Source organism: Leucopleurus acutus, assembly GCF_964270905.1.
Source record: "Leucopleurus acutus genome assembly, chromosome: 9".
NCBI lineage: Eukaryota > Metazoa > Chordata > Mammalia > Artiodactyla > Delphinidae > Leucopleurus > Leucopleurus acutus.
Genome location: NC_139144.1, coordinates 86,770,498 through 86,842,586, shown reverse-complemented (window position 1 = coordinate 86,842,586; position 72,089 = coordinate 86,770,498). Strand labels below are relative to the sequence as shown.

Below are 72,089 nucleotides of genomic sequence, written 5' to 3'. Positions count from 1 at the left end.
GGAGAGCAAAGTGATCCAGCCAGAGGCACAGAATTTCCCAAGTTTGAAAGTATTTTAGACTAGCGCTTCTCAAACTTTGAGGGGCACGTGAATCCTCCGGGGAGCTCAGTAAAATGCAGATTCTGATTCAGTAGATCTGGAAAGGGGTGTGTGGCTGGGAGTTTCTAACAAGCTCCCAGGAATGCTGCTGCTACTGATCCAAGGACCCCACTGAGTAGCAAGGTCTTAGCATTAAAGGGGGAACACAGACAGCCCTTAAGGGAAATCAAAGCAGGCACAGGCGAAGTCAAATCCCGAGCTAGATGAGACCACTTGACCCTTCAGAAGAGTCCCCCAGGGCATTGTTGAGGACTGCAGTGCCTGTCTTCTCTGAGAGCTGGATGTCAAATGCCCTGCGTGGTCCATGCTCCTGAGTGCCCTCTAGGGCACACACAAAGAATCATTTTCCCGTAGGCTCCACACTCTCACCCATCCTGCCTCCTTCATGGCCAAGGGCACTGCTGCTGCCAAGTTTACTAGAGCTCTGTTTCCAGTGGCCCCTGTGAAGGGCTGAAAGGTGTCCTCATAGACTCAGGCCTGTCTGTGGGGCTGCCTGAGCCAGATGACTTCAGTTGTTGTAAATGAAGCCTCTGGGTACCGCTCTTCCCATTAAACAGATGAAGCAACTGAGGTAACAGGAAGAATGCTGACTCACTCACACTCACATCCCAAGTCCAAGGTGATGATTGCCACTCTGCAGTTCCATCTCCTTAGCAACCCTCCCACCAGATTCCTGACCCAGACATGCCAGGTCACTGCACTACCACCTGTCCACACCTACAAGGGTGGGTCCCCGAACACCACCATCCCAAAGCTTGTGGGTCACCTCGGGACAAGAGTGTACACATCTCTCTCCCTAAAACTCCCACCCAGCCACAACCCCATATGAGCTCAACTTATGCCAGAGGCACTCACTGTACAGTCTAGTGGTCAACGCTGCTAGCTTTTACCTTCAGAACAAGAATGGACCGATTTTCAAAGCTGTGGCCAATCTGAATTTTTGAGAGAATATCTGAATGATCAGTTACAAAGTTGTCGATCCAGGTATATATCTGAAAGGAATGAAGTTTCTCAGATGGGCAGTTAAGCAGGGAGGGGGCAAATCCCAGGATCTCTCTGAGTATTCTCCTTGTCCCATCCCACCCTCTTTAATGCTTTCCCACCTCCCTTGAGGATCTAAAAGTATCACAAAAATCAAAGACTACCTTGGGTCTAAGGCAGGAGCTGTGGTTAGCCTGGATTCCCAGGCTCTTCCTAAGCCTTGCCTGGAAGAGCAGCATGTGCTGCGCCTACTCAGTCCCCAGGGTCGGCCTGCATGGCTCTCTCTGGTTGGAAGTTTCTCTTGCTTCCATATTATTGGCCCATTCAATCCATTTGACAGATCTCAGTCCTTGCAGTGTTGTTTTTAGTCATCCTGACCCTTTTAGATTCTAAGCCTCTTGAAGGCAGGATTATTTATCTCTGACATCAGTAAATACTGATGGAATATACTAATTCATTCTCTTATTCTTCCAATATATAATTAAATTAACAAATATACGAAAGAAAATGGATCCTCTATTAACGGACTTCGTGAAACGGGGAGAGTGATAATGATAATAATAGATGGACAATATCAATAATGTCATCCTTTACATGGAAATAGGATGTGTGCCTAGAGTTTCTTTCTCGACTGGGCGTCTCTATGCTTTTCTTGCATATTCTACCTTTATGAACAAGTCACAATCAGTCATGCCTGCCCTCAATGGCTGTAACTGTAATCATAAATTTTCTCCAGCTGAACGCAACTCTTTAATTCTACAAAATGGCTCTCTAACATGCCTAGCTTCCTGTCCCTCTATGCTCTAGTACTCACAGCTGGGGTCACTTAACACAGGAATGGTCGTTCAGAGGTTAAGACCCCTGGATCCCTAGCCAGAATGTCAGATAGGAAGGTGCCTCTACCTGCTCTGTTCTGGCCGGTGCTGGATCCCTGCTCTAGTGTTCCACCTCCCACGCCTGCTCTGGACCGGGCCACAGTCCCCTCTATCTGAATCCTGGCTTCTGGACCTCCTTGATCTGTCTACGTCCTGTCGCCCAGTGTGTGCTCTGCACTCCCCAAGCGTCAGCTCACAGTCTCCTGTAGACCCCAGAGTCCTGAGGCTGGAGACCCTGAGGGCTCAAGAGGACAACAGAGCCCAGAGCCTGACCTGGCAGACCCACCTCCTCCAGGGTGCGATACGAGGAGTAACTGAAGCCACTGGTGCTGCGCTCCAGCCAGCGGGATTTCACCATGGCTTCTCTCTCCTCGTCCAGCAGCACCTAGGAAGGGAAGAGGAGGCTGGGCCAGGCATGTCTCTTCTGAGGCTCTGCCTCAGCTGGCTGCACAAACACAGCATCGACACGCGAGAATGAGCCACTGTGAGTGTGAACTGCACAAAAGGAGGAGATGCCAGGTTGCTGGGTGATTCTTCCACTTGGCAAGCTGGCATTCATGCTGCCATTTCCCAGATGAGCACAGGACAAGGAGTCTGGAGAACTTGGTTCTAAGTGTGCCATTGCCACTAACTTGCTGTGGAACCTTGATCTTGGTTTCCTCAGCTTTAAAATTGGGACTTGCCCTGCCCATCTCAAAAGGATAAAATGTAATAAAAGATATAAAAGTGTCTTGGAAAAGATGCTCATGAGCTACTGCCAACATTGCTTTTGTCCTCTGTGAACACTCTGTTGAGCCAAAGCCCAAGCTGAACTATGTACACTGACCCCTGGGGGAGCAGAGGGCTCCCCTGACCCACAGCATGCACTCTGCCCCAGGAAGTAGCCCAGACAGTTGATGTCCAAGCCATTCGAAAAGCCAGTCCAAATCATTATACTTAATGTGCCAACAGTCTGTCACTCACCATCTTAACTGCCTCTTAAACACAAGTACAGGTGAGCCAAAGTAATGTCCTTCCTTGAGTGGCAATTTGGAGTTGGCACACAATCCTCATGTGGTACTTCCCACAGAGCGGGCAGTATAGTGCCTGGGTTGAACTGACCTCCCACATCATCCTGGGGCATTTTTCTCAGCTCGGGACTCAGTGAGGTGGGCAGGTGCCCTTCACCCTAAGCTCATACCCTTACATTGACACCCAGGGACCGAAGCACCCCAGGACTCAGCCCTGCCTGTGCAGCATGGGAGGTGCCCGGGCCCCTTTGCCACAGGGGTGCTGGGAAAGCAGAGGCCGTCAACCCAGAGTCACTCTGGTTTGCAGCTCTGGGTCACAAGTAAATCCTGATAATGCCTTGCTTCAGGCCAGAGTCTTTTAGTTTAACCAAGCATCTGTATACTCATCACCTCGGTTGATCTGGTCAGATGACCTGATGACAGGGCAAGAATTAACTATTCATGTTTTAGAGAAAAAGCAAATTAGAGAGGTAAAGAGACTTAATAGCAAAGCTAACTAGGGGCAGAGGTGAGATAAAAACCCAGATATCCTAGTTTCTAACATTATGTTCCTTAAGGCCAGCTAGCTATCAAAACTAAAAGCTAATAAGAATCTCACACACACACACACACATGTCTATGTGTGTGTGTGTGTGTGTGTGTGTACATAGAGAGAGAAAGAGTAAGCACACATATAAAATATGAACAACAGGTGAAAAGTCCATCATACTATTCTTGTAATTTAAAAATGCTTTAAAATAATGAAAAGGCAATACCCCAAGCATAGGAAAACAACACAGTAAAATGTCAAAAAAAACCCAAAATGCTAACATGCCTGTTAGGAGAGAAAGATTATGATTTCAAGCAATTTTTCCTTTTCTCTATTTTTGCATTTTGGCAACGTGCTCACACTACTTCAATAAGGAAAATCTTCTAAATGAATAAATAATACTAAAACAAAGACAAAACACCCAAATGGCTAAAAATAAAGCAGCAGCCATGGCGCCTTCAGTCCCAGGGCTAGAAGAAACACTCCCGCCCTGCCCCGCTGCAGCCGAGGCCACTATCAGATGACACACTCACCCCATCGCCCCTGTCAGCTTGCTCACAACCCTCAAGTTCACAGATTTTTAAATGGGAGTGGAAGTCAATGTTTGGGGCTCATTTCATTCTCTTTTTGAGCACCAACTACACGCTAGGCATTTGTAATTGCAATGTTCTCTAGCTGAACTCGCTGGGCTGGGGACGTTCCCACTTGGGCAAAGCTGGGATTGCTGGTTTAGTTAGAGATGGCTGGAGGAGCCCTGATCCTCATTGGCACAAGCAGCAGCCTGGGAAGCTCTAACAAAGGAAATTTGTCTTCTTCCCAGAAAATCAACGGAAATCTCAGCAGCCTCCATGACCAATGTGTGTCCCTCACTGTGGGCCGGGCATGACCAGCTGCAGTGAGCAGCTGCAGAGCAGAGCGCAGGTCAGGCCAACGCACCCGGAGTCAGGGCCCCAACGCCGTAAAGTTAAAGGGCCCATACATCTAACTTCCTAGGGATGGAGGTGGTGAGTGAAGGTGGAGGAGAGGGAAGAAAAATTGGGAAGATAGGACCTGAGGATCCAGTTCTTTCCCCACAGCTCAGGGACACCCACAGGAAGAGAGTTCCCATAAGGCTGTCCTTTGTTCCACACGACAGCTTGGAGGCAAATGGGAAGTCGGCACTAAACTGCAAATAACTTTCCAAACACGCTCACAGCCTTGTGAATGGATATGACACCCGCTTACAAATTGGGAATGCTCAGCCCTCACAGCTGGGCCCTTGATTCCAGGAACATTAATCTACCCTGGCCTGAAAAATACGCAGATGTTTGCTCCCTTCACAGGGCTGAGGGAAAGGGATGGGAGAACTAAGAATGCAGACTTGCCGCAGGCTTGCCTAATTACAGCCCTGTCAGGCTTCTCAGAGAAAAAAAAAAGACTCAGAAGTAAGCCATTTGCCTCCCTGGAAGCCGTAAGCTGACAGGGAAAGTAATACCTCGGTGTAAATTAATTTATGACAGGAGCAAGGAAGGATGGGGACATTAAGAACAGCACCTCCAAGATGGGGGGCTGGGGGAAGCTGATCATAACGGTGAAGATGACGCCTGAGGGGAATCTGCATTCACAGCTCACTCCAACCACAGACGTAAAATGGACGAAGTTCACAGAAACAGTGGTGGCGGGCAGGAGATGGGCTCTAATGTCCGCTCTGTGAGGAGGGCAGTCACCTCTTCTCATGCATCCCTGGTCTCCTCTTCCAGGCCTAACATTTGCAGTCGCAGCTGCATGGCCGGTGGCAGTTACAGTCCATGCCTACGTTTGGATGGCGGGTGAGGGGGTACAGATCTGGGGCTGTTAGAATGGACCCCTCAGAATTCAAGACCGAACCGGGGCTTCCCTGCCCAAAAGGCAAAGCTAAAACGCCATACGAACAACGACACCGCTTGAGAAGGCAGACAGCACAAGAGTAAAGGGTCCAGGGCCTGGAGTCAGGCTGTCTCAGATTAAATCCTGACGTTGTCACTAACTTGGGCAAATTGCAAAGTTCTCTGTGCCTCAGTGTCCTAAATTAGGAAATTCTCTGCACATTCATAAAATGGGGGTCATGTTACCATGTACTTTCACACATACTTGAAGTGTTCATGTGAGGATTAGAAGGGTGAATACATGTAAAATGCTTAGAACATTGCCTAGCATGCAGTAAATGCCAGGTATGATGATGATGACAACGACAGGACAACAACAGTGACTCTTGGGTGACTCCAGGACTCTGGTGGAATAATCATTACAGGGCATGACCAGGAAATCTGGGTTCCTCCAGGGAGAAGTGGTGTCTGCAGGACTTGGACAGCAGGTGACCCCCATTAGTGGTCACTTGGGTGAGTCAGGCAGCCCCTGCCCCTCCCTGGGACCAAGAGAGGGGCCTAGTCCTTCTGCTGACCCTGTCTCCCAACCCCTACCCCCAACCCTCCTCAGCCCCCTATCCCCATGCAGCCAGACTCTGGCTCTCCCTCAGGGCCTTACCCATGATTCCTTCCTTTCCTTGCCTATTCCTGTCTTCCTCTCCTCTTTAGAGCTGCCACCCAGCCAACACCTTTCCCACTTTTTAATCTCTTCTACTCAGCAGACCAGTGTTTGTGAAGCACACACTGGGCACTAAAGATATGGCAGCCAACAAAACAAAATTGCCTGCCCTCATGGAGCTTACAGTCTGGTAGGGGAGACAGACAGCAAACAAGACAAATAAGTAAATCATATAGGATATTAGAAGGCTGTACGTGCCAAGGAGAAAAGTGAGGGCGGGAACTGGGGGAGTGTGGGAGGAGAAGGGTACAACTTAAAATAGGGTGAAAAGTTGATATGTGAATCAAGTGTTGAAAGTAGTGCGGGAATAAGCCATGCCGATATCTGTAGAAGCAGCATTCCAGCTACAAGGACCAGCAAGTGCAAAGGCCCTGAGGTATGATCCTAGTCAAGGGCACTGAAGCAGGAATAGGTCAGGCAAGCTGGAGGAACATCAAGCAGGTTCCAGTGCCTGGAGCAGAGTGAGCAAGGGGAGAATGGCCAGTGACGTGGGGTGGGGCTTGCATCGTGTAGAGCCTTACAGCAGTCTTAAGGACTTTGGGTTTTACTCTGAATGATGTGGGGAGACACTGAGGGTTTTAAGCAGAGGAGTGACATAATAGGACTTGCATATTTTTAAAGGTCACCTCTGCTGTTTTGAGGCTAGGCAATAAGGAGGCAAGGGTGGAATCAGGGAGAACCGTTAGGAAACTACCAGAATAATCCAGGTGAAGGCTGATGGGGTGTCGACCCGTGGTGATAGAATAGGATGTGGTAAGATATATTTTGAAGGGAGAGCTGGTAGGACTTGCTAATGGACTGTCTGTGGGATGTGAGAAAAGAGTCAAGGATGACTCCAGGTTTCTTGTCTGAGTGACGGGAGGATGGCACTGCCATTTCCTGAGTTGGGGAAGGCTATGGGGGAGCAAGCCAGGGAGTGGCCAGGGGAGCTAGGTTTGTACCTGTGAAGTTTGCTATGCCCATTAGACACCTAGGTGGAAATGCCAAGTAGATGGTCAGATACGTCAGTCTGGAGTTCAGGTCGGATATATAAGTCTGGCTGGAGCTATAAATACGGGAGTATTCAGGAGGTTGAAGGTATTCAATGCCATGATCCTGGATGAGGGGATAGAGGAGAGGTCAAAGGACAGAGCTGGGAAACAGGGAAACAACATGGAAAGGAGCAGCCAGTAAGATGGGACAACCAGGAGAGCGTAGTGTCGTGGAAGCCAGAAGGAGAGACATGTTCCAGAGAGGAGAGAGTGACCAGTCAGGCTGAAAGATGAAAGAACAGGACACTGCACTCAGAGCTGACTGCTGAGTTGGACCTAGGAGCTGTGTGTGACGTTGTCAAGGGCAGTTGAGGTGAAGCATGAGGTGGACAGTCCACCCGAGGAGAGGGATGGAGATGGTAAGTACAGTCAATATTTCCAGGAGTTTTGCTCTATGAGGAAGAGGAGAAATGGGGTGATAGCTGGAGGTGGGGGAAAGGATCAAGAGAGGACCTTTTTAAGATGAGAGAAATAACTCTATATTTGTATGCTAATGGGAATGATCCAGGAGAGAGGGGAAAATTGGCGAAGCAGTATTTACACTAAATTGTATCTTGCTCTAGAGCGTGCTCGGAGAATGGGTGATTTTTGTTTTCTCCTTTGTGCTTTCCCCTATTTTCCAAATTATCTATCATGAATATTTATTAATTTTGTAATCAGAAAAAAGCCATTAAAATCCACAGAGCTGATTGCTCAAGTGAAGCTTTTCCATGGTGATTCATCCCAGGGAAAAAAAAAAACAAAACCAAAGGGCTGAAAAGAATGAGGAGGTGAAGAAAAATTAAATGCAAATACAGCTCACTCAGAATCAGATAATTTCTTCCCTGGCCCACTGCAATTTCCTCACCACCCTCCTGTCTGTCAGTCTCTCCCTGTTCCTGTCCCCACCTCAACATTGTCAACATTGTCACTGTCAGAGGGATTTTTCTTAAAATGCAAATCTGATCATGTCAGAGCCCTCCGATGGCTCCCCCACGCTTTTTGGGATTTTATCTTGACTTGTTCACCTGGTGGAGGATGCCCTTTGTGCTCTGGTCTGGCCTCAGTGCCAATCATAGGCCCCTTCCCCTCCCCGCCCCCCGCCTCCCGCTCTTCAGCCACACCGTAATTACCGCCTTCTCGGAGCGACATGCAGTGCCTCTTGTACTCGCTCCCATAGCAACCTGCTCCACTCCATCAGCGCATCATCCACTCCATTGTAATCACTGATTTACTCCCCTCAACTCTCCCATCCCCACAGCACTCAAGCGCCCCTGGATCCAGTGACTAGATTTTTTTATCTTTGTTTTTCCAGTGCCTTGCCCAATACCCGGCACACAGTAGGTATCTCTGCATCTGTGGGTGGAATGAACAAGCAGATCTCAAGCATCCCTCTGATCACAAGGCAGGAGTGGCAGGCGGGCATTTCCCTTCCTCAAAAATCTCCAGCGCCTCTGGCCAAAGTAAAAGCTGGCACCAAGGTTTTCCACACTTTCTCTCAGCCTGGTACTAACAAGCAAGCATACTCTCTCCTCTTCCCTCTCCTTCTCATGTCCATTAAGTCAACTAACATTTACTAAGCCCCGCCTAAGTGGCAGGCCCTATGGTAGGTGCTGGGAATATAAAGATAGATAAGGCAAATGATTCTGTACCTTGAGGGGCTCAGGGGAGGGGGCTCTGGAGACAAAGACTAGCATATTAGCCAGGCCTCTCTCCGGGCATGCTCCTCCTGAACCTGCCAACAGAGCGATTCATTCAGCACACGGTGGTTGAGGGCCCACCATGCAGGAGACACTATGCCAGACACTGGGGTGAGGTGATCCAGAAGACAGAAGGCAACCAGGTCTGTGCATCAATAACTAAAACGTGAGACTGGAGGCCAACAACCTGAGTGGTGCAAAGCCCTTCCCTCCTGTTAGCACCTCTGAGCTTCCCTCCTCCTAGACACCTTCCCCCATCATCACCACAAATCAACTCAACACAGCAGCCTCCTCCCAGCCCCAGCTCCCTGGGAGCCAAAATGTGATCTCAAGTATAACAATCAGAGCTTGATGCGTTGCTGACAGAGCAAGTTGTTGGTGAAAATCCTGCCGGACTGGGTTAGGGCCCGGAGTCGAGGGCATTTTACTGAGAGGGCATGAAAAGCTCCCCGTTTCCCACTGGCGAAGGGAATCCAGGGGCCGGGGATGACAGGAGAGGACAGTTCCAGAGGAGCCGGTGAAGTGGGGGAGACTCACAGGTGCCTCTGGGTCCATTCTTGATATGCAGAAATCAACAGAAAAATGTCAGAGACCTCTTCCTATCTCTTTGCCAAATGCTGCAGGGTCTCCAGGGCAGGACAGAAGCAGGGAAATGCAAACTTCAAAATGCAGGCACGGGTGAAAAATGAGAATTGAGCACTAAGTCTTTTGATGTGGTAGCCTCTCTTGTCTGTGGGAGTTTCCCCATTTTTGTTTGTGGGGGATTTAATTAGGGAAATGTCCAGCGGGAAACAGATGTGCCCGAGGAGGAAGAAAGGTCTTTGAATGGACCGTAGTGCCCCAGGCCCATGCTTACAGGGGAAGGAATGCACCTAATGGTATGTGATGTCAAGTGTGTGCGCTCTGGGGACTGTGTATTCCCACACACAAAGCCCTTAGAGGAGATTAGCTGCAGCACAATGTGGCTGCACAGGAATCTACGTGGATACAAATCTACAGGTACACGACGGCGTCTGCGGAGGGCTGCAGCCAGAGAGGTCTAACCCAGTGATGCCCGAAAGAATCGATTTAGGAAAGAGACTTCCTGGGCTATCCTTGAAGACAGAACAATTAAAATAGAATTTCACGACATTCAGAAAAGACGCTGTAAGGTGCAGCAACAAGTGAGGGCGGGTGCCTGGGATGAAGTCTCCCTTCACCCTCCCCAAGGGCAGGCCTGCAGCTGCTTCTCCCAAAGCTGTTCCTCTGGCAGAAGCCTGCCTGGGAGAGGCCCCCAGTACTGAGAGCCCTGCAGTGGAGGTTGGGGGAGGGAAACCGCAGCAGGGCTCACACTCGGCTTCTCTCATCTCTTCCTGCCTCTCTGGAGTGAAGGAATCCCCTGCTATCAAATGGTTGAGACACAACAGGGACAGGAGGGAGCAGTCAGAAAAGCAAAAGGAGCCATCCAGAAGAGGTGCCTCCTCCCCATGGTGCCTAGAGAAGACCTGAGCTATTTCCTCCTGTCTCCCTTCTCTCCCCTCTCCTCCTTTGTCATGAACTACAAATTCCTCCATAAGAGGAAACCACAAGTAATCTTAAGAACGCAACAAACTAGTGAATATAACAAAAGAGAAGCAGACTCAAAGGTATAGAGAACAAACTAGTGGTCACCAGTGGGGGGAGGAGGGGCAGTACAGGGGTTGGGGACTGGGAGGTACAAACTGTTGGGTGTAAGACAGGCTCAAGGATGTATTGTACAACACGGGGGATATAGCCAATATTTTGTTATAACTGTAAATGGAAAGTAACCTTTAAAATTGTATAAATTTTTTTTAAATTTTAATAAAAAAAAAAAGAGGACTCCACAAGCTACCCTGCCATTACCATACTATGACTTATGAAGTCTGTCTTAGATTTAAATTTTCCTTGAGAAGTGTGAGGTTTCATTCTTTCCATGGTAGGTTCACAAAAATGCAGATGAAACTCCAGAAAGAAAACGTCCATTTTAGCCCTGGATGTTCTTTCTCCATGTTGGGCCCAAACCAAAACAAGATATGAAGGTGAGACCCCAGCCACAGTGCTGGGGCAGGACCTCACCTGGATGTCCTTTATCATGATGCTGTAAGCAAGGCCATGAGACTCCAGGTAAGCTTTGATGTCCTTCAGTTCAGAGAAAGGAACCCTCACATCCACAGGAAGGCTGGGCCTGGCTGGGCCACGCCAGAAGTCCACCTTGATCACAAAGGAGAAAAAAATGGGCATGTTTATCACACAATCCTGTAGGCACCCTGGAGGGCCAGATGTTCTTCTCTTATACAGTTGAAAGGGCCCCAGTTCCAAAATGAAACCCCTAAGGCCGAGCAGAAAGACAGGGACAAACAAAATCCCTAAGTCACTGAGTTTCCTTCCCTGATGTTAAGCACCTCATCTCCCAGCCTCACTCACAAAATGTAACTTCGCCTGGATGCAAAGAGCCCAAAATAATTTCTAAAGGTGAGACGGCTCATCATCTGGAACATTAACATGGACAAGAACCCTGGTGAGGAGAGGGAGACATCACTGCCCCTAAACCCCAAAGGGGTAGGAGAGGCCTGATCTGGATCCCTGTGCCATCCGACTGCCATGTCTATTTTTCAGTTTGTAAAATGGAGAGACTTATTATAAAGTTTTCTGAGTCCTGGTTGATAGGGGCACTCAAACGAATAGGAACGTGGGCTTTGGGCCACATCCAGAAATACCCGGTTGTTTCAACAGCCCTCAAACAAAGCCCTTCTATTATTGAGGAAAATGTTTTCCTTTGTGGAATACTTGCTGAGGACAAATGTTCTCAGAAACCAATGCTCAGGCTGACAGGGACGAACCCAAATAAAACACAGGTTTGCCAAGCTAAGCCATTGCAGTTGGGAAACAGATGTGTCCAGTCTGCATGCTGCATGGCATACCACCCAGAGATACATGGACCTCTCGTGTAGCTTCAGGACATTCCAGCCATTTTCAGAGCAGCCCCCTACAGGACAGAGGGGAAAGCCAAGAAGGGCCACCCAACCCTCCAGGTGAGCGCTCCCAACCTCTTTTGAAGAGGAGGCACATTTGATTTTTCCACAGTGTTGTGATCTTTGGCAGACACACCCAGAGGGCAGGTTTGGGGTGGGGGAAGCAGGACACGGAGCCAAAGGTGCAGGCTGCTGCGAGGGAGGAGAGAACTCGTCCCCAAGCCCTGTGGAGTCCTCACCTTCTGAGGCTTCAGGCCCTCCAGATCTCTAAGAAGTGAAAGTTGCTTCCATTTTTAGCCAGGACTTGAAGAACCTGGTCACTGGAAAGACACAGAGAGGGTGGAGGGAGCTGTTCAGAGGGATTCCTGGAAGACTGTGCTGCTTGGGAGAGGCAGAGTGGAAAAGAGGCCAGACTGCGGGGACCTGGCAGGACAGCCGGGAGGCTAGAGGACCCCTGAGCAGAAGGACTTGTAGCCCTGGGAAGCAGGAAAGCCCTTTAGCCCAGGACCAGTGGTCTCTGCAGCCCCAAGGACAGACCACCCAGGGGACTAAATATGAAAAAGCCTGTCAGTGCCGCTGATGAACCCAATGTTAAGACAGGGGAAACGGGGTGGGAAAGGAATGTGGGGGATGGAGGAGGGAGGGAGAACAAAAGGAATAAAGGAGAGAAAGGAACAGACACAGGGGGTCGGGGGCACCAATGGTGGCCCCATGTGCTCTTCATACAAGGGCCCAAGGCCATGTCTGCCCCCAGCCCCGTGCCCTCTCCTGCCTTCTCCCAAGAGCCCCAGGACATGGAAGAGATCAATCTCACACTACCTCACAGGGGGAAGCTGAGCTCCTTCCTGTCCCTCCAGAGGGGTGGGGAGGTCATGTAACTGAGCAGCCGGCAGTGTGACCTCTGGGGTCTGAGCCTGGGATGGCGATGGCTCCCTCCCTGACTGGCTCTGACGCCCTGGATGATGAACCCCCTCTCTAAGCTTGTGTCTCCTCTTCTCTACTATGGAAATACTATGGAGTGGTTACCTTGCGGGATCTTTGGGAAGCTGAGAAATCATGTCCGTAGAGAGTATATAATACTCATACTTATTTTTACTCAAAGGAAGACAATACCACACCCATACGTTAGGAGTACATAGTCTTTGGGGGGTTATAACTTTTTTAAGAATCAGAGAAAAGTTACAAACACTTCCTCCAGAAAAAAAGTAGATACACAAAAAATTTTACATATGATTTCAGGGGGTTCTTGGAGCCCTGAAAGCTTACCCTTGGAGTCCAGACTAAGAACTCTGGGTTGCGGGAGGGACAATAATACAGCTGCGTGTCCTGCCCTCTCACATGAAATTGAGAGGTGACGGAGTTGGAAGTGGGTTCAGGATGGGAACTCAAATCCTGAATCCCTTCACCTTGATCAGGTCCCGCTGGGCCACCCGGTCACCTGGCTCCCAGCAATCCTCCCTCCCACTAAGGAGCAGCCACTCACCCTGTGAAATTCATTTGGCCCAAAGCTGCTGCCAGGACAAAGCTGCAGACCAGGAGCGTCTGCCTGTCCACAGGGGACAGCCCTCGGCCCACACTTCCTCTGGGGAAGCCCTGCATGCTTCTTCCTCCAGGCGAACTTCAGGGGTTCTCCTCGTGCACGGGCACGGCCAGGCCTCAGGACAGCAGAGCACCTAAAGGCCGACAGGCCAGACCCGAGAATGTGCGTTAGGCTCTCTCTGGGGAGACCCTGCGTGGGATTCCTACACGCCAGGTCTTGGAGAGCTGGGGCGCCCCTCCCCACTCCTAGGTGAGTCTTCTCCTGAGAAGGGGAGGAGGGGAGGGAAAGAGGAAGACAAGGCCTTTAGCTGTTTTCCTCCCCAGAGGTTTGCTGGGCCAGCCTCTCGTGAACATCGAATCCTCCATCTCCAGAGAAAGATGAGAGAAGCCAGAGGCCAAAGGAAACCACTCCTTTCCTCCCTCTTCCTAATCTTTCTCTGTGCTCCTTCTCCCTCCCCATCCACTCACACATATCCTCCCTGCACATAAGGATGTGGACACCACTGAAACAATGCCGTGTTTAGACACAGAGCTGGTGCTCATTTCCTGTCTAAAAGGTCTGGGGCAATTGACCTAATCTAAGTCTCAATTTACTCATCAGTCAATCAAACGGGGTTAATAAAATCTCTCCTCCCTGCTTCACAGGATTTTTGGGGGGTATTAGATGAGACAACTTGGGTGAACTGGCTTGGCAAAGCCTGCAAAATACAATGTCATTATCTCAAAGCATTAGCTCTTAGTCACAGCTGCATCTTAGCTCAGGACTCCAGTTGCAGTGGAGAGAAGGGGAGAGAAGAAAATGGAGAGGGGAACAAAGGAAATGTTATTCTATGAGAAGGAATTCAGTGAAGAGTCCCTTTTCTCTATCTTCAGGTGGTCACCATTATGCCAGGATAGGTAGTGCATTTTCTGCTATACATGAAGGTCACTGCAGTCATTATTATAGTTCTCAACAGAGAGCAGAGTCAATTTCTCAGTGCTGCTGAAGCCCCACACAGCCCCCTTTACAGTGTGGGAACAGTAGGAATAAAGCAGAGGCCAGCACACAAAGCAGTCATATTAGAAGGAGAAAGTGAAAGATGATGCCTGAATGGTAAATGATGAATCTAACAGAAAGTCTGCAGGAGGTGGAGGAAAGGCAGAGACTAAATCCAACAAAGTTGTTCAGCAGAGGACATCAACAAAAGGCCACTTAACTGTCACTGGCGATTCTCAGAAGCCCCCCCTCCCCATCCATGCTTTCCCAGAATGGCCAATTAACCGGCCATGTGTACAGAGAGGGGAGCTCTTTTATTGAGAGAATGCCCTGCTCCCACACCCCGCTGGACCTACTCCATTATCTCGTAGTTCAGCTGTTCAGACATGCCAAACTCTCCTAGAACCCTGGCTTTGGGAACTCTCAGACTGAAACATTAGCAAAGGGTTTAAGGACCTAGAAAAGAAAGCAATTAGGCTTTCTACCCAAGTAACAGTCAGCTTCAGTTAGAAATAGGAATAAAAGAATGTATTAGTAAACAATAGCTCAGGAATTTAAAAGAAAGAAAAGTGAGATGGTGCTAGTCACCCAAAGTACCCAGCATCTTCTTGTTCCAAAGCACCATTATAAGTCACTAATAATAAGACAATCCCTGCACTTGGTTTAGAGGTGGGGAGAGAGAGAAAGACTGAGAGCGAGAGCAAAACAGAGACAGAAGAGCAGTTAAGAATTCTTGAGAATTCTAAGGCAGCACTTCCAGCAGAACTTTCTATGATAATGGAAATGTTCTATGTCTACAGTACCCAATAGGATAGCCACCAGTGGCGAGTGTGAGTGAGGAATTTTAAATTTTAATTAATTTTAATAATTTAAATGGCCACATGTGGCTAATGACTGCCATATTAGACAGCATAGTTCTATGGGAATTCACCAGCCCTGAGTACTGTCTCCAAGGCTGGATCTGAAGCAGAGACACACAGCTGTGTTTGATCTAATACCTAATATTGGCTTCTCACTCAAAATTAATTACTCATTAATTAATTTTACTTTTAGACATTAAAATATCTAATTAAGTAGACATTATTTACTCAATAAATGTTTACTGAATACCTACTATGGGCCAAGCACTTGTTAAGGTGTGGGAATAAAACAGAGCAATACAGACCTAGCCCTTAGATTTCTACTGGGGTAAGTAGACAATTAAGTTAAAGAGCATAAAAATAAGTGTGAAAATATAGCTGATGTATGTGCTACAAGGGGAAGGTACAACATGCCAGGAGGATGGGTAACATGGACTCCATGTAGACTGAAGAGGCAGGGAGAGTTAACCTAAAGAAGTTGTTAGAAGGACTTTCATCTCCTACAGGTGAGTGGGCAATCCTGCCCAAATGAAATAACTAAAATGCTAGATAAAATATTTTTAATAACAACTTTTCTTAACACCTCACTGGGCTGGCATGAAAGTAAGAATCTACAGATTCCAAAAAGAAGTAAAAGAAGTAAAAGCAAACTTACCTGAGAGGTAAGCAAACATGTCCCCTGAAGAGTAGATAGAGGTCTCTCAACCCTAGAGTTCTTGATCTTCCTCCTAAAAGAAAATACCTTGTAACTAGGATCATTTTCCTCCTGCTTGAAGTATATATTTAAATTTTCTTTAGTGAAGCTCTCTGTTTTTATTTGTTTGAAAATTCTTTATTTGCTTCCTTTTTTTAAATATTTATTTATTTATTTGGCTGTGCCAGGTCTTAGTTGCAGCACGCAGGATCTTCCTTTTTATTTTAGTTGCAGCTGCAGGATCTAGTTCCCTGACCAGGGATTGAACCTGGGGCCCCTGCATTGGGAGCACAGTCTTAACCACTGGACCACCAGGGAAGTCCCTATTTGCTTTCATTCTTGAAAGAGTCTCACTGGTTATAAATTCTAGGTTGATTATTGTTTTTCTCTCAGCACATCGAAAACATTATCACTTTTGCTGTTAAAAGGTAATCATTTAGACACATGTATAATGTGTCTAAGTATAAATTTCTTTTGGTTTATCCTGCTTGAGATTGGATTACTAAACCTGGGGACAGCTCTCTCTCCACTATTGTCACAAATTTCTCAGTCATTATACTTTTTTTTTTTTTTTTGGCTGCGTTGGGTCTTTGTTGCTGCGCGTGGGCTTTCTCCAGTTGTGGCGAGCGGCGGCTACTTTTCATTGCCGTGTACGGGCTTCTCCTTGTGGTGGCTTCTCTTGTTGCGGAGCACGGGCTCTAGGCACGCAGGCTTCAGTAGTTGTGGCACGCGGGCTCAGTAGTTGTGACTCATGGGCTCTAGAGCACAGGCTCAGTAGTTGTGGCACAAGGGCTTAGTTGCTCCGTGGCATGTGGGATCTTCCCAGACCAGGGCTTGAACCCATGTCCCCTGCATTGGCAGGTGGATTCTTAACCACTGTGCCACCAGGGAAGCCCCCGTTATACTTTTTTTTTTTTTTTTTGTGGTACGCAGGCCTCTCACTGTTGTGGCCTCTCCCGTTGCAGAGCACAGGCTCTGACGCTCAGGCTCAGCGGCCATGGCTCACAGGCCCAGCTGCTCTGTGGCATGTGGGATCTTCCCGGACCGGGACACGAACCCGCGACCCCTGCATCGGCAGGCGGACTCTCAACCACTGCGCCACCAGGGAAGCCTCCCATTATACTTTTTAACGTTGGCTTTTTCCCAGTCTCTTTATTACCTTCTGGAATTTTGATGTAGTATATGGTAGGTGCTCTCATTCTATCCTCCAAGACTCTTAGTCATTCTGTTATATTTCTATTTCGTTGTATCTCTGAGCTACAATCTGGATAATTTACTTGTATTGAATATTGTTTCTTTAGCCCAGTTAACTGATTCTCTCATCAGCTGAGCTTAATATGTATTTTAATCAATCTCCTAAATTTTAACGTTCAACTTACACAGTTCATCGATTCTAAAACAACTTTTTTCCAGATTTTAACACCCCTGAAATCCAGGAGCATCTTACAATCGGTGGCATCTTGAATGATAATTGTCAGTATTTTTGACGACACATAAAATTATGGCTCATCTTATGATCAATCTTATTTTATAGTCAACACAGTATGGTATTCTTTTTTCATTTTTTGGAAGTTCTATTTTATTCTTTTTGAGCCCAAATGACTTGAATTTCTTACCTATTTTAGAACTTCTTGTTTGTTTTTTTTTTAAACTTATAAAACTTGGACTTCCCTGGGGGCACAGCAGGTAAGAATCTGCCTGCCAATGCAGGGGACACATGTTTGATCCCTGGTCCAGGAAGATCCCACATGCTGTGGAGCAACTAAGCCTGTGATCCACAACTACTGAGGCCATGAACCGCACCTACTAAAAGCCCACACACCTACAGCCCATGCTCCGCAACATGAGAAGCCACCACAAGGAGAAGCCTGCACACGTCAGTGAAAAGTAGCCCCCGCTCGCCACAACTAGAGAAAGCCCGTGCGCAGCAACAAAGACCCAACACAGCCAAAAATAAATAAATTTTAAAAAATTAAACCTTTAAACTTATAAAACTTAATAATCTTATATTCTGTGTCAGATAACTGCAATATCTGAAGACTTTGCAAGTCTATTTCTACTGCATACTATTTCTGCTGGTTTTCATTCATGGTGCATTTTTTTCCTGTGCTATTTATCTGTGAGCCAGTCATTTTTTTTGGACCTTTACCTGTGGAGTTGCTTTGAGGCCTAGATTGAAGTTGAGTTCCTCCAGAGAGGATTCGCATTTACTTTTATGAGTTGCCTGGGGGGCACGTCCAACCTGAGACCACTCTAAATTAAATTAATTTGCTTGAATTATTTTGGACTACATAGTTAGCATAAATTTAGACCACAGACTCATGTAGGGGCTTACTTATTATGGTTATGAAGTCTCAGGAGATATTTTTCTCTGGATCACTTAACATCAGGATTTTAAATCCTGCACAATAACAGCAGATTATTTGCAAGCAGGTAATCAGAGTTAGTGTTTTAAGGTCCTCTGCTGTAACAAAGGTTAGACAGTGATACTTTTCTAGACTTAGGTTAAGTATACATGTTCAGATTGCTAGAGTAATAACTTCCAAACGGGTAGAAAGGGTAAAGATGAAATGAAAAACAGGGGAAAAACAAATCAAAAGAAGACAGAAAGGAAGGTGGGAAAAAAAGGGGGTGTTAAAAGTAGGACAAATGGAAAGAACATAAAAAGAAGAAACTTACCTAAATATATTTCAGTCATACTAAAAGTAGTTTTAACTCTCCAGTACAAGACAAAAATTATCAGAATAGATTCTTTTTTAACCTAGCTATATGTATTCACAAGAGTTATGCTTAAAACATAAGAACAAAGAGAAACTAAAAGTCAAAGGTGGAAGAAAGATATGCTAGGTAAATGTTAACCAAAAGAAAATATCTGTAGCTTTATTAATATAAGATAAAATAAACTTCAAGGCAAAAGGCATTATGAGAAATAAGAGGGTCACTACATAATAATACTACTTTCAATTTCCCAAGAATTCTTAACATATAAAAATATTCAGGAATAATTCTAACAAATAATGTGCAATCCTTCCTGGAGACAATTATAAAACTTTATTGAAAAATGCTAAAATTCTAAATAAACCTGAAGATATACTTTATTCTAGGACAAGAAAATTCAATGTCATAGAATTACCCATTCTCCCCAAATAGATTTAGAGATTCAATATAATGCCAATCAAAAACCCAACAGCACACAACTTAATGTTTATATAAATGTATATGAAAAAATAAAGGTCCTAAGAAGAGTCAAGACAATCTTGAAGAACAAAGTAGGAGAACTTTCCATATCAGACATTGAAACATATTATAAAACTATAGTAATTGAGATGGTACAGTATTGGCACAGATAAACAGAACATAACACAGAAATAAACCCACACATATTTGGAAACTTAATTTTTTGCAGACTTGGCACAGCACATCATTGTGGAACAGAAAGACTATTCAATAAACGTTGCTGAGACAACTGTAGATCTACATGGGGAAAATGGAATTAAATCTCAATCATACCATATACAAAAATCAATTCCAGGTAGATTAAAATACTTAAATGTAAAAGGCAAAATTATAACACCCTCAGAAGACAACATAGAGAATATTTTATGACATTGGGATAGGTAATAATTTTTCTAAATAAGATGTGAAAGGCAAAAAAAATAACTATAAAGTTTCCCATAAAGGGAAGAATGGATAAAATCAACTACATTATAATTAAGAACTTCTCACTAGAGAGTAGAAAGTAAGCCTCAACTGGAGAGGACGTATTTGTAACACATAAAACTGGAAAAAAAATATCCATGATATATAAAGAACATCTGTGAATCACTTTTTTAATGGGCAAAGAACACAAAAGTCCATTTCACAAGAGGACTCACAAATGATCTATAAACATGTGAAAATTATAATTAGTCAGGGAAAAGAAAATTAAACCACAGTGAAATTACCATATCATACTACCAATGCCAAGAGTTAAATGTCAGTCAATACCGAGAGTTGGCAAGGATGGGGGCAACAGCACCTCTCATCCACTCCTGGTAGAGCTTTAAATTGGTGAAATCACTTCAAAAAACACTTGTTACCTAGTGAAGTTGTACATCCTACACCCTAACAACTGCACTCCCAGCTATATGCCCTGAGGAAACTCATGTTCATGTGCAGCAAGATATATGTCCAAGATTGGATTTCTAAAATGGAGATGTAGTTGTAATACAACAGAGCAGAGGAAATGAACCGACTACAACTACATGCATCCAGCAGACAAACCTCAAAACCATGATGTTGAGTGAAAGAAGCCAAATTGGAACACGCACTGTATGTTTCTATTTATATACATTCACAAACAGGTAAGACTGAACAATATATTGTCTAGGAATATGTGCACAGCTGATAATTACAAGGAAAAGGAAGGAACTTAGTGTGGATTTGTGGTTTCATCTGGGGAAGGGAAGGGAGTGCAATGAGGAGCACCTGCAGGCTTCTAAGGTGTGTTTGCTCTTGTTAAGCTGAATGGTGGGTAAAAGAGAGTTAATTATATTTTTAACAGGCTATGAAAGCTTTACACAGGCTCTTGTACCTATGATATACTTCACAATAAAATATATTTTAAAGGAAATATGAGAAAGCTAAATTCTTATTTTTCATAGTGAGAAATCAAGAGAAAATGCCTAAAACTGAACAAAGCAAGAGGTAGCAATATAAACGCTGTATCTAGGTTTATGGATGTGAATGTCAAGGCTAAAAGAATTCAGTTTGGTTGTTGCTGGAGAGCAAGACATGGAAAGAAGGAATGGGGAGCAGGACTCGGCTTTTTTTTTTTTTTTTTTTTGCGGTACACGGGCCTCTCACTGTTGTGGCCTCTCCCGTTGCGGAGCACAGGCTCCGGACGCGCAGGCTCAGCAGCCATGGCTCATGGGCGCAGCCGCTCCGCGGCATGTGGGATCTTCCCGGACCGGGGCACGAACCCGTGTCCCCTATATCAGCAGGCAGACTCTCAACCACTGCGCCACCAGGGAAGCCCTCGGCTGCTTTTTATAACAAGTCTTGTAGACCTGTTGGACTCATTAAACGATGTGCCGTATAATTAATTAAACTAAAAGTGAAGTTTAAAAAGTGGCGTCTGATACCTAGGATAGTCAAATGCATGGAGACAGAAGGTAGAGTGGTGGTTTCTGGGGGCTAGTGAGGGAACGGGGTCATGAAGGGTTAGTGTTTAATGGGTACAGAGTTTCAGTTGGGGAAGACGAAAAGATATGGAAATGGATGGTGCTGATGGGTGCACAACAATGTGAATTTCCTCAATGCTACTAAACTGTACACTTAAAAATTACTAAAGTGGTAAATTTTATGTTATGTATATTTTACCACACAAAAAAAATTAAAGCTCAAAAAAAAGAGAGTGGAATTTGAGCTAAGTCAGAGAAAGTATGAAGGAGTTAACCATCTGAGGCAGGGTGAAGAGGTTCCAGGAAGTCTGATTCTTGCCCTGAATCCTTTCTTCATTAAAGGTATTAATTCCCACTTCTGGTTGGAAACCTCCCTAACGGTCTCCAGAGATCACATGAGGTGCTCCAATATTTGCAAATAAAACTCCCAAACTAAATTATGTTTAATTTCCAGAAGTCTCCTTTGGGTGCTTAATGGAAACGAATATATCAAATGTAATCTTAAAAAACAGAAAAACAGGAGTATCATCATTCACACTGCAAAAGGATTCTTTGACTGACAAGAGGATTTAGTACAGTTTCTTAACATTCCTCCCCCGGGGACACTCAAAATGTGATTTAATTAACACAAAACAGGCTTATCCCACCTTCCAGAAATATGCCAAACAGGCGCCTTCAAGGAAATTGAGAACTGAAAATCCAAGAAAACAATGACGCACCAAAAGGTGGGTTAATGCTGCTCTAGACTAGTTTCTAAATCAACTTTATCATTGAAAAGTCCCACACTGAGGTCATTCCAGCAAGGGAAGCTGTAGCTGACCGACCATATCTCCATCACATCTCATGCTTCCCCCTATCATCACACACCATATAAATTCTAATTCTTCACAAGCATCAGTCTAACACGAAACAAGCTCATCCTGGGCTGGGGCTGTGTCACATTCATCTGTGTGACCCAAGAAACCCTGCATACAGCCCAGGCACTGCCCAGGACCTACTTATTGATGATCTGTTGATCCACTCATCCTGCTAACTGCCCAAAGCCTAGGGGAACAAACCTTGCTTCCTAGGCCTTTGCCCTTGCCTGTTCCACCAGCTCTGCATCCACCAGCTCAGAGCTCCTAAATATTTGCTCTGTCCTGCTTCCCACTTTTAGTTACTGGACCCCTTTCTCACCACCAACAGTCAGAGACCTCACATGGTATCATACTTAAATGCAACCCTCCAATACCAGGGTCTTTCCTTCCCCTCCCCCAGAACTGGCATCCACCCCCAAACCTAGGCCCAGCAGTTGATGACAGACTCTTGGGCCACCCTCTGCCACATGGATGCCTTTGCTTGGACACCCAGCTGGCCTCCTCTCTATTGCAGCACACCCACCCTCTTCCTCACTGGTCCAGCCACCTACCCGGGAGACCCCAGCTCCAGTCCACCTCCACCCAGTCCCTAAAGGGGAGAGGGTTTGCCCAGTGACATTCCCTGGCCCTCAGCCCACAGCTCTCACCCCACTGTGGCTGAGGGGCTGGCCATACCAGGACCACCCAGCCAATGACGATCAGGTGCCCCAGACCACAGGCCAAGAGCCTGCTCCCAGTGAGGCAGAGGGTTGGCAGCCACCACCCAAGAAGCCACTTCCTACTTTTTTGGAGGAAGGGCACCTGCAGGCCAAGGGGTGCAGCTGCAGCCAGGGGCCAGCCCCTGGTGCTGGGGAGCCATGCATACAGCCCTATGAGGCGCTGGTGAAGTCTCTACTGTGTGGAGGAAACGCAAAGGTGACCAGACAGTTTTCCTGTCTGTGGGTCAGCAAACTCTTTCTGGAAAGGACTAAATAGTAAATATTTTAGGCTTTGGGGGGCCCATGAGGCAATATACAGCAAGTATTCTCACTGTATAGTCTTTCTTATATTTAAAAATATAAAAAGCTTTTGGGCTATACAAAAATAAGTGGATCTAGATTTAGCCTGCAGGCTGTAGTTTGCCCACCCCTGTCTAGTTGAAGAGGCAGGCATTCATTTATGAGACTATTGGAAACTATTAGAAAGCTCAAGGGAAATCAGAGACCAGAGTTAGAAGCATTCTTCAATCAAAGCCAATGATCTCCAAAGTGAGGCATTTGCTCTTACCGGGTAGAAAGGAAGAAATTAATAAGACTTCTAGTGTATATATATTTTTAATTAATTAATTAATTAATCTATTTATTTTTGGCTGTGTTGGGTCTTCATTGCTGCGTGCAGGCTTTCTCTAGTTGTAGCGAGAGGGGACTACTCTTCATTGCGGTGCACGGGCTTCTCATTGCGGAGGCTTCTCTTGTTGTGGAGCACAGGCTCTAGGCACGTGGGCTTCAGTAGTTGTGGCGCACGGGCTTAGCTGCTCCACGGCATGTGGGATCTTCCTATACCAGGGATCGAACCCATGTCCCCTGCACTGGCAGGCATATTCTTAACCACTGTGCCACCAGGGAAGTCCCTCTAGTGTATATTTTTATCTCATCCTTTTTTATTTCAATTTTTGTTTGTGTTTTACTAAATACATGATATAAGTACAATGGTATTTATACAGAATTTATAAATACATACTTACATATGTTGGGTATGACATGCTAAAAACTTTTTAATTGTAGGAGGGCAGGATGAAAAAAATCTGAAGAATGCTGGCCTAATGATCTGGCACCAATTTTGAAAAGTCTCATACTGTCATGGCTTTGTTTCTGTAAGTACCTCTTCTCTTACATAGCATTGGGTAGCAAAATCTGATTTTTTTAAATTAAAACTTATTTAAATCAACGTTGACAGATACTGGAGGATTTCCCTATCTCTGAAATCAATGTATTATGGGGGGGTACTATTTGAGCACTGCTATGAGCAAGGTTATGCCTTTAGAATCTGATGTCTGATTGAGATTTTGAATCCTTGCTGCTCCTTTTTGTCATGTGGTGTCAGAACAGTCTTCCCCCATAACAGGCCTTTGGGATCAAGAATTTTAAGACTACTGCTGGGTCCATGTTTACTTCAGGCTCTCTTTGACTTAATTACATAGTAACACTTCTTGTATGTGCTGAACTCAGCCTCTGTACAATAGCAGACTTTTGTGCAACAGAAGACAGCAACTGGGGGGATGGGGTGCTGCCTGCCAATTTAGCTCCTCACCTTACTTGATTTCATCTAAACAGAGTTGTTTGCACATTTTGCCCAGATTTTGTAAAAATTAGTGGAAAATGGAAAACTGAAATTTTTAGTGCCCATTTTTAAACCGTTGAGATAAACTTGATGCAACTGAGATAAAGATGGAAAATAAACATTCTGGAAACAAATAGCCTCACTCGGACATTCACTGGAGTAACCTAGGTAACTAGGTATTGATTTGGACAGGAAAAGATTAAAACTATAAAAGATGTTGTCAAGAACTCTGAAAGGTCAAAATTTTTACCCTGACTTCAAGTTAATAAGTTGGCTGGCCACCGTTTCCTGGATGCCAGCAGAAGACACAAAACCCTGGGTCACAGGCAAAGAACTTTATTACTCATGGCAATATCAGCATTTGTGCCAGTTCTCTGAGTTCCATTTTCCACAAAGAGGGTCAGGTGACACCTGCCCAGGCAGTAGGTTGAATTATAGGAGAGGAATCCTGAGTGTAGGGAACCTTAAATCTATGATTTCTATTCTTTTAAATTTGTTAAGTTTTTTTTTTTTTTTTTTTTTTTTTTGCCATGCCGCGGCTTGCGGGATCTTAGTTCTCCAACCAGGGATCGATCCCACACCCTTAGCAGTGAGAGTGCGGAGTCCTAACCACTGGACTGAAAGGGAATTCACAAGATTATTTTTTATGGCCCAGAATGTGGTCTATCTTAGTGAAAGTCCGTGAGCGCTTGGGAAGAATGTGTATGCCACTGCTGTTGGATGGAGTGTTCCATAAATGTCAATTAGATCAAGTCAATTGATGGTGCTATTCAGGTCAACTATATTCTTTCTGATTTTCTGCCTGGTTGACCTAAAAATTACTGAAAAAAGGGTGTTGAAATTTCCAACCAGATAGCAGATTTGTGTATTTCTCCTTGCAGTTCTATCAGTTTTTGCCTCATGAATTTTTTTTTGTTTTGCGGTACGCGGGCCTCTCACTGTTGTGGCCTCTCCCGTTGCGAAGCACGGTCTCCGGACGCGCAGGCTCAGCGGCCATGGCTCACAGGCCCAGCCGCTCCGCGGCATGTGGGATCTTCCTGGACCAGGGCATGAACCCATGTCCCCTGCATCGGCAGGCGGACTCTCAACCACTGCGCCACCAGGGAAGCCCTGCCTAATGAATTTTAACACTCTGTTGTTAGGTGCAAACATGCTAAGAACTGTTATATATTCTTGGAAAATTAAATCCTTTATTGTTATATAATGCCCCTCTTTATCCCTGATAAGTTTCCTTTTTCTGAAGTCTGCTTTGTCTGAAATTAAGACAGCTACTACAACTTTCTTTTGATTAGTGTTAGAGTGGAATAGCTTTCTCCATCACTTCACTTTTAATATATCTGAACCTTTATATTTAAAGTGGGTTTCTTGTAGACGACTTAATAGTTGGGTCTTCTTTATCCAGACTGACAATCTCGGTCTTTTAATTGGTGTATTAGACCATTCACATTTAAATTTATTACTGATATAGTTGGAGTAATATCTACCATGTTTGTAACTGTTTTCTATTTATTATACTTGTTTTTGTTTCTTTTGTTCCCCTTTACCTGCTTCCTCTGGTTTTAATTGAACATTTCAAAGAATTCCACTTATCTTCTCCCTTGGCATATCAAGTATGCTTCTTTTAAAAATTATTTTAGTAGTTGCCCTAGAATTTGCAATGTACACTTTTAACTAATCTATGTCTGCCTTCAAACAACACTACTTCACATGTGGTGTGGGTACTTTAGAACAGGTGCCCCCAAGCCCTGGGCTACGGACCAGTACTGGTCTGTGGCCTGTTAGAAACCGGGCTGCACATCAGGAGGTGAGCAGCAGGCGAGCGAGCGAAGCTTCATCTGTATTTACAGCCGCTCCCCATCGCTTGCCTTACCACCTGAGCTCCGCCTCCTGTCAGCATTATGGTGAGTTGTATAATTATTTCGTTATGTATTACAAGGTAATAATAATAGAAATAAAGTGCATAATAAATGTAATGTGCTTGAATCATCCCAAAACCATCCCCTAACCACCCCAGTCCATGAAAAAATTGTCTTCCATGAAACCGGTCCCTGGTGCCAAAAAGGTTGGGGACCATTGCTTTAGAACATTCCCAGTTTCTTCCTCTTACCCCTTAATAACATTGCTGAAATACAGTATATTTCACTTATCCATAAACTGTAATCTCATTGTTACCATTTTTAAACAGTTATCTTCTAGATCAATTAAGAATAAGAAAAATAAAATATTTTATTTTACCTTCATTTATTCCTTCCCCTTTCCTTTCTTTATGTAGATACAAATTTTTGACCTATGTCATTTTCCTACTCCCTGAAAAACTTTTTTTAATATTTCTTGCAGAATTCAAAATCCGAATTCCCACAGATTTTGTTTGTCTGGGAAAGTATTTCTTCTTCACTCCTTTTTAATGTTGATATTTATTTATTATTATATTTTATTATATAAGTTTCAGGTGTACAGCATCATAATTCAACATCTGTATACACTACAAAATGATTATCACAAGTCTAGTTACCATTCATCACCATACAGTTGACTCCCTACCCTCTATTTCACCCACCTCTCAACCCCCTTCCCCTCTGGTAACCACTAATTTGACCTCTGTATCTATGAGTTTGTTTTCAGGTTTTTTTGTTTGTTCATTTGTTTTGTTTTTTTAGATTCAATATGAGTTAAATAATATGGTATTTATCTTTCTCTGACTGAGTTAATTCACTTATTTCATAATACCTTCATGATCCATCTATGTTGTTGCAAATGGTAGGATTTCATTCTTTTTTATGCCTGAGTGTATTCCATTTGGTATATACACCACATCTTCTTTATCCATTCATCCATCAGTGGACACTTAGGTTGTTTCCATATCTTGGCTCTTGTAAATAATGTTGTAATGAACATAGGGGTGTGTACATCTTTTTGAATTAATGTTTTCATGTTCTTTGGATAAATACCCAGAAGTGAAATCGCTGGGTCAAATGGTAGTCCTAGCCTTAATTTTTTGAGAACCCTCCATATTGTTTTCCATGGTGGCTGCACCAATTTACAGTCCCACCAACTGTGTATGAGGAATCCCTTTTCTCCACATCTTCTGCAACATTGTTGTTTCTTGTCTTTTTGGTAATAGTCATTCTAACAGGTGGGAGGTGATCTCTCATTGTGGTTTTGATTTGCATTTCCCTAATAATTAGTAATGTTGAACATGTATTCATGTGCCTGTTGGCCATCTGTATGTCTTCTTTGGGAAAATGTCTATTCAGGTCCTCTGCCAATTTTTTAATCAAAGTTGTTTGTTTTTTGTCTAATTATATGAGTTCTTTATATATTTTGGATATTAGCCCCTTATCAGATATATAATTTACAAATATCTTCTCCCATTCAATAGATTGCCTTTTCATTTTGATGATGGTTTCCTTCGCTATATAGAAGCTTTTTAGTTTGATATAGTCCCATTTGTTTATTTTTGCTTTTGTTTCCCTTGCCTTTGGAGTCAGATCCACAAAACATCACTAAGATGTCACTAGATGTCAATGAGGTTACCACCTATGTTTTCTTCTAGAAATTTTGTGGTTTTCAGTCTTACATTCAAGGCTTTAATCCATTTTGAGTCAATTTTTGTGTATGGTGTAAAATAGTGGTCTAGTTTCATTTTGCTGCATGTGGCTATCCAGTTTTCTCAACACTATTTATTGAAGAGACTATCCTTTTTCTTTTGTATGTTCTTTGCTCCTTTGTCATAAATTGTCCTTATACATATAGGTTTATTTCTGAACTCTCAATTCTGTTCCATTGATCTGCGTATCTGTTTTTGCCAGTACCATATTGTTTTGATTACTATATCTCTGTACTATAGTTTGGTATCAGGGAGCATGATACCTCCAGCTATGTTCTTCTCTCTCAAGACTGTTTTGCCTATTTGAGTCTCCTTCAGTCTCAAGGGATAATCTCACTGAGTAGGAATTCTAGGTTTGTGTTTTTTTCTTCAAAACTTTAAACATTTCCTTCCACTCTCTTCTTGCTTTCACAGTTTCTGACAAGAAGTCCACTGTAATTCTTATGCTTGTTTCTCTATAAGTAGTAATTTCCCCCCTGCTCGCTTTCAAGATTTTCTGTCTTTATTTTTCTGCAGTTTGAATACGATGATTATTTTATTATATTGAACAGTAAACAAATCTTTCCTTCACAGGGAACATTATCTCTGTCTTCCAAAGCTATTTATTGTTCTAACAGCCTTGAAAAGATAATCTGGATGTGCAGAAACATAGAGATCCATGGAGAATTTATCCATGTATAAAACACTGTGAAAATGGCGCTGGAAATTGGGTTCAAAACAGGGTCCTCAGGGGGAATTCTCTGGCAGTCCAGTGGTTGGGACTCGGTGCTTTCACTGCTGTGGGCCTGGGTTCAATCCCTTGTCAGGGAACTAAGATCCCGCAAGTCGCCTGGCACAGACACAAAAAAAGTGTCCTCAGCCTTGGTTGTCCATTAGTATCACCTGAGCAGATCTTTACAAACCAATGTCCACAGATTCTGTTTTAATTGGTCTGGGATGGAACCTAAGCATCAGTAGTTTGCAAAAGCCCCCAGGTGATTCTGACTTATAGCCAGGGTGGAGAACACCTGTCTAAAAGATGATGAGGTGAGGTGTAATTAGTAAATATATTTTTAGCTCAGTGTTTCCCAAAGTTTGCTGGGCATGTGAATTACTTGAGAATCATGTTCAATGAGATTCTGATTCAGTAGGTCTGGAGTGGAGCCAGAGATTCTGTTTCTGACAAGCTCCCTGGTATTGCCTGATGCTGTCATTTGACTTTGAGTAGAAAGGTTTGGGCTCACTGGGAATACTCTAATTATAATCTGTGTCTACTGCTAAAATTTCATATACATACATGTTCAGGAATTTATCATATATGAAGGGAGAAGGCAGCCTGACTCTGGAAGATGGTTTTGCAATAGAGTGAGGCCTTACGGTTCCCGGGACCACAGAAATACCTTGGGTGTTGAGATCTTGAGAAATTTGACAGACACTTCAGGGTGTTAAAAAAACAGATTTAGAACACAGGGCCATTAAATCCTAAGCAACGACTTTACTCTGAACCTTACATTGCTCAAATATTGATGATGGTAATAGTTGAGGACGGGTCCACAAATTTGGATCCAAGTGTCAGAAGAAATAAAAAGTAAAATCCTGATACTGCTAGAGCAAACATTCCATCAAGCTCAGGGAAAAAATGATCAATGTGTTATTATTTCTCCTTCTATTGGGAGTAAGGGAAATCATCTCTGGACTGCCTCCTCTCAATCTTTTGGTTTAATTTCTAAAGGTTATGATACCATTGGCCTCTGAGGCCACAGAGCTGGCACCTATATCCCTCCACCACTCTGCAACCCTGGCAAAGAGTAGGAGAGAAACACCCTCTTCCAGGGCCAGTGCTATTCATCATCAGGCCTTCTCCAGCCTAGCAATTTGTCCACTTTCCAGCTTGAACAAATATCTTTCTGGCTACATGAGTCCCTCATTTGTTTTCCTGAGTAAACGGAAGGCTCCTAGACCTGCTGCCAGGCACTACAGAGCCTGGAGGACATAAAGAAACATGCCTGTAAGATATTTATCCTACTGATGGCCCTGGGGCAGGAGGGAGAGAGGGAGATCTGGGGACTTCTTCTTTGACATGCCTCCTTAACAAGTTAATACCTGTTCAACCGCCAGCTGCCTCTAGAAGTATTTAGAAATACCACTTCACAATGATGAGATAGGTCATCCTTCCTCTCCCACTGGGCCTAACGTCTCTGAGTTTTCTAATACAGATTTGCTGAAATGAGAGCAGTTCTTTGCTTTCCCTGACCTCTGTGCTTCTTACATCCATCAGAAAAGAACAATACTATAGCAAGGTACTCAGAGCTGAGGAAGGGAGACTGCCTCAGCCAGTTAGCTAAGTAGATCAGCTGACTCTGCTGCAGGTGTCACCAATTTGTGCTTAGGTATTGTGGACCCAAAATAAATAAAACCTTGGCTCTGCCCTTGAGGGAATTATAAGCCCAAAATCTGGGTTAATGACTTTCGAAGGTTAGGCCAAGTTGTTTAAATACTCAAACAGAATATGTCTACCTCCTTGTTGAGAGCAGTGGGCATTTTGTCATCAAGGTTTCAAGAGGCTAAAGTTAAAGATGGGAGTAGGTGGTTCTATAGGTTATCTAATCTCTAAGGGCATGAAGTCCCTAATGGATGGGTATAGTGTCTTTGATCCATTTCAGATGTCTCTTAATAACTAAAATATTGTCTCTTGATGACAATGTTGGGTGCAGGCACAGGGGGCAGACCCATGGGAACCACACAATGTCCCTCAATTGTGGTCATCATCAGCCAGCAATGGCAGCCAGAGAGGGAGGCCTGGCTCCTGTTTCTTCCCTAAATTCCCTCTCATCACTGCAAACCTGGAAACTCAAAGGTTTCAGGGGTCAGGCAGATAATACAGGGCTGTGAGACCAAAGGAACTGGAGGAACTCTGTGTATTTTAAAAGCATTCAAATTGCTTTCTCAGCAACAATCTCTAGAGCTGGCCTTGAGAATCTGCTTCGCCATTTCCATCTATGTTTGGACATGTTACTTCACCTCTTTAATTCTTTGACTCCTCATCAGTAAATAGAGATAATAATACCCATCCTGCACATATCCCCAGGTGGTTGTGATAATTTAATTATCCAATATCTATAAAAGCATTTTAAAACTATAAATCATTACAAAAATGCAAGCAACTTAAACAATATCAAGTCTTCCTTATCTCTGAAGGTTTAATTTATGCTCTGTTTCTCTTAGAACTTAGGGACATACATTCCTATCTATTTTCCAGAATTCCACCGATAATACTTGTTGGAAAAGGTACTCTTTTTCTGCTGCCCTAACTTGTTGAGAGTATGGTTTATGCGATTGTTAACTTGCTGCCCTACAGCAAATCAATCCACAAATATTTACTAGCTGCTGAGCTCAGCTTTGTAGGAAATACAAAAACTATGAGATTCTCCTTCTGCATTAAAGGAGCAAATTGCCCAGCTGCACCGTGGTACCCATATATTCTAAGGAGGAAAAAACTGCCTATGCTCTCTGGATGCCCCCAGTACACCTGGAGCTTTACTTCAAATACAAGAAACAGCTGGTGTTCATGATTTAAGGCTCAATACAAATAGTAGGGGGAATTTATTTTACAAGCTGTCTAGTTTGGCAAAATTCCAGAACTCATCAAATAGAAAGATAAAGATGATGGTAATAATGATAAAAATTATTCTTCAAATGGCCGTCATCAAAAAATCTACAAAAAATAAATGCTGGAGGGGGTGTGGAGAAAAGGGAACTCTCTTGCACTGTTGGTGGGAACGTAAATTGATACAGCCACTAGGGAGAACAGTATGGAGGTTCCTTAAAAAACTAAAAATAGAACTACCATATGACCCAGCAATTCCACTACTGGGCATCTACCCTGAGAAAACCATAATTCAAAAAGATACACGTACCACAGTGTTCATTGCGGCACTACTTACAATAGCCAGGACATGGAAGCAACCTAAATGTCCATCAACAGATGAATGGATAAAGAAGATGTGGCACATATATATAATGGAATATTACTCAGCCATAAAAAGGAATGAAATTGAGTTATTTGTGATGAGGTAGATGGACTTAGAGTCTGTCATACAGAGTGAAATAAGTCAGAAGGAGAAAAACAAATACCATATGCTAACACACATATATGGAATCTAAAAACTGGTACTGATGAACCTAGTGGCAGGGCAGGAATAAAGGCGCAGACATAGAAAACGGACTTGAGGACTTGGGGTGGGGGGAAGGGGAAGCTGGGACAAAGTGAGAGAGCAGTAGCATTGACATATATACACTACCAAATGTAAAATAGTTAGCTAGTGGGAAGCTGCTGCATAGCACAAGGAGATCAGCTTGATGCTTTGTGACAACCTAGGGGGCAGGATAGGGAGGGTGGGAGGAGGCTCAAGAGGCAGGAGATATGGCGATATATATATACTTATAGCTGATTCACTTTGTTGTACTGCATAAACTAACACAACATTGTAAAGCGATTACACTCCAATAAAGATATAAAAAAATTTTTTTTAAAGATTCTTCATAGCTGTTCTTAAGATAGTGACATAAAAGAAGTGCAATCTACATAGGACCTTCCAAAACTGGAACATACCCTCAACTTCACCCAAAATAGACTTATAGCGGTCAGGGCCTTCCCAGCACCTGTAGAAATCAATGGTGACCCTATACACTTGACATAGTTGTGCTTGGAAGCTGGACCTTTGAAGGTTCCAGGCCAGGTTCCTTTGATTAATCCAGTAAAAGGGCATCAATATTTGTTTAACATAGGAAAGCTCCCAAAGAACCCCAATATTTCAAAACCCAAATGATACTCAAAATGACAACATCCAACTAGTGCTTTTCTGTGAACTGTTGAGATCTTTAAGTCTCAAGATAAGTCTAAAGAAAATAAGGCTTCTATGGGACTTCCTTGGCGGTCCAGTGGCTAAGACTCTGTGCTTGTAATGCAGGGGGCGTGGGTTTGATCCCTGGTTAGGGAACTAAGATCCCACATGCTACGCAGCACGGCCAAAATAAGATAAGGCTTCTAATAAGGGAAAATGCCAATGTCCTCATTCATAAATGAATTTTCACCACTTGGTGAGAATAATAATTCAAGCTAACACATACTGAGTACTTCTACTTCCAGGTAAGGTGCTGAGGACTTTAATACATAGCTTACTGAATTCTCTTGATAAGCTATTGTAAATATAGTCACTATTCTCATCTTAAAGATAAGGAAACTAGGGCTCCCAGAGGTTACATCATGGCCCAAGGTCACATGGCTGAGTTGGGCTATTTGGCTGCCCCTCACCACGTGTAACCCAGGCAGAAGTGGATGTGGTCTGCCTTTCAGTCCCCAGGTGGCTACAGTTCAATGAGTGGCTCTGGTTTCAAGTAGGCAGCACATGGATGACAGCTAATCCCATCCACAGCCATGGACAGTATCCCTCACCCTACCAGTTACTTCACAGAAGGTCTTCTTTTTGTCCCCAACAGGACTGGGTGTAAGACCTGGAAATGGCTCAGCAAGCCCCCTCCCCAGTACTTCGAAAAAGAGAATCTAAAATACATTTTTCCATTATCAATGGATTATCCCTTTCCATCCTATTTAGTGTCCTTAATAGTAGAAAATTCCATGGAGACTGGTTTGATGTGGTATAAGAGCCTTTCGAACTGAAATGTGTTTCAGAAATTTAAGTTGTGTCCATGAATGTTTATGACTTAGATCTTTTCTTTTTCAGTGGGGTCTTCACTTAGAGGACAGGAGATATTATTTGTCTTGGGCAAGAAACCTATTGCTCTTGAGATTTTCCACCTGTAAAATGTGGATAATAACATTTAGCCCGCATTTTCCACGTGGTTTTGGGGAGTATAAAAAGAAAGCAAAAAAGAGAGGTAAGAAGACTTTTACAATACAAGCCAGATGCCATCTTCTCTAACATTTCCAATCTAGAGGCCCCACCACCACCCATCACTCTCCTGACAGCAGCCAGTTTTCTTTTATTTATAGCAGCTCTCATTACCCAAATTAAAAATTTTAATTTAATTGTTTACTTGAGAACTTCCTGTGTCTCCAACTACAATGAAATTCCATGCAAGAAAGGATTTTGTCTCCTTGTTTGTCATTGCATTGCCAGCACCTAAAACTGCCCCTGGCAGACATCAGACTCTCAATAAATGCATGTTGAATGGTAAAACCTTTTTGTAAAAAAATCTATATCTTTGTTAACATTTTTAAAAATGGGATTTCAGGTCCATAGAAATAGATTAAGTATAATCCTTGGTTAATGGCACGACTTCTTTGGTTATTTATTTAGCTGTTGAATTAGGGTTTTTCCCTAAAAAAAAAAAGAAACATAACCTAAAACAAAAGCTAAGGTCCATCATTTCACCATAGGGCCTTGACCCTTATCTCATCTCCGAGCCTCTCCCCATCTAAGGTAATCATCATTCAGAATCCCAGGTTCTTCATTTCCCTAGAAGTAGAGCCTGAGATGGGATTCTTGCTTAGGTGGTTTACTGAGGGAGTTCTCAGGAGAAGGGGAGTTTAGGAAGCAGGGAGGGACAGGGGGGAAAAAAGCTAAGCAAGGATGTGGAATCTGCTGGAGGCTGGATTCCGAGCTCTCAAGCATACACTGAACCACAGCATTGAATCTACCTTGAAGTAAAAGACTAGCTGTTTGTACCCCGAGTCAGGCAGTCATTGGCTGACATGTGGGAAGGTGATAAAGAGAAAGCAGGTGCATGGCTTCCTAGGTAAGGCAGGCCTCATTTGGCTAAGGACAATTCTCCAGAGAAGGATGGGGCCTTGAGCTGTTGATAGCCAACACTCCTAGCAGCTGGGGATGAGTGCACTTGACTGGGAAAAGGGGTCTGAGCATGCCTACTATACCTTGCTTCCCTTCACCCAGCCCTTTTTACTGAGTTATAGCTGATTAACAATATTATATGTTTTAGGTGTACAACAAAGTGATTCATAATTTTTAAAGATTATACTCCATTTATATTATAAAATATTGGCTATATTCCCTGTGCTGCACAATATATCCTCATAGCTCATTTATTTTATACATAGTAGATTGTACCTCTTAATCCCCTACCCCTATCTTGTCCCTTCCTTCTTCCCTCTCCCCACTGTTAACCACTGGTTTGTTCTCTATATATGAGTCTGTTCTTTTTTGTTATATTCACTAGTTTGTTTTATTTTTCAGATTCCACATATAAGTGATAACATACAGTATTTGTCTTTCTCTGACTTATTTCACTATTGCTTCCCTTTTTTACACAGTTTTATCAAATTTTATGCCTTCCTTATAAGTGTAGGTGTATATATAAATTATATATATATATTTTTCCCAGTTATTTGGAACTTTCTAGAAAGGAATCACCCTAAATTTTGTTTTGACTGTAGTATAATATTTCAGTATGTGAAAATACCATACTTACTCACCCATTCTCCCACTGGTGGACTTTTAAGTTGTTTTTAGGTTTTTGCTATTATGAAGTGTTGCTGTGAACATTCTCATTTATGTCTCCTGTTGTATACTACAAGAATTTCTTGGGTTTATGCCTGGGGTGGAATAGGTGGATCATAAAGTATGAACTTTAGAAGATAATGCCCAACTATTTTCCAAAGTGATTTTACTAATTCACACACCAACCAATAATGTATAAAAGATCCTATTATCTACCTCCTCCCCAACTTTTTTTTTAAATAGATCTTTATTGGAGTATAATTACTTCACAATACTGTGTTAGTTTCTGTTGCACAACAAAGCAAATCATTCATATACATACACATGTCCCCATATCCCCTCCCTCTTGAGGCTCCCTCCCATCCTCCCTATCCCACCCCTCTAGGTCATTGCAAAGCACCTAGCCGATCTCCCCATGCTTTGCTGCTGCTTCCCACCAGCCAACTACTTTACATTCGGTAGTGTATGTACGTCGATGCTACTCTCACTTCGCCCCAGCTTCACCCTCTCCAACCTTTTGACTTATGTAAATTGAATAAGTATAAAATGGCATTTCATTTTGGTCTTGATTTGTACGTCTTCCATCAGTAATCATCTCTTCCTGTTTTTATCAAAATACTTGTTACCTCTTAAGTGAAATGCTTGCTCATATCTTTTGTCCATTTTTCTATCGGATTATTGGTTCTTTTCTTACTGATCTGTAGGAGTTCTTTGCATCTCCTTCATCTGTTGAGTGTATTATGAATGTTGTGACTATTTTCTCCTAGTTTGCAACTTTTCTCTCTTCATGGTGTCTTTTAATTAATAGCTCTTAATTTTATTATAGTCACAGGTATTCTTTTATGGCTTTTTAATGCCTTGCTAATAAATCTTTCTCTTAAGGAATCTAAAGGACAATTTCAATCTTGGGGGTGAGCAGGGGGGTTCCACAAATAGAGCCAGGTTACAGGCGAGTCACAGAGGCAAGCATTGTCAGGTCTACTGAAGCATTGTCTGGTCTGAGGCAGCCCTGACTAGCCAGCACAAGCGACCAGCTGGCTGGCAGGTGTGTTCTGGTTATAGAATTGGATGTATCATGCTATTAGAGCTGGATACCATTAAAAATTCTAATCATAGACTGTAATTAACTTTCCTTGCTCTGCCGCCCCGCTCACTAAACAACCTTCTGATTATAATTTGGCTTCCCATGTATCTTTGCCTACAGGGAGAGAATGTACTGTTCAGGCCGACGTGAGGATCCAATCCACTAAACAGTTACATGCCATGATGTAAATTAATAAATTCGTATTCTGATTTTATCATCTGCCTCATCTGAGCTCTGTAGGCATGAGTCAGCATCCCCAAGTCTAATCAATATGGATACAGAGAATATCAAGCCTCTGAGCTGAAAAATTAAGAACTAGACCTAGGACCAGAGCGAAATCACCAAGGTAACATTACCCTGGAGGCCCCTCGGCCTGATGGAGAAGGCCTTCCTACATGTCATGTGATATGGACAGGGATTAAAACTGACTTTTGACGTTATAAAGAGCTGCATATTCAAAACCATGGCTTGGTTCCATTCAGGTGAAGGCGAAGAATAGAGGATGATCAGGAGACTCATATTGAATATTTATTGGCTTATGAGCACACACCAGATGCTGCACAAATCCTAGGCAGAAGGATAAGATTTACAGACATGTTCGAAAAAGGCAAATTTAAAAAAAAAAGAATAAAGAAAAAAGGCAGATGGTACATGCTAAGGAGGAATGTAGCAAGAGGAGCCTGACTGATGAATCCTTGCTCCACCTTGGTACTCATGGTCCAGGATGCAAAATAGAAAAAGGCAACTTTAAAGACCAAAAACAAAAACCAGGAGAAGGAAACACAAGGTACACCAGAGAACAAGTTGTAATGTGCCGGGCAGGGAGATTTAGGACCAATAGGGTAAGAGAAAGATCTCTGAAGTAAGTTCAAAAGGCAAAGTAGAGGGAAGCCCATTAGGACAGATAGGGATAATTTAGCAATTCTGCTATTAGATCACCACTTCATCCAGCGTTTCTGAGTGAGCAGTACCTATAAAGACACAGATCCCCTTCTGGGATCCCCAGTTACACTGAATGATAAAGAGAAGAATGTGATCAGAACTGTAGTATCTGGGAATTTTTGGCCCAGTGATGAGACATGATCCTCTACTTTGTATTCAGACTAAGAATAAATAAACAAAAACAGAAAAGGGGGATGACCTATACTGATGACCCTTCGGGATTTATTTTTCAAAGAAAAATATGTTCAAGAAAGGTGAGATATATTGAAGGAAGTTATGCGTCATCTTCCGAGACCAATCTAAAAGACAAACATTATCTCCTACAGCACTTCCCTTGGGGCCTCCACCAGAGCAAGATCATGGGCGTGGTTAGATTGGATGAGGCTACAGAACCATTTCACATGTCCTTTTATTCTAAAAATGAGGTAGAGACAGGCCACCCAGGAAGGGTTGATCCCAAGTGTGGCCTGCCCACCCAGCTATGTGGAAGGAAAGGCATACAAAGGGCTCAGTGAAACAGCGGGACCAAAATACAGCAGGGTGGCAGAAGTGCTTCTCTAAGCACACCACCAGAATGCACAAACTTCAAGGAAGGGGGCTGGAGAGGGGCTGACCTGTGTTCTCTACAAAGCCAGAGGGCTCTGACTCACATGTGAAGGAATAAGCTCCCTTTAGTAGTGGCCTCAGTGTGTGTGTGTACATGTGGATAAATAAATGTAGACAGAGCAGGCTCTCTTCTAGGAGAGGTTGTCCCGCACATGCTCCATGATGGTCTTCAGTCCCAGCCAGGTCTCCTCTGCAGTGGGGATGATCTGGTTGGCTGGCAGGAAGAAGCCATAGTGCCCAGTATCTCTCAACTCAAAAGTGAATGCATACTTGATGCCATTATCATATGCCCAGTCAACACTGCTGCCACTAGCTGGATCTGTTAAGTCAAAAGAGAAAACACCTTTGAAGCCTAGTTCCTTTCAGGGTTAGATGGAAAGGGGCCTGGAGCTCTGCCCACCTGTGGTTCCTTAGGGATCTACAGTTATTTCTGAAAGTCATCAGGCGTACAACATAAACACTGGCCTGACCCTATGTCTCAGACTGTCCCGCACCATGAGGGTCTTCACTAGTCTCAATCCAAGAGATTTTAAATCCTCATTTCCATCTTGTCACCAACGCACTGTGTAGACTCCTTCAGGTCACTGGAAGCAAATCTTTACAGAGTGTGGTAGGCAGCCTCCAAGATAGCCACAATGATCCTTGTCTCCTGGTATTCACATCCTTGTGTTGTGCCCTCCTACACTGGACAGGGCCAACTTGACCTGTTTTTCAGGAGACTGCAGAAATGAAAGTGTGTGCCCTTCAAAGCTAGGTGATAAATATCATGGCTTCCGCCTTGCTCTCTCTTGGATCACTGGCTCTGGGAAGCCAGCTGTCATGTTGTAAGGACACTCAAGAAGCCCTGTAAAGAGGTCTACGTGCTGAAGAACTCAGTGCCGGTAATTATCCATCACTTGCCAGGCATCTGAGTGAGCCATCTGAGAAGAAGATCCTCCAGCCCCATCAAGCCTCTAGATGACTGTAGCCCTAAGGAAGACACCTTAACTGCAAGGTCCTGAGAGTCCCTGAGCCAGAGCTACCCAGATAAGAAGCTCCTGAGCTCCTGACCCACAGAAACTGTGTAAGAAAATTAATGTTTATTGTTTTAAGCTGTTAAATTTTAGGATAGTTCCTTACATCTCAAGAGATAACTGATACACAGAGAGAAAGAAGCACAGCCCTTGGGACTTCTCTTTGCCGAAAGGCAAGAGGCCTGTTTTCCTGCTTCTTCCAGTCAAAACTCTATTAGAGAAGAAACTGGCTAAAAGTGCAAAGTGTAGATGATACTGAATACTAAAATAACAATGTAATAGCAGCTATCATTTGTTGAACATCTACCATGAGCCAGTCATCATACTGTAAAGTTTACACTTATGATCTCATTTCATCTTTAAGAGGCCAATGAGGTAGGTATTACTGTCCTTGTTTTTCAGATGAGAAAATCCAGGTTCAGAATGAATAATTTATCTAAGAAAATACAGATGGAAAATGGCAAGGCTGGAATTTAAACCCAATCCATCTGATGACAAAGCCCATGCTTTCTTCAACCGACTTGGGGTCCATTTATAATATAATATATATGTCTACTAAATGAAAATATGGGTCCCTTTGTTTTTCCATTGTTCCTAAAGGTTGTTTCTCATGATACCATTTGTGATTTTCTAGAGATGCTGCTTCTGCTACAATTACATGCTCCCAGAGGTTATGGAACAGGCTCTCCTATACTCTCTGAAATTCTTATGTAATTCCCACAGCCTTTCTCTACACTAAGAAAAATGATGAATAAAAAAAACAGGCAATGGCACCAGAAGTTTCTAGAAGTTATTTACATGGCAAGCTCAAGTATTTCAGAACAGATTTTAAATTCAGGAAGGGGCCAAGAAGACCTCTGCTGAGCAAAGTGATCAGGTTCATGAACTTCACTTTACTTGGGTCCCTGCTAAGTCTACCTACTCTTTTTTTAAAAAAAAAAAACATATATGGGGGACTTCCCTGGTGGCACAGTGGTTAAGAATCCACCTGCCAATGCAGGGGACATGGGTTCGAGCCCTGGTCCGGGAAGATCCTACATGCCATGGAGCAACTAAGCCCCTGCGCCACAACTACTGAGCCCACATGCATACAGCCCATGCTCCGCAACAAGAGAAGCCACCGCAATGAGAAGCCCACGCACTGCAACAAAGAGTAGCCCCCTCTTGCCGCAACTAGAGAAAGCCCAGGTGCAGCAACAAAGACCCAAACGCAGCCATAAATAAATAATAAATAAATTTACAAAAAAAAAGAAAAAACACATATGGGAACATACTAATAACACTGTTGTATACACTGTATTTTTCAATTAACATTTGAAGATTATTCCCTATTAGCACATACAGATCCACCTCACTCATTTGAGGGCTGCACAGTGTTTCACTGTAGTAATGCACCAAACGTGTTTTTATCCAGCACTCTACTGATGAACATTTAGTTGCTTACCAGTCTTTTGTGACTATAAACAATGCTGTCATGAACATCCTTAATACTCACAATCTATCCATGAGCTAAACGAGCCCAATGAACTTGTTTCCAGAGGAGGGGAAAGGGTTGCTAGAGGAAGGTGGCCTGAGGAAGGAGACATGAAAACTCTAAAAAGCAGACACAAGAGTTAAAGAAGCAAAACAGGCTGTGCTGTTCAGCAAAAGGATTGAACAGTCCAGTACAGCACAGAAGGCCTTCAAGATACAACAACTGACATTCAGAAGGCCACTCAGTCATGAAGAACAGAGCTTAACTCTCTTCTACATACTCTGTTTAAGAAGGCAGGAAAGTGTGAAAACCCATTTTAGAATTATTTTCATCTAAAATGATTAATCTAAGGAAAAGTTCAGCACTTGAAGGGACAAATGTCAACTACTTATATAACACATACAATAACCCAGGGAGTTAGAGTGCTTTTATACAAAAATTGATTTCATTTTGGGGAAGAAAGGAGGGCAGACAAAGCCTATAAAAAATACAGAAGATGGGCTCTTGAAAGAGGTAGGAAATATTAGGTATCCTGGACAATGCTCAGGAGAGCCTTTCTCCTCTTCTGCTGGAGGAATCTGATGAGTATCTCTTAATTTTGGCACAGCTTATGCTGGGGAGAAGAATGTTTTTGACATGAGAGGAAAAGGCCATTCTTTAAACTGGCATCTGACCCAAAAGCCAGGACCCTGGTGACCCGCAAAGATCTTTTGAGAGGACCTCCTCAGAAGGCTCCTGCCAAGTTCCTTTAGCTCTCTTTGGTGTAGGACTCAGTTCTGACTAATTAGAGGGTGGAGAACCTCTCCTGATGTGTTTGTTCTCTGAGGAGCTCCCATGCAACAACACTAGTAATAATAAACCATGAGTAATTACTGGGTTGTTGCTGCAATTAGCAACACAACCACCAGCATCATGCTGAGTGCTTTATGCAGCTTGGTGGCATGTGAAACACAGACAAGAGTGCTGAGATCAGAGTACAGAGGAGGACCCAAGAGGTAGGTTGGAGAATCTTCGCAGAAGAGGAAGCCTGAGGGGAACAGCTAGTTGAGGGCGAGGTAGGTAGGACGGGACAGCAAGTTACAGTATGGAAAAGGAAAGAATTATCAACAAGTTTGCAGGGGCTTTGAGGGTGGACCAACTGTTGGAAGACTATTTACAGAAGAGGCACAGGAGGGGAAAAGAAGGGCACTTGCTTGAAAGGAGCTTTGCTCCCCACATTTTTTGTTTCTGTTTCCCATTTATAGCTAGGGGCTTGGAGAATAATCATATCCTTCAATTTGATCTAAAAATGTAAAGATCACGGCTTCCCTGGTGGCGCAGTGGTTGAAAGTCTGCCTGCCGATGCAGGGGACACGGGTTCGTGCCCCGGTCTGGGAAGATCCCACATGCCGCGGAGCGGCTGGGCCCGTAAGCCATGGCCGCTGAGCCTGCGCGTCCGGAGACCGTGCTCCGCAACGGCAGAGGCCACAACAGTGAGAGGCCCGCGTACCGCAAAAACAAAACAAACAAATAAAAAAAAAATTTAAAGATCAGACTCACAGAATAAGGGAACTGGAAGGATCTCAGCAGGAATAGAGTGAAATGCTCAGATGAAACACTTCAGTGAGAAACCAAAACAAGGGTATTTCCTCCAATTGGGGTTGAGTTGTAGGTGATGGGCCTCAAGACCATCTTCAGGTCTGAAGTCTTGGTAGAGTTTTTGTTTTTTCAGCTCAATGCTAATGATTGTCGGGGGAACCCCTCACCTAAGCCTGTTATGCTCAACACGTGTTCATTTTGGACAGGAAGGTGAGGGGTTCCCCTCTACCCACCGTACCACCACCTCAGGTTGATGAAGATGGCCGCACGCGACAGCTACCATCACACAGACTTGACATAAATTCAGCCTATCACTAACAACAAAAAAAGACTACAACATAGGAAGGCTGACTTGCAGCTCTTCTCCCGCTCCATTTCAAGTATCCTCTCAGAGCATTTCCTTATAACCAATAAACTCAGTGAGTACTTACAGACAGTGGTGCAGGTAGGACACACTTGGTACTCAGGGTCCGACAGGGAAGCCAGAGCTTTGGCTACACACCTTGCCACCTCATCCTAGGAGTGGGGAAATCATCAGAGTGAGAAAGAATGGATCCCGAAGCCAGACATTCCTCAGCTGTTCTGTACTGCAGTGGTTTGAAAAATTCCCGACCCCTCCCTCAATGTTCCCTCCTGGTCTCCTTCTTTCCCAACAAACCAGAGCAAAGGCCTGACTATGAAGTGAGGGAAATGGTATGGTTCCTCCAACTCCTTCTCTTATCCTCAGTTCTTTACTTCCAGTTTGGGGCAGGGGGTAAGGAGAGAGGTGGAAGAAGACCAGATAAGCATTCTGAAGCATGTATATTATAAACACAAATTGGAGGAACTGTATTCAAGCTCTTCATATCATAGATCTGGAAGGCTGCTCACCAGCCCATTAGAAATCTAATAAAGGCACAACCATCTTCACCTATCCTGAGGGAAGGGAATGTCATGTTCATGAACATGAGGGAAGGGCAAGTATGTTCAAGAGAAAACCTTCTAAGAGTTAGGTGCTCCCAGAGTGGAGGTGGAGACAGGGATGCCATATATGGATGTGCCCTACACAGAGCACCTCGAGAGCAGAATCTAGTCCACACCTGGCCAGCCCTGGGTGGGGCTGCATCTGCTGGGAGGCGTGTGAGCTAGCTGTGGCCCCGGGCAGAGGGGCACACTCAAGCAGACCAGCACGGAGAGAGAGGCCTGCAGTCACTCTGTGGATGCCAGCCCTACTCCAGTCAGTTCACCCTAAGTGCCTGCTCACATCCTGGGGTGAGTCATTGCATGTGACCCAGAGCACCCCTAGGCTGTGGCCTACACCCTGCTTAAACTCTACCTTACACCAAGTGAGGAGCACCTCCCCCTTGCCCACCACAATGCTACCCACAGTTCTTGGCAAGCAGTGGGTCTGCAATACGTTTTGGGCGGAAAAACAAGTGAGAAGGAAAGACAGGGTTGGGTTTGGTTCTTGGAACTCACAGCAAACTCAGAAATAAGAGGCATCATCTTCTTCCTATTCCCAGTAGGCCTGATGGAACACTGCAAAGAACAGAGAGAGAATACTGGGGCTTCTTGAAATAAGCCCTGCTCCTGGACTTTGCAGCACCCAGGGGAAAAGCATGCCCAGGGCTGGATGCAGCCCCGCTTACCAGCTCATCAGCATCCGGGGCCTTTTTGACCATGTACCCACATGGATACGTCAGCAGCTGTGCATAGCTGTGCAGGTCGATGAAGCATGTGAAATTCCCACGTTCCTGGATGAAATCTACCACCAGTTTCACCTCCACTTCTGAACTGGCGTGGGCTCCATGGTATACTTCAGAACAAGGGTTGTCACTGGCTCCCTCTCCTGTGGGGGGTGGCCGAAGCAGAAACCTTAACTCATAGGCTAAGGAAACAAAAATGCAGGGTACTCTACCCAGAGGAGGGGGAGAAGGCATAGGCAGGCCATTACTAGCTTCTCCCTGAGAATCTGGTCCATAGTGTATGTAAATTGCAGGGAGGGTGTGGCAGTGGGGCGCTGGATCTGCCACACATGGGCAGGAAAACTGGTAGAACTCTAAATGGAGAGAGCTGACCTTGTATTGTATCACCAACAGTTGTCATAAATAATTAATATCATACTTGATGGTGAGTTGTCAATTAATAAGTATTCTAGATAATTAATATGAATACCAATTAATAATGAAAATGACTCCATTTATTCTGGTGTCAACTCATTCTCTTGGTTCAGATCTTAATGGCCAAGTGCTGCCAAAAATAATCTATTGTTGTGGCTAAAATCTCTTGATTATTTGACAGGTATTTAGAATTACTGCCTTCTGTATTACCTCACAATATAGGCCCCTAAGGTATCTGGTGTATGTGTGAAACCACCCCTGTTGTAACTTAACTTTGACACCCTCAATTCCCACATTTGTATCAGCTCCTTTCCCACAGTCACATTATTTTTCCCCCAGTGGTTTTTGTGGTATTTCTATGCAAGTAAGAGAATTAAAACCATTACATTAAAACATTACACTAAAAACAAAACATCAGTACAGCTGAATAGTGAAAGAGAACTCTCGGGCTTTGAAATTGAAAAGTGAGTTTAGGTCCTAATTCTTATCAACCATATGCTCTTGAGATTGTCTCTGAGCTTCAATTGTTTCATTTCAGACAAGAAAACTCAGTCTCCAAGTCAGAAGAATAAATAAGATTATACATGGGAAAGTACCTGGCACATAGTTGGCACTATTGTGGGGATGATTTTTAAATAACTGGAACTCAGAACCCAGGACTCCTAATTCTCATTCTCTTTCCATGACATCAAAGGGCTGAGGTTCATATTTACACATCTAAGGGTAAACTGCTGTAGTTTAATCCTCACAATGTGATCTTGCCTGTTGGGGTAACAGTGCTAATTGCTCTCTTCTGAGTTGCCACCAACAGCCCTTCCACCCATCCGGTATTGCCCAGAAGCTGGGATGGCCAGGGTACAAAGCAGGCCCATGAATTTATATATATAAGATAGAATAGTTTTTAAAATAGTAGCATTCTCTCAGGAGGACAGGAATTGTTCCTCCATTCCCTTTCAAAATTACAAATAATAATAGTAAAATGATACATAGACTTACCCAAGTTTCTCAATGAACCAGCAATGGAACTAGCCTGGAAACCAGCTCCCTCACTGCCAGCTCAGAGGCCTGTGGACCAGACTACCCAGGGGTAGCAGGATTTAAAAACTGTCTCCCCAACCTACCTGCAAAACTAACATTCCAATTTCTATTTGGATCAGTACCAACGCAGGAGCTTCCAGGATTTAGAGACCGTGTCTTCCTCCATAATCGGTTTGGAAAAATTCACCAAGGAAGGAACAACATTCAGAGATGGGTCAGGGCACAGGAGAGGTGAAGGTTTTCTTTGGGGGACTATGATGGAGATGGCACCATGGATGGGACAAGCTGCCTGCAGCTCTGGAGGCAACTCCAGAGATCTGGAGGATCATCAGGGCTACAGCCCTCACTAACTGCAGAGTCTCTCATGCCCCAGAGAGAGGAGGCTTAGCCCTTCTGGCCCGGAGAAAAGGACCTCACCAAAATGCCCTGATGGGACCCAGGCTGACACCATCTGAGTCCACTGAATAACTTTGGACTTCAGTAAAAGTGGGACAAATGGACATTATGGGCCTCAGTGATCACTGATGTGACAGGAAGTGCACGGCAACTATTTTATCCTTGCCTAAAAAATTAACCTGACTCCAACCAAGCATGTAGATCTGACCACAAGTGAATAGGAAATACAGGAGATGAGGGAATAAATTAAATGGCATAGAACAAAGAAGCCATCAGGCAAATTCAGAATGTGACACATTCTACAGGACAATTTACTTGGTTTCTCCAACAAATGAATGACATTTTAAAAGATATGTTGGGGGGGGGGCGGGGGTGGTACCACTGTAGAATAAAAAAGCCTGCAGAGCCGTAACAACCAAATGCAGGTACAGACCTTATTTGGATCCTGATTTCAACAAACTGTCTCAAAAGACAGTTTAAAGATAATTAGGGATATCAGATGATATTAAAGAACTTCCATGAATTTTTTACCGTTGATAGTGGTATATTGTTCGTTGTTTTAATTATCATCAGGTAGAGATGACTACTAAAGAAGTTTGAATGAAGTAACCTTATGTCTGGGATTTGCTTTAAAATACATCAGGAAAAATGTGTGGGAGGGAAAGAAATGAAAAGAAGATTGGTAAAGTGTTGATAATTGTTCAAGATCCATAATAGGGAGTTCATTAGACTATTCTCTCTAAGAAAAAAATATTCCCTGGTGACTCTTAGCTCAGAGAATGACTGGAAAATGAGACCCCAAGGAAGCTCCTAACGTGCACATTTTGTGGAAGTTTTCTCTAAGGTCATACAACTATTTAGTTGCAAAGCAAGGAATTCAACAAAAAATCTTAACTCCAAACCCAGCCTATTCTGTCAGTATTACTCACTTGAGTTTGTGTGTATACATATCCATCAGGATTGGCCACAGTCAACAAGAAAATATCCATTTTCTCCAAGATGGAGGTGATGGACGGATCCTTCCCATAATCAGATACAGTCTAAGCAGAGACAACGAGCTTGTCAGCTGTGCCCTGCAGGCTGGGTTGCTAGGTCTAAGTCCGTTTATCTTCCCAAGATGCCCAACTCCTAGAACAGCATCCACCCTCTGCAGCCTCCCTGCCACCCTCATAGGTGCAGCGCTCTGCAAAGCCCATGGAGCACTTCAAAACCTGGGGAAACATGGTTGCCTGATGACATCAACCTCAGTGAGTCCTGGGCTGCCTTGTTTATTCATTCCTTCCAGGGGGCGGGAACGGGGAGGGGAGAGCCGCACTGTGCTCATAATAGTTATTAGGAATCTGAGCACGCCCCCTCCCTGTGCTAGGGGTAGGGAAGATGGATCCTCCACTTGCACCACCCCTCCACTGGTGCTGGCTTAAAATAGACTTTCCAGAGGGACATGGAGATAGCATGAGGTCCCTGAGGGTCTGGGTGGCCTGAAAGGGACTAAAGGTAAAGCTTACCTGAGCTTTGCTACTGACAAGACCCTGCTCCCTTCCTGCGGGACTGACTGTGGGTCAGGGTTTTAGGGCCACCTCTGCAGCTCATTAGCTTGCTTGCTGCTATGAATGCACTTTGTCATTTAGCCACAGTGGCCTGACTATGGGGCTCTGATCTTCTGCTTCTCCCATCCGAAAAGGCACCCCCCCAGCCTATCATGTCTGTGCATAGTACCTTCCTATCTCATCTCCAGGGTCTAGCTGTGTGGGACGCTGCAGGGCAATCTGGGCCCAACAGAATTCTGGGGTAATACAAGGCAACATGACCTTCCTTGTGGTCCAGATCACCGTGGCCTGTGAGATCCACTCCTGGGAATAGATACCTGAATTCAGCTGCCGCCTGCCTTCTCCAGTGCTGAACTGTGGAAGGAAAAAGAGGCCAGAAAATGACCCTCCTGCCCGCCTGCATCTCCGCTCACCTCTCCTCTCCTCTTCCCAGCTCGCCCCTATTCATTTAATCAATTTAAGATCATTCAGAGACCAAATGTCTGAGGGCACCATCACTTTATCGGGCTTCTTCGTGACCAGGGAGCTTAATTTGTTGGCTGGCAGGGCCCAGTTGCAGCACCGCAGCTCCGGGCAGCTTGAGCCACTCCAAGGTTGGAAGCAAATAGGAAGGGGAAACAATTGCTACTGTGAATTATAATGCCCGTGTGATTAGAGATACTATTATGCCTCTTGAAAGACCTCAAATGGTAGCCCAACAGAGAGACACAAAAGTGCATGAACCAGCCTGTTCTACTTGAGGCAATAAATGAAATCAGTTTTAAAATGAGGAACGGGAGGGTTCACTAAAGCTCTTTGTAAACAGCATGAAATGAATTCTGGCTGTTGCTTTTTAGTGTGGGGCCCCCTTGGGTCAGAGCTTGGTGCTAATGAAGCAAGGGTCTCCAGCAGTTGGCAAATAATCTAAATTCATGTAGGTAATTTTACAGCAACCAGCTCAATGGCAGGTCTTCTCCCACTGGTAATTTCACCATTGCTATAAACCTGGGCTCCTCAGGGCCTGTATGGATTCAAGGGTTTGACAAATTCTAGGCACCATCACTTGTTCCATGGTTTGTATCTCCAAATTCCTTTTTATTCATTTGGCTGGATTATTTATGTAATTTATGTCACTGCCATAAATTCTCTACTTCTTTTGCCAATATAGACCTGAAATCTGTTAGAAATATCTGGAAATTAGGCTTTATGCAGCCAAGGATCATAGACTGGGCTTAAAACTACATCAACCCTAAAATCAGCTTCCTAGATTGCTTTTCCAATAAGGAAAATAAGCAGAATAGAATTTTTAGGCCCATCCCAATTTGTCTTAATATTTACAGAAGATGGGAATGGAGGGAAAAGACTGTGACCAATCTGAGAGCTTTCTTGAACACTAACCGCCTCCCACCTCTTCCTGATTCTGCTTTTCAGCCAAAACTTGGAATGCGATGTGCTCCTACTTACTCCTCCCACATTAGGCAGAAGCAGGGGACCCTCTGTCAGACCAAATTCGAATCCAGGTAGATGTCTCCTCACCTCACCCTCCTCCCTAAAGTCAAGGAGGTCCTATAAAGCTACCTCTTTCAGAGGTGTGAGGGCTGAATCTTGGACACAAGGAACCAGGAACCTGAGTCTAGTCGGGCCCTTCAAAGTGCATGGGGCCTCACCTTCAGTACATACACTGACCGGTTTTCAAATAAATGCCCAATCTTCACCCTGCTTGCCAAGTCAGGAAAATCTCTGGCAATGCTGTCTATCTCATGGTAAATCTGAACTGTGAAAAGGTAAACACAGGAGCGTTTAAAAATTTTGTTCAGCTCTGGGTGGGTATATGTGAACTTAATCTTATTGATCTTAATGATTTTTTACAGTCCCCTAACCTGGGGGTTGTCAATATTATCGGCATGGAATGCTTATTCTTAAGCAACTGCCTAAGAATCCGTTTCTACAGTTTTCTAGACAAAAACACATTTTATTTGTCCACAAAATTATAGCCCATTAAACTAGAGTAGAGAGACTTGTGCAGATACTGCTCCAACAGTGTGGCCCGTTGCAGTATACTAGGCTCAATAATCAGCAAGGGTCCCATTTAGCCAAGGTTCTTAAAAAGCATTGCTCTCCAAACTTTTTTATCACTTTCTCCATCAGTTAAAAAAAAAATTCAGTTGGGCTTCCCTGGTGGCACAGTGGTTGAGAATCTGCCTGCTAATGCAGGGGACACAGGTTCGAGCCCTAGTCTGGAAGGATCCCACATGCCGCGGAGCAACTAGGCCTGTGAGCCACAACTACTGATCCTGCGCGTCTGGAGCCTGTGCTCCGCAACGAGAGGCCACAATAGTGAGAGAGGCCCGCGCACCGCGATGAAGAGTGGCCCCCGCTTGCCACAACTAGAGAAAGCCCTCACACAGAAACGAAGACCCAACACAGCAAAAATAAATAAAATAAATTAATAAACTTCTACCCCCAACATCTTCTTAAAAAAAAAATTCAGTATGCACCATGAATATATATAATACCACACAAGTATATTATGTACATTATAAAACAAAAAATAGAAACAAAAATTGTTGCATTGCTCAATATCAGAAAAAAAACCCAATGCAAAAATGGGCAGAAGACCTAAATGGACATTTCTCCAAAGAAAATATACAGACTGCCAACAAACACATGAAAGAATGCTCAACATCATTAATTAGAGAAATGCAAATCAAAACTACAATGAGATATCATCTCACACCAGTCAGAATCGCCATCATCTAAAAATCTACAAACAGGGCTTCCCTGGTGGTGCAGTAGCTGGGAGTCCACCTGCCGATGTGGGGGATGCGGGTTCGTGCCCCGGTTCGGGAGGATCCCACATGCCGCGGAGCGGCTGGGCCTGTGAGCCATGGCCACTGGGCCTGCGCGTCCGGAGCCTGTGCTCCACAATGCAAAAAAAAAAAAAAAATCTACAAACAATAAATGCTGGAGAGGGTGTGGAGAAAAGGGAACCCTCTTGCACTGTTGGTGGGAATGTAAATTGATACAGTCACTATGGAGAACAGTATGGAGGTTCCTTAAAAAACTAAAAATAGAACTACCATACAACCCAGCAAACCCACTACTGGGCATATATCCTGAGAAAACCATAATTCAAAAAGAGTCATGTACCACAATATTCATTGCAGCTCTATTTACAATAGCCAGGACATGGAAGCAACCTAAGTGTCCATCAACAGACGAATGGATAGAGAAGATGTGGCACATGTCTACAATGGAATATTACTCAGCCATAAACAGAAATGAAATTGAGTTATTTGTAGTGAGGTGGATGGGCCTAAAGTCTGTCATACAGAGTGAAGTAAGTCTGATAGAGAAAAACAAATACCATATGCTAACACATATATATGGAATCTAAAATAACAAAAACAGAAAAGCTCATGAAGAACCTAGGGGCAAGACAGGAATAAAGACACAGACCTACTAGAGAATGGCCTTGAGAATATGGGGAGGGGGAAGGGTAAGCTGGGACAAAGTGAGAGAGTGGCATGGACATATATACACTACCAAATGTAAAATAGATAGCTAGTTGGAAGCAGCCACATAGCACAGGGAGATGAGCTCGGTGCTTTGTGACCACCTAGAGGTGGGGGATAGGGAGGGTGGGAGGGAGGGAGACGCAAAAGGGAAGAGATATGGGGATATATGTATATGTATAATTGATTCACTTTGTTATAAAGCAGAAACTAATACACAACTGTAAAGCAATTACACTCCAATAAAGATGTTAAAAAAAATTGTTGCATTAACAATAAATACAGGACTTCTATGGTGGCGCAGTGGTTAAGAATCTGCCTGCCAATGCAGGGGACACGGGTTCGAGCCCTGGTCTGGGAAGATCCCACATGCCACGGAGCAACTAAGCCCGTGTGCCACAACTACTGAGCCTGCGCTCTAGAGCCCACAAGCCACAACTGCTGAACCCATGTGCTGCAACTACTGAAGCCCATGCGCCTAGAGCCCGTGCTCCACAGCAAAAGAAGCCACTGCAATGAGAAGCCCGTGCACCACAACAAAGAGTAGCCCCCTCTCGCTGCAACTAGAGAAAGCCCACGTGCAGCAACAAAGACCCAATGCAGCCAAAACTAAATAAATAAATTTATTTTAAAGATAATAATAAATATATGTAAAGATAAAAATAAATAATAAATATAAATATATATAAAGATAATAATAAATATAAAAATAATATATGTAGAAATATAAATAGAAGTTGCAATAGTTTATTTCTCCATCCCAGTGGACCATCTTGCTTATACCCTGCCATACAAGCACCCCACTTTGGAAATGATTCTTCAAAGGCTTTGAGAGGGCACGTGAAGAGCTGTATAAATCACGGCTACAAATGCTTCCATTTGCTTTCAGTAAAAAAAAAAAGTTTGATTTAAATGGAGTTCATCCATCTTAGTTGTTCAAACCTTTTGAGGGTTGAAATAAGGAAATAAACAAATTTCTGTTTAGACCTTAAAATTGAAAGAAGGAGCTTTACCAAGAACGAAAATGTGTAATCAATATAGAATAAAATCAAGCTTAAAGGATTTATCAGACTTGCAGCCATTATGGCAGATTGAGCAGAAGCAAGAAACTACCTCCCAAATATATAGACAAGCCAGATAAAATACAATGAAAATGAGTCCCAGCCAAATTTAAAAGCCAAAAAAAAGGAAAAATTGTGGGTACCAGAAATTTAGAGGGAACAAGGTAACACAGTAAAGAGCAGAAGATGAAGCCCCAGAACCAGATATCCACTTTAGGCACCGAGAGTTTATAGCAACCAGGAATAGGAGTAGAGGGCAATGGACCCTGCATGGGGCAAGGAGCTGGAACTTGAGAGCTGGGAATTGGTAATTCTGGCCATGCAAAGGGCCTGGAAACTCTACCCACTGACCCTAGAACGTCAGATGCCTGCCCTGAGTCGTGAGAGGAAAGAGAGTCACCCAGGAAAAGTTAAAACACTAAGCTGTGTCCAGATGAGGGGTGCAAATTCACACTGCCAACATCAGGGGAAAACTTACCCACAAAACTAACAACAATAACAGCAACCACAACAATACACACAAAGGATCTGAAACTAGAAACCCTGGCAGAGACAAACATGAAATTCCCTTTAGAGACCTAAGAAGGCCCAAGTGATTGTGGAATATGAGCTCTTAAAAGCTGTTTTTAAAAAGAACTGAATATGAACAAGTCAGAAGGGAGATGGTACACCAACCCACAGCAAAAGGCCTTGCAGGGAATGTTAGATGGCTGTAAGCCAGATGACAATGATACTTAAAGCCAGAGAACAAAAGTGAGTGGATGGGAAAGTGAGGCTCCTGCAGCAGGCAGGTGAGGGGATGGAGTTTCCAGAATCTGGGGTGACATTTGCTACTGGTTAGCTCAGCTAGGGAGTGCCCCATGTTAATGAGGCTAACATCATGGGTTTGATCCCTGTGTGGGCCCTTAGCTCTGCTTTCGTCCATGGCCCTGGACTGAACTCCTAACTTTATCCAGGTGTTTTGCAGCTGTATGTCATTGGTCACAAGAGGGATCAAGGGGCAGTGCGGCTGGAAGTGTACACATTAAACAAAGCTACTGACAATCCTGGGAAAGAAGGGGAGATATTTGGTCAAGCTTTGAAAAAAACCTCATCTAGAAGAAAAATAATTCAAAGGATATGCCTCATGAAAAGCATGCCAAGAACTCTATCTTTGGATATAAAGAACAACATATATTCAGCTATAGGAAGAATACCAATTTAGATTTGGGGTGTCTTCCTGAGTTAGTAGAGAGTTTCCAGACTAAGGAAGAAGACATTGAGGGACCTAAGAAAACCGTATGCTATGTGATTCAGTTCCATTCCAGTCCTTCTTGGTTCCTCAAATTCCAATATCATATTAAATTATTCTGCTCTAAATTTCTCATTTGAAGGGTTGGCTTACCTTGAAAGTCAGTCATCTATATAAGTGATTTCTAACTAAACACAGCACCAAAGCGCATTATGGAATAAATATACGTTATAAGTAGTCATGATAAATGAGTGGAAATATTTGGTTAACCTTGGAAATAATCACTTGTCTATTTGCCTGGGATAAGAAACACTTTAATCTGAGTGAATAAAATACAGGGATTCTGGTGGGGTATAAGAAGGTTGAATTACAAGGACTGGAAATGATTGCAATTATTTCATGGTTTTCTTTGAGGGGTTGCTTAAGAAAAGAACGATGCACGTGGGAGAAAATGTTCAGTTTGTGTTTCACTATGCTCTTAGGTGTTGGTGGGAGATAAACAAACGAAGAATTAGAAAAGAATTGAAAAATGGATAACTAATAAGAACCTGCTGTATAAAAAGATTTAAAAAATTCTAAAATTAAAAAAAAAAAAGAAAAGAATTGAAGAGTAGCCAATGACCTTGATCTTAACCTGCTCTGAAATACTTACAGCTTCCAGGGAATGATAGGCTCCATAGTTGAAGTTATTACTGCTCCGTTCTTGACCTTCATTGTATTGCATTTCCTCATCTTCATTATCTAAAAGGGCCTAAAACAGACACGGCAACATTACAAAGTGATCCTTTGGGGATGGAGCTTCATGCTGTTTCCACCATATCTTGGGACATGTGGTAGCCAAGATGGCAGCACCCTTGGCACACATATCAAGAAGCACAAATGTCAAGGTGTAAAAGGAGGTCTGATTTCTTCCACATATCTATATAATCTTACTTCTTGGAGCCCAATGTACATCACCTCATTCAAAACCTACTTACTTCCTGGAAGCAACATATGTGCTATTTGGTTATCCTATACCACAAATTCTCTAGCCATCAGTCTGCATCTGGTATCCAGTGCCTCTGAAATACCCAGCTTGGGAAACCATTCAGAAACAAAGAAATTCTTACAACCACTCATACTTTGAAGGTTCCTGGCAGATGTCTGTGACATGTGAGGATGATTAATAAGCTCACAGCTGCTCACACCATCAGGAAACTCCTGGGCCAAATCACCAATTAGTCCACAACCCACCTCAGTGAAGGAGAGAACATGAGCCAGACACTGCCCTGCTGTTCAAATACAGCTCATGAGGCTGGTGTCTGGCTTAGGCAGTGATGTTCCCTCTGCTGGGGGCTGCTGGTGACATTCTCCCTTTCTCAAAGGATGCTTTTTTTTGGCCGCACCGCACAGCACACGGGATCTTAGTTGCCCGAACAGGGATCGAACCCATGTCCCCTGCAGTGGAAGTGTGGGGTCCTAACCACTGGACCACCGGGGAATTCCCAAAGGATGCTTTTTATGACTGGTCTTCAGCACCTCCCCACCGGGGCCCCACCTTCTACCCACCATACACTCTGTTCTTCCCTCCTGACTTCAAATAAGAAAAGGGAGAGGGACTTAATACTTGTGGAGCATCTATGACATACCTGGCACTGTTAGACATTTTATGTACATTGAGCCACTTAAACTTCTCAATAAATTGTATGAAGTAGGTATAACTATTACCGTTTTACTGATGAAGAAACAGAGTCTCAAGAGGTTAACAGCTTGTCCAAAGTCACACAGCTAGCAGTTAGCAAAATCAGGATTTGGATCCAGATCTGGCTGGTTTCCTAACCCATGTATGCCCTTTCTAGTACAACATGTTCCTCTAACAAGTCACTGCATTTTACTTCCATATACTTCAATGTCTTCATCTTTTAAATGGAGAAGAATAAGACCAGAACTTGAAAATGTCTCAAGTCCACTCTGGCTGCTTGGTCCTATGTGAGACCAGTGAGGGACCTTGGCCTATCCACCTGCAGGTCTTCAACAGTCACCAAGTACTCTAAGCCCTGGGACTTCAGGAAGGATTTGACTGGCTGCAGACTGACAGAAGGGAACACGACATCCACAGGACAATCAAAGGTAGAGGGAGATTTCCAGAAGTTGAGCTGAAGAGAACAGAAGTAAAACCAGGTTAAAGGATAGTTCAGGTAAAAGGCACAATGAGCTCATTCTTCTAGAACAACTGCCAAAAGCTTTGGTGATCCCTGAGGGGTTGGATTCTGCACAAGGGAAAACTTCGCCATTTCATAATTTTATCTGGTCAGGCCTCCCCAGCAGGCAATACCTGGCAAAGCCCAAGAAGTAATAAGTCAATGCAGACAGAAAGATGGAGCCCATTGCTGAGGCCTCTCATCTCCCTGGACAGCACTGCTGCGATCTACAGCACTTCTCCCCCACCAACCCTCTCAATTGTATAAAGGCATGTTGACTAATACAGGATTATACACAGAAACTCTTCAGGAATAACAATGCCAGTGCTGCAAGAGTCTTCTCCCACTAAAGTTAATTGATACCCAAGAGAAGGAGAACTAGGTACCTTAAAGTTGTCTGAATTCACTAGCTGACTTAGTTTGCTGATCTCATCTCCATTTCTGACATTAATCCTGAAAACTTGGTCCCTGGAGAAAGGAAAAAAAAGTAAAAGATAATGGTGAGCTTTCAGCTGGCAAATAAACCTCAGGCCTACTATCCCAGACATAACTGGGCCGAATGAGAGGAAATGGTCTAGTCTTTGGTTATAATGTATAGCCATTAAAAATAAGACTACGTGGCAAATATGAAAAAGTGCTTATGGTATAACTTTAAGGGAAATATTAAGTGAAAGAGCAGGACACAAAATTGTATGTATGCCATGATTGCAAGTATGGAAAAAGCAGATGCATTGGAAGAAAAACAGACAACGGAAATATAGCAAATGCTGACAGTGCTTATGTTCGGGTCATGGGATTATGGATGACTTACTTTTTTCCCCTCGTATCTGTTTTCTGTAATGTGGTCATATTACTTTATAATGAAAAACATATATATTTTGCAGAAAGGAATGTTCCTGAGTTACACGCAAAGCTAACTCAAGACATAAAGAAGCACTTCTTCACTGTCAGGGTCTAGGACTGAAACTCTGGCTGAATGTCCATGCTGGAAAGAGCTAGAAAAGAGAATAGACCTTCCATCCTTGGAGGGTTAGTTATTTTTCCTCTTAGCAAAGAGGGGAGAGGCTGGGTGCTCTCCCAGGCCCTTCCAGCTCCAGAACCCTATACAAATGCATGGTGCTGGGGCTGAACTCGGGATTCATCCTCCCTATGGGGCCCTGATAGGGGCCAGTCCCGAGTCCCCCTTTGTTATTTGTCCCGCACTTGTTTCCTATACACCATTTAGCTCCTGCAGCAGCAGCAGGGGTAGAGGCCCCTGAAGTCCTGTGTGTGGGTGGGAGAAGGCCGAGCCTGAAAAGCTGCCTTTGTGCTCTGGGCCGGCTCAGAAAGCCAGGGGAGCCATTAGGCCGTTGCTAGGTGACGGCCCGAATGAATCCACACTCAACGCTGTCACATGCGTCATCCCTTTGACACAAATGAATGCAGGAAAAGCTGCTGGAGAGGGCTGTGGGCTGAAGGACCTGTTGACAGAGAAAATGGTTCTGTCACAGGGAGCTAAACGTGCAGCCACATGTGGCAGATCAGCATCTCCTCATCAGAAAACTGGCTCAATCCGGATGGACTCTCAGAGTTTAACTTTGTTCTGGGAGCTTCTGGGGGATCTCCGTGGGGTCTAGGCTAGCATCAAGGAGGCAAGGTCCACTGCAGAGTTGCTTCTGTTGCAGATGGCAAGTCTGGAGGAAACGCCATTGATGAAGCTTCACTTTCTCCCAGCTCATCCGGTCTCCACAGGGTTCTCGGAGGTGGGCAGCCAACTGCATCCCATGGGAGCTGCTGAGGCCATGGTGGAGAAACCACTGGCTGGTGGGTCTCAGCCTGAACCCAACAGGCTTGCTAGGTGTTGGACTGCAGCCCTGCAAAGATGGGGGATCAAACCACCATTTCCCTGACACAGGAAAGCAGCCTTGCAAAAGAAACAGGTTGAAAACAGAAGAGAAATCCTTCCTCCTGGCTGAGTACAAGGACCCATCTGCAGAACTCATGCTCTGCCACAACTCACCCTAATACCCCAGAAAAAGAGGCATCTTAAAAATGGGTGTTCTGGAAAGTGCCTGTGCATTGACATCTCTGTTAGCAAAATGAGGCATCGGTAAAATACAGCACTGACTTGAGTAATCACAAAGAGAAAGAGGAGAGAGAAGGAACAGGAAGAGGAAAAAAAAGAGAAACATAAGAATAAGGAGCTCTTAAGAGTATGAAAATCATGTTACACATTCATCCACAGCATGTGTTTTAATTCTCCCAAAGTGATAACTTCACAACAGAACTTTCATACTCCTGGGCACTGTTCATGATAAGGGAACACAGTGAATCTAACTGGCCCAGATGATGATTAAAACCACAGTGCATTTCATCATGTCCTAATTAACCCAGCTCCAAAGGATAAAGACACATCTGCAGCATGCAGAGAGACAGGGCAGAAAGGCTGGTGCAGAATGGAGCCTTTCCCCATCTGTCTCTCCTCCACCTCTCCCTTCTACACATTCTTGGCTCCAGCCTCACTGAAATTCCGAATTCACCATATACTTTGCCCTTCTATGCCTTTGCACATGCTGTTCCCTCTGCCTGGATGTCCAGCCCTTTTCTTTACCTTCCTAGCCAATCTGCCACCCAGGCCTTAGGACCAGTTCCCATCACCCACGAGGTTTTCCCCAACCAGAGCAGACAACCTTGGCGACAGACTTCAGATGGTGCTAAAAGCTGGCAGGGCGCGGGGAGAATCTTATATTATTCTCATGAACATAAGCCCATCAATATCTAGAAACAGAGAGAACATAAGTGGGTGCCAGGTGAAGGGCAGCCTCTCTCTTGCCCTCACTGTCCTTGTCTCTATTTGGAAAATACCTTCCTGAAAGTGTGGGTGGCAGAACACAACCTATCTCCACCACCTGGAAATCTTTTCACAGACCTTAAGCTCTTTCTGAAGATGGAAGATTGGCCTGGGAAGGGGGACATGTTGGGGTTGGCAGGTTGCCATGTTCACCCCCCCTCCTACTCTACACAGGTACGTGCTCCTAGAGCTCTTCTTAACTCTGGTACTCTCCAATACCCAGGGCTGGCCAGCCGCCACCGCGCAATGGCTAGTGATCCACTCTCAGTCACCCTCACATGTGTCCCATGTTCTGGACAGTCAATAGTCACCTTGGTGCTGAGCTTCTACCTCTCCCCCTTCTACCATGTGGGCAGCCAAGTGGCCTGTTCTTTGTGCCTTTCTCACCTGCATCCCCAGCCAGGCTTAGAAGCCACCACAAGAGATGATTTCACAGAACTCTTAAATGCCAACCAGTTACTGCTGATGTTACAAGTTCTGCAACTTCTTCCTGTTCTATGCTTGCTGTGCACCTTTAGGCATCCTGGTCACCATCCTATCCTTAAGATGAGTGAATCCCAGGACAGAAGACACCAGCAGAGTGAGAGCGACTGGGGAGGTAGGTGAGTTAGATGGAATGAACAGAGATCTGGGGGTGTGGTGGGGGGAGAAACCATCATCTTCACCTCCATCAGCACTGTTCCCCCTCCAAGCCAACGTGCATCCTGGCTTTCCAACCACTTGAATGCTCAGAGGCCAGCTTCCCCTTGCTCTAAATGTTCACCAAGCTGGCTGCCTAGGCCGTGCATCCCATGGGAGCTGCTGAGGCCATGGTGGCCTCCACCTTTGCTGCGTTCCCTACTATGAGGCAAGAACAGACTTGGGGGTAAGGATGACACTATTGGTTAAAACCATCTGCAATTTGCTCAGGCACACAGCCCTTTCTGTGCAAGCGCCTATGGTGAGCACTCCAGAGCTCAGCCAAGAAACCTCAACCCAGGCGTCCGCTGCATTATAAGAGAAGTCTGTATCGTGAGAAAGAAAGATTTTTCAGCCACGTGAATAGGAGCAGCGAGAGCCTGAGAGCTCTACGCATCAGCCCACATGGCAGCAAGCGTAGTTATTACACACTTACTGCTGAGCTGCCTGTGGAAAAATCTCCTTCCCTGACCACCTGCTATGCCTAAACCCTCTGAGCTATTTGGCAGTAGAGACCAGGTGTGAACGGAAGTCATCGTTATAAACATTACTCAATCAGGGCTTCCCTGGTGGTGCAGTGGTTGAGAGCCCGCCTGCTGATGCAGGGGATGTGGGTTCGTGCCCCAGTCCGAGAAGATCCCACATGCCGCGGAGCGGCTGGGCCCGTGAGCCATGGCTGCTGGGCCTGCGCGTCCGGAGCCTGTGCTCCACAACAGGTGAGGCCACGACAGTGAGAGGCCCGCGTACCACAAAAAAAAAAAAAATTACTCAATCACATATAAGTAATTATCTCAATAAACAATTCCGAAGTCCTTTTAGCCAGATAGTATAATGGAGAGTAAACTAACAGATATAGACAGATCAGTGAGATACAGGATTCTATCTGGAGACTAACTTGTGTTATAACAAAAGCATATGGGTTTTGCTCCAACTCCCCTGCTTACCAGCTAAGTGGCCTTGGCCAGGATTCTTAACCTTTTTTTTTTTTTAAATAGATCTTTATTGGAGTATAATTGCTCCACAATTCTGTGTTAGTTTCTGCTGTACAACAGAGTGAATCAGCCATATGCATACACATATCCCCATATCCCCTCCCTCTTGCGTCTCCCTCCCACCCTCCCTATCCCACCCCTCTAGGTGGTCAAAAAGCACCGAGCTGATCTCCCTGTGCTATGCAGCAGCTTCCCACTAGCTAGCTATTACATTTGGTAGTGTATATATGTCGCTGCTACTCTCACTTCGCCCCAGCTTCACCCTCCCGCTCCGTGTCCTCAAGTCAATTCTCTATGTCTACATCTTTACTCCTGCCCTGCCCATAGGTTCATCAGTACCATTTTTTTTTTTTTAGATTCCATATATATATATGTGTTAGCATACGGTATTTGTTTTTCTCTTTCTGACTTACTTCACTCTGTGTGACGGACTCCAGGTCCATCCACCTCACTACAAATAAGTCAATTTCGTTTCTGTTTATGGCTGAGTAATATTCCATTGTATATATGTGCCACATCTTCTTTATCCATTCATCTGCTGATGGGCATTTAGGTTGCTTCCATGTCCTGGCTATTGTAAATAGAGCTGCAATGAACATTGTGGTACATGTCTCTTTTTGAATTATGGTTTTCTCAGGGTAGATGCCCAGTAGTGGGATTGCTGGATCATATGATAGTTCTATTTTTAGTTTTTTAAGGAACTTCCATACTGTTCTCCATAGTGGTTGCATCAATTTACATTCCCACCAACAGTGCAGGAGGGTTCCTTTTTCACCACACCCAATCCAGCATTTATTGTTTCTAGATTTTTTGATAATGGCCATTCTGACCAGTGTGAGGTCATATCTCATTGTAGTTTTGATTTGTATTTCTCTAATAATTAGTGATGTTGAGCATCTTTTCATGTGCCTCTTGGCCATCTGTATGTCTTCTTTGATGAAATGTCTACTTAGTTCTTCTGCCCATTTTTTTACTGGATTATTTTTTTTTGTATTGAGCACCATGAGCTGTTTGTATATTTTGGAGATTAATCCTTTGTCCGTTGTTTCACTTGCAGGTATTTTCTCCCATTCTGAGGGATGTCTTTTCGTCTTGTTTATGCTTTCCTTTGTTGTGAAAAAGCTTTTAAGTTTCATTAGGTCCCATTTGTTTATTTTTGTTTTTATTTTCATTACTCTAGGAGGAGGGTCAAAAAAGATCTTGCCGTGATTTATGTCAAAGAGTATTTTTCCTATGTTTTGCTCTAAGTGTTTTATAGTGTCTGGTCTTACATTTAGGTCTTTATTCCATTTGGAGTTTATTTTTGTGTATGGTGTTAGGTAGTATTCTGATTTCATTCTTCTACATTTAGCTGTCCAGTTTTCCCAGCACCATTTATTGAAGAGGCTGTCTTTTCTCCATCGTATGTTCTTGCCTCCTTTGTTGTAAATTAGGTGACCATATGTGCATGGGTCTACCTCTGGGCTTTGTATCCTGTTCCATTGATCTATATTTCTGTTTTTGTGCCAGTACCATACTGTCTCGATTACTGTAGCTTTGTAGTAAACTTTGAAGTTGGGGGGCCTGATTCCTCCAGCTCCATTTTTCTTTCTCAAGATTGCTTTGGCTATTTGGGGTCTTTTGTGTTTCTACATGAGTTGTAAAATTTTTTGTTCTAATTCTGTGAAGAATGTCATTGGTAGCTCGATAGGGATCGCGTTTGAATCTGTAGATTGCTTTGGGTAGTATAATCATTTTCACAATATTGATTCTTCCAATCCAAGAACATGGTATATTTCTCCATCTGTTTATATCATCTTTGATTTCTTTCATCAGTGTTTTATAGTTTTATGAGTACAAGTCTTTCACCTCCTTAGGTAGGTTTATTCCTAGGCATTTTATTCTTTTTGTTGTGATGGTAAATGGGATTGTTTCCTCAATTTCTCATTCTGATTTTTTGTTGTAAGTGTATAGGAATGCCAGAGATTTCTGTGTATTAATTTTATATCCTGCAAGCTTACCAAATTCATTGATTAGTTCTAGTAGTTTTCTGGTGGCATCTTTAGGATTCTCTATGTATAGTATCATGTCATCTGAAAACAGTGACAGTTTTACTTCTTCTTTTCCAATTTGTATTCCTTTTATTTCTTTTTCTTCTCTGATTGCCATGGCTAGGACCTCCAAAACTATGTTGAATAATAGTGGCGAGAGTGTACATCCTTGTCTTGTTCCTGATCTTGTGGAAATGCTTTCAGTTTTTCACCATTGAGTATGATGTTTGCTGTGGGTTTGTCGTATATGGCCTTTATCATGTTGAGGTAGGTTCCCTCTATGCCCATTTTCTGGAGAGTTTTTATCATAAATGGGTGTTGAATTTTGTCGAAAGCTTTTTCTGCATCTATTGAGATGATCATATGGTTTTTATTACTTAATTTGTTAATATGGTGTATCACATTGATTGATTTGCATATACTGAAGAATCCTTGCATCCCTGGGATAAATCCCACTTGATCATGGTGTATGATCCTTTTAATATGTTGTTGGATTCTGTTTGCTAGTATTTTTTTCAGGATTTTTGCATCTATGTTCATCAGTGATATCGGTCTATAATTTTCTTTTTTTGTGATATCTTTTTCTGGCTTTGGTATCAGGGTGATGGTGACTTCATAGAATGAATTTGGGAGTGCTCCTCCCTCTGCAATTTTTTGGAAGAGTTTGAGAAGGATCAGTGTTAGCTCTTCTCTAAATGTTTGGTAGAATTCGCCTGTGAAGCCATCTGGTCCTGGACTTTTGTTTGTTGGAAGATTTTTAATTACAGTTTCAATTTCATTACTTGTGATAGGTCTGTTTATATTTCCTAATTCTTCCTGGTTCAGTCTTGGAAAATTGTACCTTTCCAAGAATTTGTCCATTTCTTTGTGGTTGTCCATTTTACTGGCATATAGTTGTTTGTAGTAGTCTCTTATAATCCTTTGTGTTTCTGGGTGTCAGTTGTGATTTCTCCTTTTTCATTTCTAATTTTATTGATTTGCATCCTCTCCCTTTTTTTCCTGACGAGTCTGGCTAAGGGTTTATCAATTTTGTTTATCTTCTCAAAGAACAAGCTTTTAGTTTTATTCATCTTTGTCATTGTTTTCTTCATTTCTTTTTCATTTATTTCTGCTCTGATCTTTATGTCTTTCCTTCTACTGACTTAGGGTTTTCTTTGTTCTTCTTTCTCTACTTGCTTTAGGTGTAGGGTTGGATTGTTTATTTGAGATTTTTCTTGTTTCCTGAGGTGAGATTGAATTGCTATAAACTTCCCTCTTAGAACTGCTTTTGCTGCGTCCCATAGGTTTTGGGTCATTGTGCTTTCATTGTCATTTGTTTCTACGTATTTTTTAATTTCTTCTTTGATTTCTTCAGTGATCTCTTGGTTATTTAGTAGTGCACTGTTTAGCCTCCATGTATTTGTGTTCTTTTCAGTTTTCTTCCTGTAATTGATTTCCAGTCTCATAGCATTGTTGTCAGAAAAGATGCTTGATACGATTTCAATTTTCTTAAATTTTCCGAGGCTTGATTTGTGACCCAAGATGTGATCTATCCTGGAGAATGTTCCATGTGCACTTGAGAAGAAAGTGTTTCTGCCACTTTCAAGTGGAATATTCTATAAATATCAATTAAATCTATCTGGTCTATTGTGTCATTTAAAGCTGTGTTTCCTTATTTATTTTCTGTTTGGATGATCTGTCCATTGGTGTAAGTGGGGTGTTAAAGTCCCCTACTATTATTGGGTTACTGTCGATTTCCCCTTTCATGGTTGTTAGCATTTGCCTTATGTATTGAGGTACTCCTATGTGGGGTGCATAAACATTTACAATTGTTACATCTTCTTCTTGGATTGATCCCTTGAACATTTTATAGTGTCCTTCCTTACCTCTTGTAAGGTCTTTATTTTAAGGTCTATTTTATCTGATACAAGTATTGTTACTCCAGCTTTCTTTTGATTTCCATTTGCATGGAGTATCTTTTTCCATCCCTTCACTTTCAGTCTGTATGTATCCCTAGGTCTGAAGTGGGTCTCTTGTAGACAGCATATATATGGGTCTTGTTTTTGTATCCATTCAGCCAGTCTGTGTCTTTTGGTTGTGGCATTTAATCCATTTACATTCAAGGTTATTATCGATATGTATGTTCCTATTACCATTTTCTTAATTGTTTTGGGATTGTTTTTGTGGGTCTTTTTCTTCTCTTGTGTTTCCCCCCTAGAGAAGTTTCTTTAGCATTTGTTGTAAAGCTGGTTTGGTAGTGCTGAATTCTCTTAGGTTTTGCTTGTCTCAAAAGCTTTTGATTTCTCCATCGAATCTGAATGAGGTCCTTGCTGGGTAGAGTAATCTTGGTTGTAGGTTTTTCTCTTTCATCACTTTAAGTATATCTTGTCAATCCATTCTGGCCTGCAGAGTTTCTGCTGAAAAATCAGCTGATAACCTTATGGGGATTCCTTTGTATGTTATTTTTTGCTTTTCCCTTGCTGCTTTTAATATTTTTTCTTTGAATTTAATTTTTGTTAGTTTGATTAATATGTGTCTTGGTGTGTTTCTCCTAGGGTTTATCCTGTATGGGACTCTCTTTACTTCCTGGACTTGGGTGACTATTTCCTTTCCCATCTTAGGGAAGTTTTTCACTTTAATCTCTTCAAATATTTTCTCAGACCCTTTTTTCTTCTTCTTCTGGGACCCCTATAATTTGAATGTTGGTGCGCTTAGTGTTGTCCCAGAGGTCTCTGAGATTGTCTTCAATTCTTTTCATTCTTTTTTCTTTATTCTGCTCCTCAGCAGTTATTTCCACCATTTTGTCTTCCAGCTCACTTATTTGTTCTTCTGCCTCAGTTATTCTGTTATTGATTCCTTCTAGTGTATTTTTCATTTCAGTTACTGTGTTGTTCATCTCTGTTTGTTTGTTCTTAGTTCTTCTAGGTCTTTGTTAAACATTTCTTGTATTTTCTCAATCCGTGCCTCCATTCTATTTCCGAGATTCTGGATCATCCTTACTATCATTACTATGAATTGTTTTTCAGGTAGAGCGCCAATTTCCTCTTCATTTATTTGGTCTTGTAGGATTTTACCTTGCTCCTTCACCTGTGACTTATTCTTTTGCTGTCTCTTTTGTTGTTGTTGTTGAGTGGGATTGTGTTCCTGTCTTACTGGCTGTTTGGCCTCAGGTTTCCAACACTGGAGTTTGTAGGCTGTTGGGTAGAGCTGGGTCTTGATGCCAACATGAGGACCTCTGGGAGACCTCACTCCAATGAATATTCCCTGGGATCTGAGGTTCTCTGTTAGTCCAGTGGTTCAGACTTGGAGCTCCCACTGCAGGAGCTTCGGCCCAACCCCCAGCCATTCGCTTGGGGGTTCCTCCTGTCTTCTTGGGCGTCAAGGTCCCCCACCAGTGTCTGGCAGGTGCCCTAGTTGTGGGGAGAAATGTACTCCGTGTCTTCCCACACTGCCATCTTGACTCCATCCGCCCCAATCTTCTAGTAGGGTACCATACCATCCTTTCACCTTTCCTACCTCCCAAATGTCCTCTCCCTTGCAAACCTCAAGGAATTCTGTGTGGAGCACGTGTGCATGTGTGTGCATACACATGCACACACACACACAGAATGTACAGGTGTATCCTTGCATGTCACTTTTCATAGTTATGGCTAGGCAAGACCTATCAAATCTCCATATGCCAAATGCTGACGAGAAAGCTCCACCAAACCTTAACCATTAACAGAGAAGTGAAGCCAAAAAGCCTATGACCCAGGTTTTCCCTTAAGCATGGCAGAAATTGAAACAATTTCTGGTAATTCTTAGTAATTCATAATATAGGAGTAAGAAAGTAGAAATGCCTGAAACTGACCTTACAAATAAGAACTAGGAAGGAAAAGTATTGGCAGGAATTAGGGAGCTGGGGAGGGACTGTGGAGACCACCTAGTCCTGATATCACAGATAAAGCTGAGCCTGAAAGAGAAGTAATTGACCCAGGATGACACAGGGGCAAAGCTGGGACAGGAGTCCAGCACCGTACCACTTGAGGTATAATCAGCCATTCATTTCCAAATCCATTTGGTTCCCATATCTCTGAACTAACCAAGTAATAGTAAGTCCAAAAGGAACTTACCCAAAAAACTTTTCTTGGCCACAGATGCTGGACCCAATAAGGTCCCCAAAGAACAGTATCCACTTCATGTCCCAAGGGTGTCAGTCATAGAGTGGCTGAGTCAAGCTGTATTTATAAGGAGTCTGAGGCAGTCTCATGTCCTCAAAAATGCTAATATGACTCCCAAGCACCCTTGAAACTCTGACAGTACGTCAGATGCCTCTTTCATTCCTTCTGAGTGATAAAAGCCAAGCCTCTTGATTTACAAGGTCAGGAACTTGTTCCTCAGGCTGGGAAAGTCTGTGCTAAGGGTGCTATAATGCTCATCGCTTGGTATTTAAATAGTGTCTTTTGAGTAAATACGCAAGTCCCATAGTGCTGGATAGAATTTATACTGATAGAGGAGGCCAGGTTATAAACCTGAGATGAAGTTACCTCTAGAGTAAAAATAAATAAATAAAGACTATCAAAGAAACCCCAAGCCAACTCCAAGACCACACACTTAACACACTTGACAAGCCCTTCTCTGGTGACAGCAGGTCATGATGAAAGTTTGTGGCTTCTGTTATGAATCTGACACCTAATTCTTATGACTCCACTAAAAAGGCAGAAATATATGAGGTAAGTGGTATAGGAGGAATGTGTTTGTCTGAATAAATTATCAGTTTTCCTTGAAATCTGAGCTAAAGGTAAGGTTTAATGGTATTATTAATAATAAGACTTTCTTGCATTTACTAGATTCTGAGTCTGGTGTCCTTTCCACCAAGTCACAGCAGAACAAATGGAAGACACTCATGATCTCCATGACTTCTTCAAGGATTCTTGAAGGGCCTTTCAGTCTGTCCTAGATGCCCCAAATCCCACAAGCCTCTTCCACCCTACTGTCCCCCACCATCTACATACTTTCTGCACTTTCTCAAGGGGAGTAGATTCAACCAAGGGTCATGGTTGAGAGTGTTAAAGAGATGTTATTCTGACACTTGTTACAACTGTAAGGAAGACTTTATTCAAGATACAATAGGAGAGAGTAATTGTGTTCAACTTCAAATACGTAAAGATAGCAGAGCAAGGGGATCAGTGGATGGAAAACTGTTAAGAGGAGACATCAGGGTAGGGGGGATTCTTGCTTAACTGACCTAACAAATTATTGCTAAAGGCAGGCCAAGGACTTAGACATCAATGGTGGAGGATGAGGAACTCAATCAGATGTCAAGGATTGGGGGATTACTTAGCAGGATTCTTTGCTAAGACTGACTTAGGGCCCAAGGACAAGGCTAGTAGAAAAGAGAGTTCAGGGAAGCCTGTCCAAGGTTTGGTCAAGAAGAGTCTTTGTCAGGAGTTGTGGAGCTGGGGGCCTCTATCGGGACTCTTTTGTCCTTCCAACATTGGAAGTGAACTCCTAGGCCCACCTTGGTCTATCACAAAGGCTGGGCTGTACTTCACTATGATAGATCTCAGCTTTGAAATTAGTAAAAAGAGAAGCTGAGACCTGAATCTGCAAGAAATGTGAACTAAAGAATCAAGTACCCAGAATTCTAGGCAAGCTGAAATTCACTTCCCACCCTTTTCTCCCAGGGAAAGCCATCAACATGAAGAAAATATAAATCTCTAATGGAAGCCAATGTCTAAAGAGAAATTGTATGGAATCTGAGACCCAGACTTGATGGGGCAGCCTGGAGGAAGGAGCGTCATTGGTTTGCGCCTCCACTAGTTTTTCTGATGCAGCATACCAGAAACAGAAAAGCAGAAGGCAACATGGAACCAGAGGATACAGCACCTAGCATGATACTTAGCACAATGCAGTTGCTTAATTAGTATTTACTGAATAAATAAACACGAAACTCCCCTTCTAGCTCTAAGATGCTACTCTATTAAGATGAACGAACTGACACATGCCACAACATGGGTGAATCTCGAAAACATTTGCTAAGTGAAATAAGCCAGTCACAAAAGGACAAATACTATATGATTCCATTTATATATGGTACCTAGAACAGGCAAATTCATAGAGACAGAAAGAGCACAGAATTACCATGGGCTAGAAAGAGGGAGAACAGGGACTTATTGCTTAAGGGGTACAGAGTTTCAGTTTGGGACGGTGGAAAATTTCTGGAGATGGATGGTGATGACTGCACAACATTGTGAATGTACTTAGTGCCACTGAACTGTACACTCAAAATGGTTAAAATCGTTTTATGGTATGTATATTTCACGACAATTTTGTTTTTAATTTTTAAAGGATGTTGGTAGCATTTTGCTTAAAATGGGATTAAAAAGATAAAGGGGTACAGCTCAGTGTTGCTGTGTTTAAGGGCAACATAAATCAAAGATATAATGCTCCTATATCAGGATTAGAAAAAGGAATAATCAGGGGCTTCCCTGGTGGCTCAGTGGTTAAGAAGCCACCTGCCAATGCAGGGGACACGGGTTCGAGCTCTGGTCCGGGAAGATCTCACATGCCGCAGAGCAACTAAGTCTGTGCATCACAACTACTGATGCTGCACTCTAGAGTCTGTGAGCCACAACTACTGAAGCCTGCACACCTAGAGCCCGTGCTCCACGACAAGAGAAGCCACCTCATTGAGAAGCCCGTGCACCGCAATGAAGAGTAGCCCCTGCTCGCTGCAACTCGAGAAAGCCCACGCGCAGCAACGAAAACCCAATGCAGCCAAAAATAAATAAATAAAATAAATAAGTTTAAGGAAAAAAAATTACAAATCTTTAAAAAGAAAAAAGAAAAGAAAAGAAAAAGGAATAATCACAATGCAGGGGCTTCCCTGGTGGTGCAGTGGTTAAGAATCCGCCTGCCAATGCAGGGGACACAGGTTTGAGCCCTGGTCCGGGAAGATCCCACATGCTGCGGAGCAACTAAGCCCATGCAACACAACTACTGAGCCTGTGCTCTAGAGCCTGTGAGCCACAACTACTGGGCCTGCGTGCCACAACTACTGAAGTCCGTGAGCCTAGAGCCCGTGCTCCGTAACAAGAGAAGCCACTGCAATGAGAAGCCCACGCACCACAACAAAGAGCAGCCCCCACTCACTGCAGCTAGAGAAAGCCCACGCACAGCACCGAAGACCCAATGCAGACAAAATAAACAAATAAATAAATAATAAATTTATTTTAAAAAATAAACAAATAATCACAGCCCAACTTTTCTTCAAACCAAAGAGCTTTTAATGGTGTTTATTCCCAAGAGCCTTAATAGGGGTGGTCTCACACATGCTCCATGACTGTCTTCAAGCCAAACCAGGTCTCTTTCACTGTGGGTAAGATCTGATTGGCCAGCAGAAGGAACTCATATCGATCTGTGTCTCCCAGTTCAAATTCAAATGATTATTTGATTCCAGAGTCATAGGACCAGTCAATGCTTCCTCCACTGGCTTGGTCTGAAGGGCAAGTGAGAATATAGTCTGGTTATACTATTCCCACTGGCCTCTCACAGCTATGTAACCTCTATATTAAGTTCCACCACTATCAAAAATAAGTCAGGCCCCTATCTGCATGGACCTTGAGAACAGGGATAGCTTAGTAGGGGGCCATGCTTATGAAAAAATACAAGATTAATTTGAAAAGCAAAAGGTGTTACTCAAATGGACACTATACTTAGCCTTCCTTTGGTGTTCTTAGGAGCCTCTGGCTTCACCCACCCATTTGGAATCCTGCCTGCTCTCCTACTGGCATCTTCTACAGCTTAGGGAGGCTACACCACTTCCTTCTTCAGTTGGGTGCTAGGTGTAAACATTGTTTCCTCTGGTGGGAGAGAAGGGATTACAAATAGAGGAAGAGATTTGGTCCCTGCTCTCAGGGGACTTTCAGTATAAGGATGGAACAGGCTTTGCTCTGATAACAAATAACATGCCCAGCACCTATATGTGTGAGTAAAACCAACAATGTGCACCTGTGTAATATGTGGCCACTTACATGACAAATGATAAAGGAAGGTAGCATTAGCCTACAAAGACTTCTGACAATCATGACTCAGAAGAGCTAAGCAATAGGTCGGCTCTGAGGTCCATCCGAGGGAGGGCAGGTAGAGGTCAAATGGAGTCACCTAATCCCTAAGAATGGGGCCGAGCAAAGGGGAAGACCAGGGAGGTTATACCAGGGAAAAGTAGGACTAGTGGTTAATATTGGGAATTAACACTATGAACTCGTGTGTCTTGTGTCTTTGCCTTCACCCACAGCAGCAGTAGTAGCACCTGGTAAATAACAAACACCAAATGGCTGCTGATTTGAACTGAATTTTCCTGGGTACCAAAATTACTAACTTATACCTTTGGTGTGGTCACATGACACAGATGATCCCACTAAGAGGTCCACAGTGGACTGGCTTCAGATTGAATCCTGATTCTGCAAATCATTATTTGGGTGACCTAAGACAGTCACTTATCTGAATCCCAAACGTTTCTTCTGTCAAATAAGGATAATAATACTACTTACTTCATAGGGCAGTGAGAATTAAATAGGATAATATAATGCTCATGATTCGATCAATTGTTGAGTGCTTATTAAATGTGTTAGACGTTATGCTAAATTGGTTTATTTAATCCTCACCTGTGTCACAAGTAGATATTAGTATTAGTCCCATTTTACAGATGAGGAAATCTCAGAGAGTAAGTGAAGGAGATGGGATAATGTATGTAGAATAGGCATTCAGTAAATGTCAGTTGTGATTATAATCATCATTATCAATAAATGACTAAGATCCCATCAGAAAAGTTGGACCACATTAAGGATCAGAGGTATCTGGAGGAGAGTAGTTCACCAGGAAACTAACAAGCAACATTTATATAGTGCCTTCGAGTTAGTGAACTCTTTTATTGTACATTCTATCTTTAGAGCTTCTCAACAACCCATTTCATAGATGAAAAAACCAAGGGAACCTGGTTTGAGTGACTGGGCTTGAGTGACCTGCCCAAGGTTACTTGGTTCCAAAGTGATGGAACTATAACTCAAACCCAGACCTCTCTCCCCAAGGTCTGTGTTTTATTTCCCCCTGAGAAAGGCTCAAGTAACAACTTCTGGACCAAACACCTGTTGTGATGCAGCTCCTTATAGACCTTTCCAGATGAGAAACTGCCCAGAAAATGTCTCACCCACCACAGACGTCCAGCCATGTCTTGGGTGGAGCGAAGCAGGTATTCAGCCCAGAGCTGAATACCAATCAGGGGCAAGAGGCAAAAAGTACTTAACTGGGACTCGTTCTTAGAGGCAGTGCTTGTCCAAGCTGGAATGAGGCCAGAATCAAGGATAACAGAGACAGCTCTGGACAGAGATGCAGCAAGAACTTGATTAACCATTAATGGTCACATTACAAAAGATCAGACAGCAAACCCTATACTTGTCTGACATTTGCTTAATGGAAGTATCTTCAACATCTGTGACTCTACCAAAAACAACATACTAAATGTAGGCCTTTCAAGGTCTACAGTACTTGTAAATACCTCAGAAAAGGAAGGTGGAAAACTAGATTCCTTGTAATAAAATGGCTGAGACCCCATGTATGTGTCTCAGGGGCAAATGATGCCATTCTGCTGACATTCTGAACTCGAGCCTCCACTCAGAGGTGGCCAACCAGAGAAAACATGCATTCCTCAGCCTCAAGTGGCCATAATGGCCTTCTACCCCACTGTCACCACGGCCCTCCTCCCTGGAGGTTCCCCCACCAAAGGGGAGGACAATCCCACATGGAACACAGTTAAAAAGGTCTGGGCAACTGTAAGATCAGTCTTCCCAGAGAATAGCCTAAAAAATATGTAGATAGAGCTCCAAAGCTGTTCATTACATTTGACTTGGGAATCGCCTAAAAGAAAAAGAAGTCTGTGCCAATATGTTCATAGTAGCACTATTTAGCAAAAAGCTGAAACAATCCAAAGGCCCAATAACTGGGATATAGCAGTATAATTGAATAACAAATACCTAGAGTGGAAATAACATAAAACTATGTAGGAAATGTACAATGGAATACTACTCAGCCATAAAAAAAGAATGAAATAATGTAATTTGCAGCAACATGGATGGACCTAGAGATTATATACCAAATGAAGTCAGAAAGATATACCATATGATAGCACTTATATGTGGAATCTAAAATATGACACAAATGAACTTATCTATGAAACAGAAACACACTCACAGACATAGAGAACAGACTTGTGGTTGCCAAGGGGGATGGGAGAGGGATGGATTGGGAGTTTGGGATCAGCAGATGCAAACTATTATATAGAGAATGGATAAACAACAGGTACTACTGTATAGCACAGGGAACTATATTCAATATCCTGTGATAAACCATAATGGAAAAGAATATGAAAAAGAATATATATATGTATAACTGAATCACTTTGTTATACAGTAGAAGTTAATACAACATTGTAAATCGATTATACTTCAATAAAATAAATTTTTGGGCTTCCCTGGTGGTGCAGTGGTTGAAAGTCCGCCTGCTGATGCAGGGGACACGGGTTCGTGCCCCGGTCCAGGAAGATCCCACATGCCGCGAAGCGGCTGGGCCCGTGAGCCATGGCCGCTGAG

The 72,089-nt window shown here is 43.4% G+C and overlaps 2 protein-coding genes across 2 annotated transcripts in view; both read right to left on the bottom strand.

The window, feature by feature from the left end:
• The window catches only part of CPA5 (carboxypeptidase A5), a gene marked incomplete at both ends in the record, with an annotated part of 19,184 nt that extends 5,847 nt beyond the window's left edge, over positions 1–13,337 (bottom strand). The window contains 6 exon segments of the mRNA XM_082847089.1: positions 990–1,091; positions 2,242–2,340; positions 10,843–10,977; positions 11,978–12,027; positions 12,030–12,058; positions 13,222–13,337. Of these exon segments, the coding sequence (XP_082703215.1) occupies positions 990–1,091; positions 2,242–2,340; positions 10,843–10,977; positions 11,978–12,027; positions 12,030–12,058; positions 13,222–13,337 (531 nt within the window).
• A 24,635-nt stretch (positions 13,338–37,972) lies between these two features.
• On the bottom strand, positions 37,973–65,641 carry LOC309966642 (carboxypeptidase A4-like; the record flags this gene model as incomplete). Its single annotated transcript, XM_082846854.1, has 11 exons — positions 37,973–38,160; positions 42,338–42,422; positions 43,535–43,734; positions 45,127–45,217; positions 46,369–46,479; positions 47,248–47,340; positions 48,633–48,734; positions 53,425–53,523; positions 54,773–54,907; positions 55,339–55,420; positions 65,574–65,641. 11 exons carry the CDS (start codon positions 65,639–65,641, stop codon positions 37,973–37,975), a joined length of 1,254 nt encoding a protein of 417 aa, XP_082702980.1.
• Positions 65,642–72,089: the final 6,448 nt, after the last annotated feature.